This window comes from Mustelus asterias, chromosome 20 (genome assembly GCF_964213995.1).
Source record: "Mustelus asterias chromosome 20, sMusAst1.hap1.1, whole genome shotgun sequence".
In the NCBI taxonomy this organism is placed as follows: domain Eukaryota; kingdom Metazoa; phylum Chordata; class Chondrichthyes; order Carcharhiniformes; family Triakidae; genus Mustelus; species Mustelus asterias.
This window is the reverse complement of record NC_135820.1, coordinates 6,667,915-6,739,635: the sequence shown is the minus strand read 5'-3', so window position 1 is coordinate 6,739,635 and position 71,721 is coordinate 6,667,915. Positions and strand designations below refer to the sequence as shown.

General features: G+C 49.0%; 1 protein-coding gene across 1 annotated transcript; it reads right to left on the bottom strand.

The window, feature by feature from the left end:
* Positions 1–15,697: 15,697 nt before the first annotated feature.
* On the bottom strand, positions 15,698–66,897 carry lipeb (lipase, hormone-sensitive b). Its single transcript, XM_078237058.1, has 10 exons — positions 66,818–66,897; positions 46,361–46,896; positions 40,398–40,488; positions 32,760–32,905; positions 32,367–32,552; positions 31,307–31,456; positions 29,458–29,602; positions 26,223–26,450; positions 25,783–25,953; positions 15,698–16,260 (listed from the first exon to the last, which is right to left on the bottom strand). Exons 1-10 carry the CDS (start codon positions 66,864–66,866, stop codon positions 15,698–15,700), a joined length of 2,265 nt encoding a protein of 754 aa, XP_078093184.1. The 5' UTR covers positions 66,867–66,897.
* Between the last annotated feature and the right edge of the window lie 4,824 nt (positions 66,898–71,721).

The window sequence follows — 71,721 nt, the reverse complement described above, 5'->3', positions numbered from 1 at the left end:
ACAGTGTCTCGGGGAGAGTGTGAATATTTACAGTGTCTCGGGGAGACTGTGAATATTTACAGTGTCTCGGGGAGAGTGTGAATATTTACAGTGTCTCGGGGAGAGTGAATATTTACAGTGTGTCTCGGGAAGAGTGTGAATATTTACAGTGTGTTCCGGAGAGAGTGTGAATATTTACAGTGTGTCCCGGGTAGAGTGTGATTATTTACAGTGTCTCGGGGAGAGTGTGAATATTTACAGTGTGTCCCGGGGAGAGTGTGAATATTTACAGTGTGTCCCGGGGAGAGTGTGAATATTTACAGTGTCTCGGGGAGAGTGTGAATATTTACAGGTGTCCCGGGGAGAGTGTGAATATTTACAGAGTGTCTCGGGGAGAGTGTGAATATTTACAGGGAGTCTCGGGGAGAGTGTGAATATTTGCAGGGTGTCTCGGGGAGAGTGTAAATATTTACAGGGTGTCCTGGGGAGAGTGTGAATATTTACAGGGAGTCTCGGGGAGAGTGTGAATATTTACAGGGTGTCCTGGGGAGAGTGTGAATATTTACAGGGTGTCCTGGGGAGAATGTGAATATTTACAGTGTCCCGGGGAGAGTGTGAATATTTACAGTGTCCCGGGGAGAGTGTGAATATTTACAGAGTGTCTCGGGGAGAGTGTGAATATTTACAGAGTGTCTCGGGGAGAGTGTGAATATTTGCTGGGTGTCTCGGGGAGAGTGTGAATATTTACAGTGTCTCGGGGAGAGTGTGAATATTTACAGTGTCCTGGGGAGAGTGAATATTTACAGTGTGTCTCGGGAAGAGTGTGAATATTTACAGTGTGTCCCGGGGAGAGTGTGAATATTTACAGTGTGTCCCGGGGAGAGTGTGAATATTTACAGTGTGTCCCGGGGAGAGTGTGAATATTTACAGTGTGTCCCGGGGAGAGTGTGAATATTTACAGAGTGTCTCGGGGAGAGTGTGACTACTTACAGTATGTCTCGGGTAGAGTGTGAACATTCACAGAATGTCTCGGGGAGAGTGTGAATATTTACAGGGTGTCTTGGGGAGAGTGTGAATATTTACAGAGTGTCCCGGGGAGAGTGTGAATATTTACAGGTGTCCCGGGGAGAGTGTGAATATTTACAGGTGTCCCGGAGAGAGTGTGAATATTTACAGTGTCTCGGGGAGGGTGTGAATATTTGCAGTGTCTCGGGGAGAGTGTGAATATTTACAGTGTTTCCCGGGGAGTGTGTGAATATTTACAGTGTCTCGGGGAGAGTGTGAATATTTACAGTGTGTCCCGGGGAGAGTGTGAATGTTTACAGTGTGTCCCGGGGAGAGTGTGAATATTTACAGAGTGTCTCGGGGAGAGTGTGACTACTTACAGTATGTCTCGGGTAGAGTGTGAACATTCACAGAATGTCTCGGGGAGAGTGTGAATATTTACAGGGTGTCTTGGGGAGAGTGTGAATATTTACAGAGTGCCCCGGGGAGAGTGTGAATATTTACAGGTGTCCCGGGGAGAGTGTGAATATTTACAGGTGTCCCGGGGAGAGTGTGAATATTTACAGTGTCTCGGGGAGAGTGTGAATATTTGCAGTGTCTCGGGGAGAGTGTGAATATTTACAGTGTGTCCCGGGGAGTGTGTGAATATTTACAGTGTCTCGGGGAGAGTGTGAATATTTACAGGTGTCCCGGGGAGAGTGTGATTATTTACAGTGTCTCGGGGAGAGTGTGAATATTTACAGTCTGTCCCGGGGAGAGTGTGAATATTTACAGTGTCTCGGGGAGAGTGTGAATATTTACAGGTGTCCCGGGGAGAGTGTGAATATTTACAGAGTGTCTCGGGGAGAGTGTGAATATTTACAGGGAGTCTCGGGGAGAGTGTGAATATTTGCAGGGTGTCTCGGGGAGAGTGTAAATATTTACAGGGTGTCCTGGGGAGAGTGTGAATATTTACAGGGAGTCTCGGGGAGAGTGTGAATATTTACAGGGTGTCCTGGGGAGAGTGTGAATATTTACAGGGTGTCCTGGGGAGAATGTGAATATTTACAGTGTCCCGGGGAGAGTGTGAATATTTACAGTGTCCCGGGGAGAGTGTGAATATTTACAGAGTGTCTCGGGGAGAGTGTGAATATTTACAGAGTGTCTTGGGGAGAGTGTGAATATTTGCTGGGTGTCTCGGGGAGAGTGTGAATATTTACAGAGTCTCGGGGAGAGTGTGAATATTTACAGTGTCCCGGGGAGAGTGAATATTTACAGTGTGTCTCGGGAAGAGTGTGAATATTTACAGTGTGTCCCGGGGAGAGTGTGAATATTTACAGTGTGTCCCGGGGAGAGTGTGAATATTTACAGTGTGTCCCGGGGAGAGTGTGAATATTTACAGTGTGTCCCGGGGAGAGTGTGAATATTTACAGAGTGTCTCGGGGAGAGTGTGACTACTTACAGTATGTCTCGGGTAGAGTGTGAACATTCACAGAATGTCTCGGGGAGAGTGTGAATATTTACAGGGTGTCTTGGGGAGAGTGTGAATATTTACAGAGTGTCCCGGGGAGAGTGTGAATATTTACAGGTGTCCCGGGGAGAGTGTGAATATTTACAGGTGTCCCGGAGAGAGTGTGAATATTTACAGTGTCTCGGGGAGGGTGTGAATATTTGCAGTGTCTCGGGGAGAGTGTGAATATTTACAGTGTGTCCCGGGGAGTGTGTGAATATTTACAGTGTCTCGGGGAGAGTGTGAATATTTACAGTGTGTCCCGGGGAGAGTGTGAATATTTACAGTGTGTCCCGGGGAGAGTGTGAATATTTACAGACTGTCTCGGGGAGAGTGTGACTACTTACAGTATGTCTCGGGTAGAGTGTGAACATTCACAGAATGTCTCGGGGAGAGTGTGAATATTTACAGGGTGTCTTGGGGAGAGTGTGAATATTTACAGAGTGTCCCGGGGAGAGTGTGAATATTTACAGGTGTCCCGGGGAGAGTGTGAATATTTACAGGTGTCCCGGGGAGAGTGTGAATATTTACAGTGTCTCGGGGAGAGTGTGAATATTTGCAGTGTCTCGGGGAGAGTGTGAATATTTACAGTGTGTCCCGGGGAGTGTGTGAATATTTACAGTGTCTCGGGGAGAGTGTGAATATTTACAGGTGTCCCGGGGAGAGTGTGAATATTTACAGAGTGTCTCGGGGAGAGTGTGAATATTTACAGGGAGTCTCGGGGAGAGTGTGAATATTTTCAGTGTGTCCCGGGGAGAGTGTGAATATTTGCACGGAGTCTCGGGGAGAGTGTGAATATTTACAGGGTGTCCTGGGGAGAGTGTGAATATTTACAGGGTGTCCTGGGGAGAGTGTGAATATTTACAGTGTCCCGGGGAGAGTGTGAATATTTACAGTGTCCCGGGGAGAGTGTGAATATTTACAGTGTCCCGGGGAGAGTGTGAATATTTACAGTGTCCCGGGGAGAGTGTGAGTATTTACAGTGTCCCGGGGAGAGTGTGAATATTTACAGAGTGTCTCGGGGAGAGTGTGAATATTTGCAGGGTGTCTCGGGGAGAGTGTGAATATTTACAGGGTGTCCCGGGGAGAGTGTGAATATTTACAGTGTGTCCCGGGGAGAGTGTGAATATTTACAGTGTCTCGGGGAGAGTGTGAATATTTACAGGTGTCCCGGGGAGAGTGTGAATATTTACAGAGTGTCTCGGGGAGAGTGTGAATATTTACAGGGAGTCTCGGGGAGAGTGTGAATATTTGCAGGGTGTCTCGGGGAGAGTGTGAATATTTACAGGGTGTCCTGGGGAGAGTGTGAATATTTACAGGGAGTCTCGGGGAGAGTGTGAATATTTACAGGGTGTCCTGGGGAGAGTGTGAATATTTACAGGGTGTCCTGGGGAGAATGTGAATATTTACAGTGTCCCGGGGAGAGTGTGAATATTTTCAGTGTCCCGGGGAGAGTGTGAATATTTACAGTGTCTCGGGGAGAGTGAATATTTACAGTGTGTCTCGGGAAGAGTGTGAATATTTACAGTGTGTTCCGGAGAGAGTGTGAATATTTACAGTGTGTCCCGGGTAGAGTGTGATTATTTACAGTGTCTCGGGGAGAGTGTGAATATTTACAGTGTGTCCCGGGGAGAGTGTGAATATTTACAGTGTCTCGGGGAGAGTGTGAATATTTACAGGTGTCCCGGGGAGAGTGTGAATATTTACAGAGTGTCTCGGGGAGAGTGTGAATATTTACAGGGAGTCTCGGGGAGAGTGTGAATATTTGCAGGGTGTCTCGGGGAGAGTGTAAATATTTACAGGGTGTCCTGGGGAGAGTGTGAATATTTACAGGGAGTCTCGGGGAGAGTGTGAATATTTACAGGGTGTCCTGGGGAGAGTGTGAATATTTACAGGGTGTCCTGGGGAGAATGTGAATATTTACAGTGTCCCGGGGAGAGTGTGAATATTTACAGTGTCCCGGGGAGAGTGTGAATATTTACAGAGTGTCTCGGGGAGAGTGTGAATATTTACAGAGTGTCTCGGGGAGAGTGTGAATATTTGCTGGGTGTCTCGGGGAGAGTGTGAATATTTACAGTGTCTCGGGGAGAGTGTGAATATTTACAGTGTCCTGGGGAGAGTGAATATTTACAGTGTGTCTCGGGAAGAGTGTGAATATTTACAGTGTGTCCCGGGGAGAGTGTGAATATTTACAGTGTGTCCCGGGGAGAGTGTGAATATTTACAGTGTGTCCCGGGGAGAGTGTGAATATTTACAGTGTGTCCCGGGGAGAGTGTGAATATTTACAGAGTGTCTCGGGGAGAGTGTGACTACTTACAGTATGTCTCGGGTAGAGTGTGAACATTCACAGAATGTCTCGGGGAGAGTGTGAATATTTACAGGGTGTCTTGGGGAGAGTGTGAATATTTACAGAGTGTCCCGGGGAGAGTGTGAATATTTACAGGTGTCCCGGGGAGAGTGTGAATATTTACAGGTGTCCCGGAGAGAGTGTGAATATTTACAGTGTCTCGGGGAGGGTGTGAATATTTGCAGTGTCTCGGGGAGAGTGTGAATATTTACAGTGTTTCCCGGGGAGTGTGTGAATATTTACAGTGTCTCGGGGAGAGTGTGAATATTTACAGTGTGTCCCGGGGAGAGTGTGAATGTTTACAGTGTGTCCCGGGGAGAGTGTGAATATTTACAGAGTGTCTCGGGGAGAGTGTGACTACTTACAGTATGTCTCGGGTAGAGTGTGAACATTCACAGAATGTCTCGGGGAGAGTGTGAATATTTACAGGGTGTCTTGGGGAGAGTGTGAATATTTACAGAGTGCCCCGGGGAGAGTGTGAATATTTACAGGTGTCCCGGGGAGAGTGTGAATATTTACAGGTGTCCCGGGGAGAGTGTGAATATTTACAGTGTCTCGGGGAGAGTGTGAATATTTGCAGTGTCTCGGGGAGAGTGTGAATATTTACAGTGTGTCCCGGGGAGTGTGTGAATATTTACAGTGTCTCGGGGAGAGTGTGAATATTTACAGGTGTCCCGGGGAGAGTGTGATTATTTACAGTGTCTCGGGGAGAGTGTGAATATTTACAGTCTGTCCCGGGGAGAGTGTGAATATTTACAGTGTCTCGGGGAGAGTGTGAATATTTACAGGTGTCCCGGGGAGAGTGTGAATATTTACAGAGTGTCTCGGGGAGAGTGTGAATATTTACAGGGAGTCTCGGGGAGAGTGTGAATATTTGCAGGGTGTCTCGGGGAGAGTGTAAATATTTACAGGGTGTCCTGGGGAGAGTGTGAATATTTACAGGGAGTCTCGGGGAGAGTGTGAATATTTACAGGGTGTCCTGGGGAGAGTGTGAATATTTACAGGGTGTCCTGGGGAGAATGTGAATATTTACAGTGTCCCGGGGAGAGTGTGAATATTTACAGTGTCCCGGGGAGAGTGTGAATATTTACAGAGTGTCTCGGGGAGAGTGTGAATATTTACAGAGTGTCTTGGGGAGAGTGTGAATATTTGCTGGGTGTCTCGGGGAGAGTGTGAATATTTACAGAGTCTCGGGGAGAGTGTGAATATTTACAGTGTCCCGGGGAGAGTGAATATTTACAGTGTGTCTCGGGAAGAGTGTGAATATTTACAGTGTGTCCCGGGGAGAGTGTGAATATTTACAGTGTGTCCCGGGGAGAGTGTGAATATTTACAGTGTGTCCCGGGGAGAGTGTGAATATTTACAGAGTGTCTCGGGGAGAGTGTGACTACTTACAGTATGTCTCGGGTAGAGTGTGAACATTCACAGAATGTCTCGGGGAGAGTGTGAATATTTACAGGGTGTCTTGGGGAGAGTGTGAATATTTACAGAGTGTCCCGGGGAGAGTGTGAATATTTACAGGTGTCCCGGGGAGAGTGTGAATATTTACAGGTGTCCCGGAGAGAGTGTGAATATTTACAGTGTCTCGGGGAGGGTGTGAATATTTGCAGTGTCTCGGGGAGAGTGTGAATATTTACAGTGTGTCCCGGGGAGTGTGTGAATATTTACAGTGTCTCGGGGAGAGTGTGAATATTTACAGTGTGTCCCGGGGAGAGTGTGAATATTTACAGTGTGTCCCGGGGAGAGTGTGAATATTTACAGACTGTCTCGGGGAGAGTGTGACTACTTACAGTATGTCTCGGGTAGAGTGTGAACATTCACAGAATGTCTCGGGGAGAGTGTGAATATTTACAGGGTGTCTTGGGGAGAGTGTGAATATTTACAGAGTGTCCCGGGGAGAGTGTGAATATTTACAGGTGTCCCGGGGAGAGTGTGAATATTTACAGGTGTCCCGGGGAGAGTGTGAATATTTACAGTGTCTCGGGGAGAGTGTGAATATTTGCAGTGTCTCGGGGAGAGTGTGAATATTTACAGTGTGTCCCGGGGAGTGTGTGAATATTTACAGTGTCTCGGGGAGAGTGTGAATATTTACAGGTGTCCCGGGGAGAGTGTGAATATTTACAGAGTGTCTCGGGGAGAGTGTGAATATTTACAGGGAGTCTCGGGGAGAGTGTGAATATTTTCAGTGTGTCCCGGGGAGAGTGTGAATATTTGCACGGAGTCTCGGGGAGAGTGTGAATATTTACAGGGTGTCCTGGGGAGAGTGTGAATATTTACAGGGTGTCCTGGGGAGAGTGTGAATATTTACAGTGTCCCGGGGAGAGTGTGAATATTTACAGTGTCCCGGGGAGAGTGTGAATATTTACAGTGTCCCGGGGAGAGTGTGAATATTTACAGTGTCCCGGGGAGAGTGTGAGTATTTACAGTGTCCCGGGGAGAGTGTGAATATTTACAGAGTGTCTCGGGGAGAGTGTGAATATTTGCAGGGTGTCTCGGGGAGAGTGTGAATATTTACAGGGTGTCCCGGGGAGAGTGTGAATATTTACAGTGTGTCCCGGGGAGAGTGTGAATATTTACAGTGTCTCGGGGAGAGTGTGAATATTTACAGGTGTCCCGGGGAGAGTGTGAATATTTACAGAGTGTCTCGGGGAGAGTGTGAATATTTACAGGGAGTCTCGGGGAGAGTGTGAATATTTGCAGGGTGTCTCGGGGAGAGTGTGAATATTTACAGGGTGTCCTGGGGAGAGTGTGAATATTTACAGGGAGTCTCGGGGAGAGTGTGAATATTTACAGGGTGTCCTGGGGAGAGTGTGAATATTTACAGGGTGTCCTGGGGAGAATGTGAATATTTACAGTGTCCCGGGGAGAGTGTGAATATTTTCAGTGTCCCGGGGAGAGTGTGAATATTTACAGAGTGTCTCGGGGAGAGTGTGAATATTTGCTGGGTGTCTCGGGGAGAGTGTGAATATTTACAGTGTCTCGGGGAGAGTGTGAATATTTACAGTGTCCCGGGGAGAGTGAATATTTACAGTGTGTCTCGGGAAGAGTGTGAATATTTACAGTGTGTCCCGGGGAGAGTGTGAATATTTACAGTGTGTCCCGGGGGGAGTGTGAATATTTACAGTGTGTCCCGGGGAGAGTGTGAATATTTACAGAGTGTCTCGGGGAGAGTGTGACTACTTACAGTATGTCTCGGGTAGAGTGTGAACATTCACAGAATGTCTCGGGGAGAGTGTGAATATTTACAGGGTATCTCGGGGAGAGTGTGAATATTTACAGAGTGTCCCGGGGAGAGTGTGAATATTTACAGGTGTCCCGGGGAGAGTGTGAATATTTACAGGTGTCCCGGAGAGAGTGTGAATATTTACAGTGTCTCGGGGAGGGTGTGAATATTTGCAGTGTCTCGGGGAGAGTGTGAATATTTACAGTGTGTCCCGGGGAGTGTGTGAATATTTACAGTGTCTTGGGGAGAGTGTGAATATTTACAGTGTGTCCCGGGGAGAGTGTGAATATTTACAGTGTGTCCCGGGGAGAGTGTGAATATTTACAGAGTGTCTCGGGGAGAGTGTGACTACTTACAGTATGTCTCGGGTAGAGTGTGAACATTCACAGAATGTCTCGGGGAGAGTGTGAATATTTACAGGGTGTCTTGGGGAGAGTGTGAATATTTACAGAGTGTCCCGGGGAGAGTGTGAATATTTACAGGTGTCCCGGGGAGAGTGTGAATATTTACAGGTGTCCCGGGGAGAGTGTGAATATTTACAGTGTCTCGGGGAGAGTGTGAATATTTGCAGTGTCTCGGGGAGAGTGTGAATATTTACAGTGTGTCCCGGGGAGTGTGTGAATATTTACAGTGTCTCGGGGAGAGTGTGAATATTTACAGGTGTCCCGGGGAGAGTGTGAATATTTACAGAGTGTCTCGGGGAGAGTGTGAATATTTACAGGGAGTCTCGGGGAGAGTGTGAATATTTTCAGTGTGTCCCGGGGAGAGTGTGAATATTTGCACGGAGTCTCGGGGAGAGTGTGAATATTTACAGGGTGTCCTGGGGAGAGTGTGAATATTTACAGGGTGTCCTGGGGAGAGTGTGAATATTTACAGTGTCCCGGGGAGAGTGTGAATATTTACAGTGTCCCGGGGAGAGTGTGAATATTTACAGTGTCCCGGGGAGAGTGTGAATATTTACAGTGTCCCGGGGAGAGTGTGAGTATTTACAGTGTCCCGGGGAGAGTGTGAATATTTACAGAGTGTCTCGGGGAGAGTGTGAATATTTGCAGGGTGTCTCGGGGAGAGTGTGAATATTTACAGGGTGTCCCGGGGAGAGTGTGAATATTTACAGTGTGTCCCGGGGAGAGTGTGAATATTTACAGTGTCTCGGGGAGAGTGTGAATATTTACAGGTGTCCCGGGGAGAGTGTGAATATTTACAGAGTGTCTCGGGGAGAGTGTGAATATTTACAGGGAGTCTCGGGGAGAGTGTGAATATTTGCAGGGTGTCTCGGGGAGAGTGTGAATATTTACAGGGTGTCCTGGGGAGAGTGTGAATATTTACAGGGAGTCTCGGGGAGAGTGTGAATATTTACAGGGTGTCCTGGGGAGAGTGTGAATATTTACAGGGTGTCCTGGGGAGAATGTGAATATTTACAGTGTCCCGGGGAGAGTGTGAATATTTTCAGTGTCCCGGGGAGAGTGTGAATATTTACAGAGTGTCTCGGGGAGAGTGTGAATATTTGCTGGGTGTCTCGGGGAGAGTGTGAATATTTACAGTGTCTCGGGGAGAGTGTGAATATTTACAGTGTCCCGGGGAGAGTGAATATTTACAGTGTGTCTCGGGAAGAGTGTGAATATTTACAGTGTGTCCCGGGGAGAGTGTGAATATTTACAGTGTGTCCCGGGGGGAGTGTGAATATTTACAGTGTGTCCCGGGGAGAGTGTGAATATTTACAGAGTGTCTCGGGGAGAGTGTGACTACTTACAGTATGTCTCGGGTAGAGTGTGAACATTCACAGAATGTCTCGGGGAGAGTGTGAATATTTACAGGGTATCTCGGGGAGAGGGTGAATATTTACAGGTGTCCCGGGGAGAGTGTGAATATTTACAGAGTGTCTCGGGGAGAGTGTGAATATTTACAGGGAGTCTCGGGGAGAGTGTGAATATTTGCAGGGTGTCTCGGGGAGAGTGTGAATATTTACAGGGTGTCCTGGGGAGAGTGTGAATATTTACAGGGTGTCCTGGGGAGAGTGTGAATATTTACAGTGTCCCGGGGAGAGTGTGAATATTTACAGTGTCCCGGGGAGAGTGTGAATATTTACAGAGTGTCTCGGGGAGAGTGTGAATATTTGCTGGGTGTCTCGGGGAGAGTGTGAATATTTACAGTGTCTCGGGGAGAGTGTGAATATTTACAGTGTCCCGGGGAGAGTGAATATTTACAGTGTCCCGGGGAGAGTGAATATTTACAGTGTGTCTCTGGAAGAGTGTGAATATTTACAGTGTGTCCCGGGGAGAGTGTGAATATTTACAGTGTGTCCCAGGGAGAGTGTGAATATTTACAGTGTGTCCCGGGGAGAGTGTGAATATTTACAGTGTGTCCCGGGGAGAGTGTGAATATTTACAGAGTGTCTCGGGGAGAGTGTGACTACTTACAGTATGTCTCGGGTAGAGTGTGAACATTCACAGAATGTCTCGGGGAGAGTGTGAATATTTACAGGGTGTCTCGGGGAGAGTGTGAATATTTACAGAGTGTCCCGGGGAGAGTGTGAATATTTACAGTGTGTCCCGGGGAGAGTGTGAATATTTACAGTGTCTCGGGGTGAGTGTGAATATTTACAGTGTCTCGGGGAGAGTGTGAATATTTACAGTGTCTCGGGGAGAGTGAATATTTACAGTGTGTCTCGGGAAGAGTGTGAATATTTACAGTGTGTTCCGGGGAGAGTGTGAATATTTACAGTGTGTCCCGGGGAGAGTGCGAATATTTACAGAGTGTCTCGGGGAGAGTGTGATTATGTACAGAGTGTCTCGGGGAGAGTGTGAATATTTACAGAGTGTCTCGGGGAGAGTGTGATTATGTACAGAGTGTCTCGGGGAGAGTGTGATTATGTACAGAGTGTCTCGGGGAGAGTGTGAATATTTACAGGGTGTCCCGGGGAGAGTGTGAATATTTACAGTGTGTCCCGGGAGAGTGTGAATATTTACAGAGTGTCTCGGGGAGAGTGCGAATATTTACAGGGTGTCCCGGGGAGAGTGTGAATATTTACAGGGTGTCCCGGGGAGAGTGTAAATATTTACAGTGTGTCCCGGGGAGAGTGTGAATATTTACAGAGTGTCTCGGGGAGAGTGTGATTATGTACAGAGTGTCTCGGGGAGAGTGTGAATATTTACAGTGTGAGCCGGGGAGAGTGTAAATATTTACAGGGTGTCCTGGGGAGAGTGTGAATATTTACAGTGTGCCAGGGAGAGTGTGAATATTTGCAGGGTGTCCCGGGGAGAGTGTGAATATTTACAGTGTGTCCCAGGGAGAGTGTGAATATTTACAGTGTGTCTCAGGGAGAGTGTGAATATTTACAGAGTGTCCCGGGGAGAGTGTGAATATTTACTGTGTCTCGGGGAGAGTGTGAATATTTACAGTGTGTATCGGGGTGAGTGTGAATATTTACAGGGTGTCCCGGGGAGAGTGTGAATATTTACAGTGTCTCGGGGAGAGTGAATATTTACAGGGTGTCCCGGGGAGAGTGTGAATATTTACAGTGTCTCGGGAAGAGTGTGAATATTTACAGTGTCTCGGGGAGAGTGTGAATATTTACAGGGTGTCCCGGGGAGAGTGTGAATATTTACAGGTGTCCCGGGGTGAGTGTGAATATTTACAGGTGTCCCGGGGAGAGTGTGAATATTTACAGTGTCTCAGGGAGAGTGTGAATATTTGCAGTGTCTCGGGGAGAGTGTGAATATTTGCAGTGTGTCCCGGGGAGTGTGTGAATATTTACAGTGTCTCGGGGAGAGTGTGAATATTTACAGGTGTCCCGGGGAGAGTGTGAATATTTACAGAGTGTCTCGGGGAGAGTGTGAATATTTACTGGGAGTCTCGGGGAGAGTGTGAATATTTACAGGTGTCCCGGGGAGAGTGTGAATATTTGCACGGAGTCTCGGGGAGAGTGTGAATATTTACAGGGTGTCCTGGGGAGAGTGCGAATATTTACAGGGTGTCCTGGGGAGAGTGTGAATATTTACAGTGTCCCGGGGAGAGTGTGAATATTTACAGTGTCCCGGGGAGAGTGTGAATATTTACAGTGTCCCGGGGAGAGTGTGAATATTTACAGTGTCCCGGGGAGAGTGTGAATATTTACAGTGTCCCGGGGAGAGTGTGAATATTTACAGTGTCCCGGGGAGAGTGTGAATATTTACAGAGTGTCTCGGGGAGAGTGTGAATATTTGCAGGGTGTCTCGGGGAGAGTGTGAATATTTACAGGGTGTCCCGGGGAGAGTGTGAATATTTACAGGGTGTCCCGGGGAGAGTGTGAATATTTACAGTGTCTCCGGGAGAGTGTGGATATTTACAGGGTGTCCCGGGGAGAGTGTGAATATTTACAGAGTGTCTCGGGGAGAGTGTGAATATTTGCAGGGTGTCTCGGGGAAAGTGTGAATATTTACAGGGTGTCCCGGGGAGAGTGTGAATATTTACAGGGTGTCCCGGGGAGAGTGTGAATATTTACAGGGTGTCTCGGGGAGAGTGTGAATATTTACAGGGTGTCCCGGGGAGAGTGTGGATATTTACAATGTCTCGGGGAGAGTGTGGATATTTACAGGGTGTCTCGGGGAGATTATGAATATTTACAGGTGTCTCGGGGAGAGTGTGAATATTTACAGTGTGTCCCGGGAGTGTGAATATTTACAGTGTGTCCTGGGGAGAGTGTGAATATTTACAGGGTGTCCCGGGGAGAGTGTGAATATTTACAGGAGTCTCGGGGAGATTGTGAATATTTACAGGGAGTCTCGGGGAAAGTGTGAATATTTACAGTGTGTCCCGGGGAGAGTGTGAATATTTACAGGGTGTCCCGGGGAGAGTGTGAATATTTACAGTGTCTCGGGGAGAGTGTGAATATTTACAGGAGTCTCGGGGAGAGTGTGAATATTTACAGGGTGTCCCGGGGAGAGTGTGAATATTTACAGGGTGTCTCGGGGAGAGTGTGAATATTTACAGGGTGTCCCGGGGAGAGTGTGAATATTTACAGGGTGTCCCGGGGAGAGTGTGAATATTTACAGGGTGTCCCGGGAGAGTGTGAATATTTACAGGGTGTCCCGGGGAGAGTGTGAATAGTTACAGTGTCTCGGGGAGAGTGTGAATATTTACAGTGTGTCCCGGGGAGAGTGTGAATATTTACAGTGTCTCGGGGAGAGTGTGAATATTTACAGTGTGTCCCGGGAGAGTGTGAATATTTACAGTGTGTCCCGGGAGAGTGTGAATATTTACAGTGTGTCCCGGGGAGAGTGTGAATATTTACAGTGTGTCCCGGGGAGAGTGTGAATATTTACAGTGTGTCCCGGGGAGAGTGTGAATATTTACAGGGTGTCCTGGGGAGAGTGTGAATATTTACAGGGTGTCCCGGGGAGAGTGTGAATATTTACAGTTGTGTCCCAGGGAGAGTGTGAATATTTACTGGGTGTCCCGGGGAGACTGTGAATATTTACAGTGTCTCGGGGAGAGTGTGAATATTTACAGTGTCTCGGGGAGAGTGTGAATATTTACAGGGAGTCTCGGTGAGAGTGTGAATATTTACAGTGTCTCGGGGAGCGTTTGAATATTTACAGGGTGCCTCGCGGATAGTGTGATTATTTACAGGGAGTCTCGGTGAGAGTGTGAATATTTACAGTGTCTCGGGGAGCGTGTGAATATTTACAGGGAGTCTCGGTGAGAGTGTGATTATTTACAGTGTGTCCTGGGGAGAGTGTGAATATTTACAGTGTCTCGGGGAGCGTGTGAATATTTACAGGGTGTCTCGGGGAGAGTGTGATTATTTACAGTGTGTCCTGGGGAGTGTATGAATATTTACAGGGTGTCCTGGGGAGAGTGTGATTATTTACAGGGTGTCTCGGGGAGAGTGTGAATATTTACAGGGTGTCCCGGGGAGAGTGTGAATATTTACAGGGTGTCCCGGGGAGAGTGTGAATATTTACAGGGTGTCCCGGGAGAGTGTGAATATTTACAGGGTGTCCCGGGGAGAGTGTGAATATTTACAGTGTCTCGGGGAGAGTGTGAATATTTACAGTGTGTCCAGGGGAGAGTGTGAATATTTACTGTGTCTCGGGGAGAGTGTGAATATTTACAGTGTGTCCCGGGAGTGTGTGAATATTTACAGTGTGTCCCGGGAGAGTGTGAATATTTACAGTGTGTCCCGGGGAGAGTGTGAATATTTACAGTGTGTCCCGGGGAGAGTGTGAATATTTACAGTGTGTCCCGGGGAGAGTGTGAATATTTACAGTGTGCCCCGGGAGAGTGTGAATATTTACAGGGTGTCCTGGGGAGAGTGTGAATATTTACAGGGTGTCCCGGGGAGAGTGTGAATATTTACAGTGTGTCCCAGGGAGAGTGTGAATATTTACTGGGTGTCCCGGGGAGACTGTGAATATTTACAGTGTCTCGGGGAGAGTGTGAATATTTACAGTGTCTCGGGGAGAGTGTGAATATTTACAGGGAGTCTCGGTGAGAGTGTGAATATTTACAGTGTCTCGGGGAGCGTTTGAATATTTACAGGGTGTCTCGCGGATAGTGTGATTATTTACAGGGAGTCTCGGTGAGAGTGTGAATATTTACAGTGTCTCGGGGAGCGTGTGAATATTTACAGGGAGTCTCGGTGAGAGTGTGATTATTTACAGTGTGTCCTGGGGAGAGTGTGAATATTTACAGTGTCTCGGGGAGTGTGTGAATATTTACAGGGTGTCTCGGGGAGAGTGTGATTATTTACAGTGTGTCCTGGGGAGTGTGTGAATATTTACAGGGTGTCCTGGGGAGAGTGTGATTATGTACAGAGTGTCTCGGGGAGCGTGTGAATATTCACAAGGTGCCCCGGGGAGAATGTGAATATTTACAGGGTGTCTCGGGGTGAGTGTGAATATTTACAGTGTGTTCCCGGGAGAGTGTGATTATGTACAGACTGTCCTGGGGAGAATGAATATTTACAGGATGTCCCGGGGAGAGTGTGAATATTTACAGGATGTCCTGAGGTTGAAATGTACTGGTGATTTTATAGTTTAAATATTGGGACTGTTGACTAAAAAGGGATGTTTGTTCTTGAGTCTCACCATGTAAAACCTTTTGGAGAATTGTTTGTAAGCCGTGTAAATGTAATCCTATGTGTTTAAGTTTTCTTTTCTTAATAAATGTTTGACTTTTAGATTTAAAATCTCCAGAAATGTTATTGGAATTGTTGACTTCTGAGTGCCACACATGTGTCGCCTCATAGCAAAATACAAATTGAAAACTATTCTGATAGCTTGCCAAGGTTCCACACCACCTGCTAGGTCATTACAGAGAGGGTGATTGAGTATTTACACCGGGTCGCAGTGAGAGTATCAGTACCCACAACGAGGTCCCTGGGGTGTGTCTGTGTTCACAAGGGGTGCTGGGGAATGTGTCGGTGTTCAAGGAGGGTCCCAGTGGGTGTGGCTCCATACACAAGGGGGTCCCTGTGGGTGTGGCTCCATACACAAGGGGGTCCCTGTGGGTGTGGCTCCATACACAAGGGGGTCCCTGTTGGTGTGTCAAGACAAAGAGGTCTCTGGGAATGTGTGGTTTGTATTTCCCATGTGTGTCACAGGGAATGCGTTCGTGTTCATAATGGGGTCCCAGTGGATGTGTGGGGATTCACAATGGGGTCACTGTCAAGATTTTAAATTTCTGTTGAGATCTGGTGCCCGCAGTATCTGGTTCCCAGGGTGCTGGTGGTGGGGGGAAAGGGGGGCTGTATGGGTCGGAGATAGAGGTAGGAGTTGACACTTACCACTAGGTGTATAGGCGGCAGCCCCCGGAGCATGTCATCTGGGGCCAGCAGTGGAGACATGAAGGGGTTTTTCACAATGGCCGTTGTCTGCAGTTTAATGCTGGCTGCCGGTGAGCCGCTGCGGAGGGGCTGGAAGCCTCCGGGGAACTCGGCCAGGCGTGGTTGCTGCTCCCCGGGCTGCCTCATCCTCTCCTTGGGCTGGCTCCTCTTCTCGTCTTCTTCATCCACCTCCTCCTCGTCTTCCTCCTGGTAAAAGCCTGTTCTCAGCTTGCTGCCAGCTGGGGCTTGGGCCTTACCTTCCTCCTGTAAAAGGCTGTGCCTGCTGGTGGGCGGCGTGCTCTCACCCAGTAACCGGCAGGTCCGGCTCATCACAAAGTTCTGCTCCTGGTCCGAGGAGGAGTTTGTGGAGCTGCTGGTGAGGGCAGCTTCTGAGCAGCTCTTCCGCACTGCCTCTGTCAGTGGTTGTGGGGAAGGGGTTTTATAGTTGGGGAGGAGGGTGGGGTAGGCAGAGGGAAGAACAAAACATGGCTCATCTTAGTCTCGGTCTCCAACCTAACTTCCAAACCCATTCCTATTCCAACCACCATACCAAAGGCTTAAAGCCTACAGTGCCTGTGAATAATCCTACCACTTGACACAGAACAGATAGATGGGACTGCATTCCTATAGCACCTTTCACCACCTTAGGACGTGCTTCACATTCACTGAATACCTTCTTCATGTTAAAGTGCAGTTGTAATGAAGAAAAAAGGACAGCCAGTTTGCACACAGCGAGGTACCACTAACAACAATGTGATAAAGGCCAGATAATCCATGATACAGAGACACGTTGTGGGAAATTCTCACTCCCTGCTCCTCAGAACAAACACAAGAACGCCAAACTTCAAGTGATCACCCGACTATCTTCAGCTGCCTCATCAATGACCTTACCTCCATCACGTTCACTGATGACTGCACAGTGCGACTCCTCAGATACTGAAACACTCCATCCCATTTGCCTGCTAATCCTGAAGCAGTCCATCCCATTTGCCAGACTTGGGTTGACAACTGGCATGTTACATTCAAGCACCATAAATGCCATCCAATGGCCATCTCCCACAAGAGAGGGTCTAACCATCACCCCTTGACATTCAGTGGCATTACCACTGCTGAAGTTTTCACTATCAACATCCTGGGGGGTTACCACTGATGTGGAGATGCCGGCGTTGGACTGGGGTAAGCACAGTAAGAAGTCTCACAACACCAGGTTTAAGTCCAACAGGTTTATTTGGTAGCACAAGCCACAAGCTTCCGGAGCGCTGCCCCTTCATCAGTGGGAGTTCTGTTCACAAACAGGGCATATATAGACACAAACTCAATTTTCAAGATAATGGTTGGAATGCGAGTCTTTACAGGTAATCAAGTCTTAAGGGTACAGACAATGTGAGTGGAGAGAGGGTTAAGCACAGGTTAAAGAGATGTGTATTGTCTCCAGCCAGTGAGATTTTGCAAGCCCAGGCAAATCGTGGGGATTGCAGAAGTTCCGCACATGAGGACGGCCTCAACCGGGATCTTGGGTTCATGTCAACTATCTGTAACCCCCACAACTTGCCTGGGCTTGCAAAATCTCACTAACTGCCCCGGCTGGAGATAATACACATCTCTTTAACCTTTGCTTAACCCTCTCTCCACTCACATTGTCTGTACCTTTAAGACTTGATTACCTGTAAAGACTCGCATTCCAACTATTATCTTGTAAATTGAGTTTGTGTCTTTATATGCCCTGTTTGTGAACAGAACTCCCACTTACTTGATGAAGGGGCAGCGCTCCGAAAATTTGTGGCTTGTGCTATCAAATAAACCTGTTGGACTTTAACCTGGTATTGTGAGACTTCTTACTGGGGTTACCACTGATCAGAAACTGAACTGGACAAGCCATATAAATATCGTGGCTACCAGAGCAGGTCAGAGGTTAGGAATCCTGCAGCGAGTAACTCACATCCTGACTCCCTAAAGTCTGTCCACCATCTACAATGCACAAGTCAGGAGTGTGACTTGCCTAGGTAAGTGCAGCTCCCAATAACACTCAAGAAGCTCGACACCATCCAAGACAAAGCTCAGTTGGCACCCCATTCATGAACAATTACTCCCTCCAACACAGTGACAGCAGTGTGTACCATCTACAAGATACCACTGCAGGAATTCACCAAGGCTCCTTCACTTTACAAACTCATCTAGAAAGTCAAGGGCAGCAGATACCTGGGAACACCGCCATTTGGAGGTTCCCCTCTGTGTTACTCACCATCCTGACTTGGATACCTATTAGCCATTCCTTCACTGTCACTGGGTCAAAATCCCTGACAGCCCTGTGGGTGTACCTACACTTCACAGACTGCAGCAGTTCAAGGTGCCTGGTGGCTCTCACCACCTTCTTAAGGGGCAATTAGCAACAGGCAATAAATGTCAGCCCAGCCAGCAACATCCACATCCAGGAAAATGAAGAAATATTTTTTAAAAACACTTCATACCCACAGAGGATATGAATGCTGATTGGTTGACAGGTCAACTTTGATTGGCTGAGATGTTACCATGGAGAAAACAACGGGGGACGACGGGCTCCCCAAGCTTCTGGCTAATTCACAAAAGGTGGAAGGCTGGGACATGTTCTTTCTGTTTGCAAGAATGGGTCCCTGTGTATGAATGTATTTCACTTCGAGCATGGATAAATGGACCACATTACGGGCTCCAATGGTTATCTTGGCTGTTTGTGGTATTCTCTTGGTAGTGATGGACGGGGCACACATTGATACCCAGGGATCTCTTATCAAACAATAGGTACATGTTCCAGCCTTGCACCTTTTCGTCAATTACCCTGGAGCCTGGGAGCCTATAGTTTCCTGTTGCTTTCGCCATGGTAACATCTCAGCCAATCAGCATTCTTTTCCCCTGTGGGTATAAAGCGCTTTTTAAAAATATTCATTTTACACTGCCTCAGAAAAGCAGCCAGCATAATCAAGGACCCCGGACATTCTCTCTTCCACCTTCTTCCATTGGGGAAAAGATACAAAAGTCTGAGTTTGCGTACCAACCGACTCAAGAACAGCTTCTTCCCTGCTGCCATCAAGCTTTTGAAGGGACTTACCTTGCATTAAGTTGATTTTTCTCTACACCCTAGCTATGACTGTAACACCGTATTCTGCAGCATCTCCTTACCTTCACCCCTATGTACTCTATGAATGGTATGCTTTATATAGCGTGCAAGAAACAATACTTTTCACTGTATACTAATACATGTGACAATAATCAAATCAAATCCATGTTCCTATTGTATAAATTGTTGTGACCCTTTTAAGTTTGGCATTCTTGTGTTTGTCCAGCTGAGTGCAAGATTCTGCCCTTTCAGCGATGTTCAAGCTCCGGGCTAACAAATGGCTAATAATTGGTTTCAGTGATGTTGGTTAAGGGCTAAGTACTCGGCAAAGGACACTGAGGAGAGCGCCCTGGCACTTCCTGCAATAATACAGTGGTATCTGTGCGAGTGTGCAAAGCGAGGTAGGGTGTGAAACAAGCAATGAGAGGCCAAGATGTTAAAGGACACAAGCAGACAGGCGATAAGGCACAGGATACAGAGCAAGGCAAGCAAGGCTGCCAAAAGAAAGTAACGAGACACACACCAGAAGAGACCAAAAACCAAAAGGCACCAGGCCAATGTGGGTCACTGGTTATGGTAAGGGTTACTTGCAACGGAAGCCAATGGATTGTGAGGCAGTTGTGAGCGATGCTTCCTACCAGAGACAAGATAGTTAGAAAGGACCGGCTTCTCGAGTCGCAGCAGATGAACCAGCAGGGCGAGCGGACGCCTGAGAAAGGCCCAGAGCTGCGATCCTACTGCAGAGACAAACAGAGCTCAGGGTCCAGAGGTGGCAGGGAGGCAACAGGGAAGCAGGCAACATCTCACAGTAAAGGCAGTGCCCCCACCCACAACTCCCCGACCCCCGCTCCCCACAGAGTTGTGATTATCACTGCACAGCAGGTGTGTGGAACAAACATCCAATCACAAACCCGGGACAGTGCAAGTTCAGAAAGTGAAACTAACTCCCATTTCCAAACCCAGGGCAGTGCGAGTTCAGAGAGTGAAACTAACTCCCATTTCCAATCCTGGGACAGTGCGAGTTCAGAGAGTGAAACTAACTCCCATTCCCAATCCAGGGGCAGTGCCAGTTCAGAGAGTGAAACTAACTCCCATTCCCAATCCTGGGACAGTGCGAGTTCAGAGAATGAAACTAACTCCCGTTCCCAATCCTGGGACAGTGTGAGTTCAGAGTGAAACTAACTCCCAGTCCCAAACATGGGGCAGTGCGAGTTCAGAGAGTGAAACAAACTCCCATTCCCAATTTCCGGTACAGTGTGAGTTCAGAGAGTGAAACTCACTCCCGTTCCCAATCCTGGGACAGTGTGAGTTCAGAGTGAAACTAACTCCCGTTCCCAAACCTGGGACAGTGTTTGTTAAGAGAGTGAAACTAACTCCCATTCCCAAACCTGGGACAGTGCGAGTTCAGAGAGTGAAACTCATTCCCGCTCCCAAACCTGGGACAGTGCGACTTCAGAGAGTGAAACTAACTCCCGCTCCTAATCCCGGGACAGTGCGAGTTCAGAGAATGAAACCAACTCCTGTTCCCAAACCTGATACAGTGTGAATTCAGAGAGTGAAACTAACTCACGTTCCCAAATCTGGGACAGTGTGAGTTAGAGTCATAGAGCCAGAGACGTTTACAGCATGGAAACAGGCACTTCGGCCCAACTTGTCCATGCCCCCCTTTTTTAAAAAAAAACCCCAGCTAATCCCAATTGTCCGCATCTGGCCCACATCCCTCTATACCCATCGTACCCATGTAACTATCTAAATGCTTATTAAAAGACAAAATTGTACCCGCCTCTACTACTACCTCTGGCAGCTTGTCCCAAACCTGGTACAGTGTGAGTTCAGAGAGTGAAACTAATTCCCGTTCCCAATCACGGGACAGTGCGAGTTCAGAGTGTAACTAACTCCCATTCCAAAACCGGGACAGTGTCAGTTCAGAGAGTGAAACTAACTCCGGTTCCTAAACCCGGGACAGTGCGAGTTCAGAGAGTGAAACTAATTCCCGTTCCAAACCCGGTACAGTGCGAGTTCAGAGAGTGAAACTAACTCCCATTCCCAATTTCCTTTACAGTGCGAGTTCAGAAAGTGAAACTAACTCCCGTTCCTAAACCTGGGACAGTGTGAGTTCAGAGAGTGAAACTAACTTCCATTCCCAATTTCCGGTACAGTGCGAGTTCAGAAAGTGAAACTAACTCCCATTCCCAATTTCCTGTACAGTGCAAGTTCAGAAAGTGAAACTAACACCCGTTCCTAAACCTGGGACAGTGCGAGTTCAGAGAGTGAAACTAACTCCCGTTCCTAAACCTGGGACAGTGTGAGTTCAGAGAGTAAAACTAACTTCCATTCCCAATTTCCGGTACAGTGCGAGTTCAGAAAGTGAAACTAACTCCCATTCCCAATTTCCTGTACAGTGCAAGTTCAGAAAGTGAAACTAACTTCCATTCCCAAACCTGGGACAGTGCGAGTTCAGAGAGTGAAACTAACTCCTGTTACCAAACTTGGGACAGTGCGAGTTCAGAAAGTGAAACTAACTCCTGTTCCCAAACCTGGGACTGTGTGAGTTCAGAGTGAAACTAATTCCCATTCCCAAATCTGGTACAATGTGAGTTCAGAGAGTGAAACTAACTCCCGTTCCCAAACCCAGTACAGTGCGAGTTCAGAGAGTGAGACTAAATCCCGTTTCCAAACCTGGTAAAGTGCGAGTTCAGGAAGTGAAACTAATTTCCGTTCCCAATCACGGGACAATGTGAGTGCAGAGTGAAACTAACTCCCATTCCAAACCCGGGACAGTGTCAGTTCAGAGAGTGAAACTAACTCCCGTTCCCAAATCCAGGATAGTGTGAGTTCAGAGAGTGAAATTAACTCCTGTTCCCAATCCCGGAACAATGTGAGTTCAGAAAGTGAAATAACTCCTGTTCCCAAACCCGGGGCAGTGCGTGTTCAGAGAGTGAAACTAACTCCTGTTCCAAACCCGGGACAGTGCGAGTTCAGAGAGTGAAACTAACTCCCGTTCCTAAACACGGGACAGTGCGAGTTCAGAGAGTGGAACTAACTCCCATTCCCAAACCTAGGACATTGCGCGTTCTGAGAGTGAAACTAACTCCCGTTCCCAAACTTGGGACAATGCGAGTTCAGAAAGTGAAACTAACTCCTGTTCCCAAACCTGGGACTGTGTGAGTTCAGAGTGAAGCTAATTCCCGTTCCCAAACCCAGGACAGTGTGAGTTCGGAGAGTGAAACTAACACCCGTTCCCAAACCCGGGACAGTGCGAGTACAGGGAGTGAAAATAACTCCCATTCCCAAATCCAGATAGTGTGAGTTCTGAGAGTGAAACTAACTCCCTTTCCCAAACTTGGGACAGTGCAGGTTCAGAAAGTGGAACTAACTCCCATTCCCAAACCTGGTATGTGTGAGTTCAGAGTGGAACTAATTTCCATTCCCAAACCCAGGACGGTGTGAGTTCAGAGAGTGATACTAACTCCCCTTCCCAAACCCAGGAAAGTGTGAGTTCAGAGAGTGAAACTGACTCCCATTTCCAAACCCGGGACAGTGCAAGTACAGAGAATGAAAATAACTCCCATTCCCAAACCCAGGACAGTGTGAGTTCAGAGAGTGAAGCTAACTCCCGTTCCCAAATGCAGGACAAAGAACAAAGAACAATACAGCACTGGAACAGGCACTTCGGCCCTCCAAGCCCGTGCCGCTCCCTGGTCCAAACTAGACCATTCTTTTGTATCCCTCCATTCCCACTCCGTTCATGTGGCTATCTAGATAAGTCTTAAACGTTCCCAGTGTGTCCGCCTCCACAACCTTGCCTGGCAGCGCATTCCAGGCCCCCACCTCCCTCTGTGTAAAATATGTCCTTCTGATACCTGTGTTAAACCTCCCCCCCTTCACCTTGAACCTACGACCCCTCGTGAACGTCACCACCGACCTGGGGAAATGCTTCCCACCGTTCACCCTATCTATTCCTTTCATAATTTTATACACCTCTATTAAGTCTCCCCTCATCCTCCGTCTTTCCAGGGAGAACAACCCCAGTTTACCCAATCTCTCCTCATAACTAAGCCCCTCCATACCAGGCAACATCCTGGTAAACCTCCTCTGTACTCTCTCCAAAGCCTCCACGTCCTTCTGGTAGTGTGGCGACCAGAACTGGACGCAGTATTCCAAATGCGGCCGAACCAACGTTCTATACATCTGCAACATCAGACCCCAACTTTTATACTCTATGCCCCGTCCTATAAAGGCAAGCATGCCATATGCCTTCTTCACCACCTTCTCCACCTGTGACGTCACCTTCAAGGATCTGTGGACTTGCACACCCAGGTCCCTCTGCGTATCTACACCCTTTATGGTTCTGCCATTTATCGTATAGCTCCTCCCTACATTATTTCTACCAAAATGCATCACTTCGCATTGATCAGGATTGAACTCCATCTGCCATTTCTTTGCCCAAATTTCCAGCCTATCTATATCCTTCTGTAGCCTCTGACAATGCTCTTCACTATCTGCAAGTCCTGCCAATTTTGTGTCGTCCGCAAACTTACTGATCACCCCTGTTACACCTTCTTCCAGATCGTTTATATAAATCACAAACAGCAGAGGTCCCAATACAAAGCCCTGTGGAACACCACTAGTCACAGGCCTCCAGCCGGAAAAAGACCCTTCCACTACCACCCTCTGTCTTTTGTGACCAAGCCAGTTCTCCACCCATCTAGCCACCTCCCCCTTTATCCCATGAGATCCAACCTTTTTCACCAGCCTACCATGAAGGACTTTGTCAAACGCTTTACTAAAGTCCATATAGACGACATCCACGGCCCTTCCCTCGTCAACCATTCTAGGACAATGCGAGTTCAGAGAGTGAAACTAACTCCTGTTCTCAAACCCGGGACAGTGTGAGTTCAGAGAGTGAAACTAACTCCTGTTCCCAAACCCGGGACAGTGTGAGTTCAGAGAGTGAAACTAACCCCCATTCCCATACGCAGGACAATGCGAGTACAGAGAGTGAAACTAACTCCCTTGCCCAATTCAGGGGCCATCGAATTTTAGTGAGGCACTACTGAGCCAGTCTCCTTCCCTACCACTGCCCTCACTCCTCACCATTCTTCACCCCTCCCCAGCCATTTCTCTCCTCCTCTTCCCTCATCCCTCTATTCCCCTTTTACTTTCCTCAATCCCCCTACCTCTCTCTGTCTGTCTTCCTCCTCTTCCTCACCCTGTTCCTCTCCTTTCTTTTCCCTCTTCTCCCTCACTTCCACCTAAGTCCCCCTCGAGTGGCAGTCATCCTCCATTCTCTCCAGCATTTCTCATGGTTTCACTCTGAATTTCGCAGCAGGGATCCTGGTGCTTGTCCACCTTTGAGCTGAACCCAGTTTTAATCAGTCAGTGCCCATTCTGAATCCTCACCACCCATGACATTCCGAGGGGATATCATTTCGCTGTGCGATGTAAACACAGTTCCCGTGAGTCAGGGATCATGCCACATTTTCGCAGGCAGACTCTGCTCTTTTTAACCCTTTAACCTCCTTGCCTGGGTCCTGCAGAAATCTCCACTCTGTCAGTGCCCATCTCCTCCCCTCTGCCTCTCATTCGGTAACCAGAGTTCCTGGTGTCCTGTAACATCTCTCAATACCCTCATCGGCCATGGGCAGCCAAAATGAGGGATCATTTTCTTGGCACGACAATGGCACCTTGCATTTACAGAATGCCATTAAGATAGTAAATGTCCCGGGGTGCGTTGCGTGAAGTAAATTCAATGGAAGTTGGCACTGATCCAGATGAGGTGCCATTAAGACAGGTCACTTTGTGCTCCCTGCTTTGTGCCACGCCCATTGACACAAACACCGGCTCTTACCACCTCCTTTGTGAATACGCCTGGACCCTCTGCCAACCCTCTCATGGCCAACCGGCCCTTCTGCGCACCCTCTTCCGCGCATGTGGCCCCTGCACCATCCCTCTTGCACACAAGGCCTCACCACCACTTCTCTCACGGGTGCGCCCATCCTGTCTGCCACATCTCTCGTGTGTGGGCCCCCCGACCACTCGTCTCACTCTTCTCGGGCGCTGTTCCTCTGATTCCTCTTACAAGTAGACAACTACCCAATCCTCCGCCACTTCTCACATTTGCGTGCAGCCCCTGTCTCCATCGCTGCTCTCGTGCACAGCCCTCCCATCACTCCACAGAACCGTAAAATCCTTATAATGCAGAAACAGGCCATTCCGACCATCGAGTCTGCACTGACTCTGCAAAAGGCCATCCCACCCAGACCCACTCCCCGAGCCCTGTCACCGTAACCCTGATCATTTGGCATGGCCAATCCACCTAACCTGCACATCCCGGAGGAACCTCATGCAGACATGGGGAGAACGTGCAAACTCCACACAGACAGTAACCTAAGCTGGGAATTGAACCCGGGTCCCTGGCACTGTGAGGCAGCAGTGCCAACCACTGTGCCATAGAGTCACCCTCCTCTCATGCATCCACAGCACCCCCCCACAAACGTTCGAATGCTGCTCTCGTGCAGCCATGCGGCCCCCCCTCTCTGCCACTTCTCTCACGCATGCGCACCCTCCTCCTGTGTGCAGCTCCTCCTCTTCAAACTCCTTGTTAAAGAGCAGCAAGTTCCCAGGTTCCATCCAGGGTCTGTCCTGTGTTGGATCCTCTCAGCCAGCAGCGCAGAAGACACCAGAGATGGAGAACCGGACAGAGAGGGAAGAACTGCGAGTCTGTAGGAGGTTCCGAGGTGGAATGTGGGGTAGGAGTGGGATTGATGGGAGGGGGAGGAGGAGTGTTTGGTTTCAGGGACAAGGTGATTAAATCTGACACAGGGAGGTGCAGGTCACTCACCGGGCCTGTTGCTGTTCTTGCTGCCGGTCTTGCCATTGTCCAGCAGTGAATTGAGCCAGGCTGAGGCCCCCATGCGGATGTCCCGAAGCAGCATGGCTGTGTCGTTCCGCACAATGCTCAGTGTGTCCACCTTGGCCATGTTCGAAGAGGCAGTCGACATAGGCTCTGTACCTGAAACACACAAATAACCAGAGTTAGGGTGGAAGGGAGGCGGGTTCGCAGCACAGGCTCCCAGTTCAGTATCGGGGGTGAGGGCACAGTAACACCCTCGCAGTCCACTATTTAAACTGGCAAGACATGCTGAGGTTGTTGAAGGTGCTGTATGTTTGCTATCCATTTCGAAGTGGACGCTCTGCCACTGTCAGCAACCCACCTCTCACACCATGCCAGCCATTCAGTCGGTCAGCCTCAGGTTGGTGTTGAGCCACTGTTATTCTTACCTGCATATGCACTCAAGCACTTGGACAGGACACTGAGAGGCAGCAGCGGGTCGATGAAGGTGAGTAAACGGGAGGGTGAGGCACTGGCTTGGAGCAGGGTGGCAGGATAGGCTGCCATGATCCCATCGGGCAGCCGAATGCCGTAGGAGGCCGCCCGCATGGTCACGGTGATGCAGAGGTTCCCTCCGGCACTGTCCCCGGCCAGACAGATTCGTTCTCCAGTCGAACCTGGACGGGGAGTAGAGAAAAAAGGCAGTGAGAACACACACGGAACAGTCGATGGCATCGTCCCGTACATTTAACAAACTCCTCAGTACAGCAGAGACGCAGCTGCTCTGCCCAGCTCCCAACGTACCCACACACTCACTACACCCACTAGAAAACAGAGCGGAGGGGCCGCGAGAAAACAGCATGAGGGGAGGGGGCGGCGGAGGGAGAGGAGGGGGCGGCGGAGGGAGAGGAGGGGGCGGCGGAGGGAGAGGAGGGGGCGGCGGAGGGAGAGGAGGGGGCAGCGGAGGGAGAGGAGGGGGCGGCGGAGGGAGAGGAGGGGGCGGCGGAGGGAGAGGAGGGGGCGGCGGAGGGAGAGGAGGGGGCGGCGGAGGGAGAGGAGGGGGCGGCGGAGGGAGAGGAGGGGGCGGCGGAGGGAGAGGACAGCGGAGGGAGAGGAGGGGGCGGCGGAGGGAGAGGAGGGGGCAGCGGAGGGAGAGGAGGGGGCAGCGGAGGGAGAGGAGGGGGCGGCGGAGGAAGAGGACAGCGGAGGGAGAGGTGAAGGGATGGGGAAGCGGGGTCAGGGGAAAGTGGAGGGAGAGAGAGAGAAAGAGGGAGAAAGAGAGAGAGAAACAAAAGAGAACAAGAAAAGAGGGCAAATGAGAGGAAGGGAGAGAGGGAGAGAGAGGGAAAAGAGAGAGAGAGGAAAGAGAGGGAGTTAAGAAGAGAGAGAGCAAAGAGAAAAAGGGAACGAAAGAGAGGGAAAGAGAGAGAGAAATGGAGAAAGAGAGAGAGAGAAAGAAAGAGAGAGAAAGAGAAAGAGCAAGAAAGAAAGCAAGAAAGAAAGTGAGGGGGAGAGTGAAAAAGAGAGAGAAAAAATATGAAAATAAAAAAAAGAAACCACACAGAAAGACAGGCAAAGGGAGCATTGACTGATCCAGCAACTCAGCTCATTCATCCTCTGGTAGAGTTGTTCCATTCATCCCATTCTCCTCACTCTTTCCCCACAATCCTCTGGTTTTCCTTTGCAGCAGGGTGTCACAGTGGTTAGCACTGCTGCCTCACAACGCCAGGGACCCAGGTTTGATTCCCAGCTTGGGTGACTGTCCGCATGTTCTCCCCGTATCTGTGTGGGTTTCCTCTGGATACTCTGGTTTCCTCCCGCAGTCCAAAAGACATGCTGGTTAGGTGTATTGCTCATGCTAAATTCTCCCTCAGTGTACCCAAACAGGCGCCGGAGTGTGGCGACGAGGGGATTTTCACAGTAACTTCATTGTAGTATTAATGTAAGCCTACTTCTGACACTAATAAGTAAACTTTAAACGTTTCTAAGTATTTATCCTACCCTTTCAGGCAGCGCTTTCCAGATCACAACAACTCACTGTGTGTTAAAAAAAATCTCCTCCTCCGGTTCTTTTCCCGATTCTCTCCAATCTGTGCCCCCTCTGATTACCCACCGTCCTGACACTGGAAACACTTCCTCCTCATTCACTCTATCTAAAACTCTGGTGAATTTGAACACCTCAATTAAATCTCCCCCTGAGCCTTCTCTGATCCAACAAGAACATTTCCAGCTTCTCCACAATAATTGAAGTCCTCTATTCTGGTAAGTCTCTCCAGCATTCTCCGCAACACCTTCAAATTCCTTCCTAAAATGCCGAGGCCAGAATAGACCACACACTCCAGTTAAGGGCTAAAAATGGATTTTGCCTTTCTTTTCTTATGTCCCCAATAATAAAACCAAGAATCACGCATGCTATTCTTTTTAAAGAAAGACTTCTCACCTTGTCCTGCTGCCTTCACACATTTATGGAAACACATTGTTAAGCCTCTCTCTTTCTGCATCCTCTTTAACATTCTACCATTTACTTTATACTGCTTGTCCTAATTCCACAAACTTCACCAAATTTTATCTGCCAATCAATTGGCCCAGTCCACCATTGTCCTCCTCAAGTCTGTTCCTTTCTAGAAATCCCAAGCAACAAAGAAAACATGACAGTGTAGAGGGAGCTTTACTCTATATCTAACCCCGTGCTGTACCTGTCTTGGGAGTTTTTGATGGAGACAGTGTAGAGGGAGCTTTACTCTGTATCAAACCCCATGTTGTACCTGTCCTGGGAGTGTTTGATGCGGACAGTGTAGAGGGAGCTTTTCTCTGTATCTAACCCCGTGCTGTACCTGCCCCGGGAGTGTTTGATGGGGACTGTGTAGAGGGAATTTTACTCTGTATCTAACCCCGTACTGTACCTGTCCTGGGAGTGTTTGATGGGGACAGTGTAGAGGGAGCTTCACTCTGTATCTAACCCCGTACTGTACCTGTCCTGGGAGTGTTTGATGGGGACAGTGTAGAGGGAGCTTTACTCTGTATCTAACCCTGTGCTGTACCGGCCCCGGGAGTGTTTGATGGGGACAGTGTAGAGGGAACTTTGCTCTGTATCTAACCCCATGCTGTACCTGTCCTGGGAGTGTTTGATGGGGACTGTGTAGAGGGAACTTTGCTCTGTATCTAACCCCATGCTGATGACAGGGATTGTGTAGGGAGAGTATGAAAGCCTCCCCTCCATCACTGCACTTTGTCCAACCAATCATAGCCTGTTAACCGTGAAACTGATCATAGAATTATGGAACCCCCACAGTGCAGAAGGGGGCCATTCGGCCCATCAAGTCTGCACTGACCCACCTTTTTATCTTACCCAAGCCCTATCCCTGTAACCCCATGTAGTTACTCCGTTAATCCCCGACCCGACACATCTTGGGACACTAAGGGGCAATTTAGCATGGACAATCCACCTCACCTACACATCTTTGGACTGTGGGATGAAATCGGAGCACCCGGAGGAAACCCATGCAGACACGAGGAGAACGTGCAGACTCCACACAGACTGTCACCCGAGGCTGGAGTTGAAATCGGGTCTCTGGTGCTGTGAGGGAGCAGTGCTAACTAATGTGCCACCGTGCTGCCCTGACTGACCCCACTCTGCGGCCTTTCTCCGAAGCTTCTGCATCTCCGAGCGGCAGGCATGCATACCCAAGAGGTGGCAGTTCTTCACTGCCCAGCAGTAGGCAAAGAAGCACTCCTCGAGAGCCCGTGGGAAGGGAGCCTCAGGGGCCAACGAGTAGTCGATGGAAAGGATCGGTGAGTCCAGCTCGTGGGCCCAGCTCTTCAGGTAAGCCTAAACAACACAAACAGAGAATCAGAGTTGGGCAGGCAATAGGAAACGCAGCACTGACAGGGAGATTTCACCATCACTCAGGGTCCCAACACAGAGGAGGTGGGGAAAGGGGAGATTAAGAGTCGATAAGGAAAACCTCAATCTCTGAATAGTGAACAGCAGACATGAGACAAGTACAAAAACTTAAAATATAAAAGTATCAGATCTTTTATGTGTTAATGACAATTATCAACATATTGTCAGCGAAGCAAGGAGAGTTGAAACAGGTCACAGACTGGTCATTCTGCAGCCCGTCCACCATCTTTTGGGAAGTCAGGAGGTGAGTTACTCGCTGCAGAATTACCAGTCTGTGACCTGTTCCATCTACAAGACACAGGTCAGGAGTGCGATGGAATACTCTCCACTTGCCTGGGTGGGTGCAACTCCAACAACACTCAAGAAGCTCAACACCATCCAGGACAAAGCAGCCCCGCTTGACTGCTACCCCTTCCACAAACATTCGCTCACTCCACTACTGACACACAGTGGCAGCCGTGTGTACCGTCAACTGGAGCAACTCACCAAGGTTCCTTAGGCAGCACCTTCCAAACCCGCAACCACTGCCATCTAGAAGGACAAGGGCAGCACCTGGAGGTTCCCCTCCAAACCACTCACCATCCTGATTGCAGATATATCGCTGTTCCTTCACTGTAGTTGGGTCAAAATCCTCAAATTCACTCGCAAACAGCACTGTGGGTGTGCCTACACCACAGGCACTGCAGAGTTCAAGATGGCAGCTCACCACCACCTTCTCAAGGGGTAATTAGGGATGGGCAATAAATGCTGGGCCCAGCCAGCGACACCCACATCCCTTAAATGAATATATATGAAAAAAACTTTACTCTGCATCAAATTGATGCTGTACCTGTCCTGGGAGTGTTTGATGGGGACAGTGTAGAGGGAGCTTTACTCTGTATCTAACCCCGTGCTGTACCTGTCCTGGGAGTCTTTGATGGGAACAGTGTAGAGGGAGCTTCACTCTGTATCTAACCCAGTGCTGTACCTGTCCTGGGAGTGTTTCATTGGGACAGTGTAGAGGGAGCTTCACTCTGTATCTAACCCCGTGCTGTATCTGTCCTGGGAGTGTTTCATTGGGACACTGTAGAGGGAGCTTCACTCTATATCTAACCCTGTGCTGTACCTGTCCTGGGAGTGTTTGATGGGAACAGTGTCGAGAGAGCTTTACTTGGTATCTAACCCCGTGCCGTATCTGTCCTGGGAGTGTTTCATTGGGACAGTGTAGAGGGAGCTTTACTCTGTATCTGTATCCGTGCTGTACCTGTCCTGGCAGTGTTTGATGGGGACAGTGTAGAGGGAGCTTTACTCTGTATCTAACCCCGTGCTGTACCTGTCCTGGGAGTCTTTGATGGGAACAGTGTAGAGGGAGCTTCACTCTGTATCTAACCCAGTGCTGTACCTGTCCTGGGAGTGTTTCATTGGGACAGTGTAGAGGGAGCTTTACTCTGTATCTAACCCCATGCTGTACCTGTCCTGGGAGTGTTTGATGGGGGACAGTGTCGAGGGAGCTTTACTCTGTATCTAACCCCGTGCTGTACCTGTCCTGGGAGTAGTTGCTCTTTCCTTTCTCGAGCTGGGCTGCCTTTGTTAAAATTAAACCTCGCTCCTTTCCTGAAAGAAGTGCTATCGATTTGGACTGTGCCTTACCTCGTGGGACTTTGAGGTTTGAGCTACGAAGCCTCCACCGTGGAAATGAACAATGAGGAACTTTGACCGTGGAGCCTTCTTGGTTTTCAGGCGAATATCTAGACCCAGTTGTGCTTCAGGTTTGCAGAGTTCATTGAGCTCATCACTATCCTAATATCACCAGCAAATGCAGGAATATAAGAAATGACACTTAGGAAGGATAGATAAAAGAGCAATCAATCTTATAGCATTGCATCTGTGATGGCAGGAGGTCAAATGTAGCAACTTCTTGTCCATATTGAACCAGTGGGAAGTTAATGAAGACTACCACTCTCTAATAAACTCTACCATTAGGGGTCCCTGTGAGACTGCAGTACCAGAGTTTAACCTGTAAAAGACAGAACACACTCCACACTGTTTGCTCAAACGCACGGTGGCACAGTGGTTAGCACTGCTGCCCTCTTTTTAGGTCAAACCAAACCAAGTAAACAAACTCAGATTAAATCAGGACAAAGTAAAAGGGGCAGCTCCCCAAAAAGGAGGGGGAACAGCCCGAACAGAAACCAAAGTACAAAGGAAACTTAAAAACATCAAATTAAAATGTGATTATTGGGGTCAATGATGCACCCCTTCACAGCACCAGGGACTTGGGTTCAATTCCTGGCTTAGGTCACTGTCTGTGTCGAGTCTGCACGTTCTCCCTGTGTCTGCATGGCTTTCTCCCGGGAGGTGCTCCGGTTTCTTCCCACAATCTGGTTAGATGCATTGGGTCATGCTAAATTCTCCCTCAGTGTACCCAAACAGGCACTGGAGTGTAGTGACTAGGGGATTTGCACAGTAACTTCATTGCAGAGTTAATATAAACCTACTTGTGGGATTAATAAATAAACTTTAAATTTAAACAACACTGGGTGCACAGTGCTGGGGAACATGTGTCTGTGTTTCACATTCTGCCTGACGTACAACCCCAAGGAATTTTACATATCTAACAATGGGGGCATTTCTCTGATTAAAAATGACTGCGAGTGGTTGCCTACGACATAACGCAAATCGCAGCCAGCTCAGGGAAGCTTGCATTTACCTGTCCGTCTCGCAGCTCGTAGGAGATGAGTCTCATTTGCACGGGTCCGGGGCCAGAATGAGCTACTGGAGGAGTGATGACGACCATCAAGTTGGGGTCAGCAAGCAGCGGCATCTCAAAGGGGCTGGGCGGGATGGCGAGTGTCTTGTTCACACGGACAGTGGTGGACGTTAGAGTCACCAGAGACTGGCAGGGGAGGAAAGTTGAAGAGCACAGTCAGAAAGCTGAGTATCAGTGAGTACGGAGGGAAGCTCGGAATGGTGTTACATAGCATCCAGAGCACAGAGACAAATGCTTAAGACAGCTCCTCTAATTACCTCGCCCCACCCTCTATCCTACATTCGCACCTCCGGATGGGTCTTTACCCTCTGTCCTCTCAGTCTCTGGACTTACCGCCAGCACCTCGGTTTCGGTGATGTTCCAGAAGGTCTTCCAAAAATGCACGTCCAGGTTTTGGGTGAGCCGCTCGAATTCGGCGCCGCGGAGTTCGGGATCGATGGCGTACTTGCCGCTGGTGAAGAAGGAGGTGGCAGCAACGCCTGTGAGGAAATCAATCCAACAGTTTAGGGAGCAGGGTGGATAATGTCCAGGGATGGCAGGAAGAGAGCCGCCCGGTATCCCAGCCATCAGGAAGCATTCCTAGTTTTATATACCCACCTTAGGGTGAACAGAAGTACTTTATAACCTTTTTGTTTTGAAGTGTGGTCACTGCTGTAATGTAGTAAACACAGCAGTCAGGTGTGCACAGCAAGAGCACACAAACAGCAGCTTTTGAGATGTTTTGTTTTGCAAAAATTAGCCAGAACACCAGGTATAATTCCCCTGTGCTTCCTCCAACAGTCAGAAGTCTCACAATACTAGGTTCAAGCCCAACAGGTTTATTTGGTATCACGAGCTTTCGGAGCACTGCCCCTTCATCAGGTGAGTGGATAGGTAGGTTTCACAAACACGGCATATATAGACAAAGACACAATTGCAAGATAATGGTTGGAATGCGAGTCTTTACAGGTAATCAAGTCTTTACAGGTACTGACAGTGTGAGTAGAGAGAAGGATAATCACAGGTTAATGAGGTGTGAATTGTCTCAAGCCTGGACAGTTGTTAGGATTTTGCAAGCCCAGGCCAAATGGTGGAGGTTACATATAGTGTGACATGAACCCAATCTCCACATCATGTCCTCCAACAGTGGCCTGGACATCTTTCATCCTTACCCGAGGGGGCTGATAGGGCTGTGGATGAACCTCTCACCCACAAGACAGTATTTATGACAGTACAGCACTCCCTCGGTACTGTGGGTGCTGGCTTGGATTATGGGCTCCACCAACGAACCACACTGCTGTGGGTCTGGAGTCAGGTGATAGGCCAAACCGTTTAAGATGGCAGATTTCCTTCCATGAAGGTCATTAGTGAACCAGATGCATTCTTTTTATTAAAACAATAATCCATGGTAGCTGTCATGGTCACCTTTACTGAGACTAGCTTCATCATTTCAGATTTTATTAACTGAGTTTAATTCCACTAGCTGCCATGGTGCGATTTGAACCCGTGTCCCCTGGAGCAACAGCCAGGGCCCTCTCGATTACTAGTCCAGTGATATTACCAGCGCTTCCTGCAATGTTAAGCTCTTGAGCACACATAAGGGAACAGGGCGTGCCGGATTTAGTGATGAATAACAGAATTTCTTAGATTGCAAATAGTAACTACAATTCAACTCGACTGATATTATGCTCAAGGGGGGAGTGAGGAAGACAGAGTCAGAAACCAAGGTTTTGTATGCAAGGCAAAGCTCGCGAGGAATGGGAAACAAAATGGACAGCAGTAAACTGGCCTGGACCATTAACGGGTAAACCCACTGGTGAAGAGTGGGAGGCATTTTAAGTTTCTGACACAATAACAAGTCAGGAGAATGATAAAGGGCTCACTTGTAAAGTTAAGCAAGCGAGGTTTTAGGTTTTTAACTTTAAAACTTTAAACTTTAAGGTTAAGCAAGGTGAATACGGAAGATATGAGTCAGCACCAAGCTACAAGAAAGGCTTCACACAAATACCAGAAAATATGCACATCCAGTGGATTGCAAGAGCAATAAGAAACAACATGAAAGCTGCAAAGAGGAAGTACACAAAATAAAAACTTACAAGGGTCATCAAAGCCAACAGTAAAGGTCTTTATCCATATCGTAGGCTTGTTAAATGAGAGTTCCATATCTTTTTATCATGTAGAGGAAGAGGGCATAATCCGTTGTTTCCCAAAAGTTTTAAAGTTTATTTATTATTGTCACAAGTAGGCTTACATTGACACTGCAATGAAGTTATGGTGAAAATCCCCGAGTCGCCACACTCCGGCGCCTGTTCGGGTACACTTAGGGAGAATTTAGCACGGCCAATGCACCTAACTGACCAGCACATCTTTTGGACTATGGGAGGAAACCAGAGCACCCGGAGGAAACTGACACAGACATGGGGAGAATGTGCAGACTCCACACAGACAGTGACCCAAGCCGGGAATCGAACCCGGTCCCTGGTGCTGTGAGGCAGCAGTGCTAACCACTGTGCCCCCCCGAAAAGGGTAATGGAAATCTGGAAGTGTCCCTTCCACAAGGATTTGAATGCTGGGTGGGGAGATGAAGTTGACAGAACATTGTTTGGTAAAGATATCAAGAGATATGGAGTGGAGGTGGTTACATGAAGTTGAGATACACACGGATCTAAGGGAAAGACAGAACAAGCTCAAGCAGTTGAATGCCAACTCACGGCACTTTGTTCAGATTAACAGCGTACACACATTCGCACAATGGATTTAAACACCAAGGTTCAAAGGCAATTTGTCATGTTAGTGTACCTTTGAGAATTATTTTTTAAATCATGTTCTCTGCAGCTATAAGTAGCTTTGGTTTTTATCATTGTTACCGGGCTGGCTGCTCGAAGTCCTTTTATTGCTATTTCAATGGTTTAAATGATTTTTAAAAATTTTTACTCTGGTCCTCCGATACGTTTTGGGATTTGTTTTATGACCCTGCATTGTTAGGAGGAAGACTGGTTGACAGGTCAGGTGACAGGAGCTCTTTTGTTTTCAGTTTTGAGCTACTGTTTTAGCTTAGAAGGGGGTGGACATCAGACTGAAAGCAGTGTTTCTGTCTCGTCCCGGCATTGGAAATTCTGCTGGCTAGCTGAAAGCAAGGCCTTTTGCCTTCCTGGAGTGGAAAATAAAAATCTGCTGTTGGTGGTTGGTTTGCCTAGAGTCTGTCTCTCTCTGGTCTTTTGGGAAGCTGTTCTGACTTCAAACTGATCTGTGTGTATATCAAGCGAGCTGCTAGAAGTTAGAAGGCTGGAAGTCAGAGTTTCAATTCTCCACTCAAAGGACTAAGTTCCAGCATCACGTGAGCATTCATATTTTCTGTGCTAAACCTGTGGCAAGGGTTTAGTATCGGGTAGTTTGTTTGATTGGAACAGTTTGTATACTGGTTATGGGTTATAGAACATAGAAAAAATACAGCACAAACAGGCCCTTCGGCCCACAAGTTGCGCCGGTCATGTCCCTACCTACCTAGGCTTATATATAGGCTTACCTATAACCCTCAATCCTATTAAGTCCCATGTACTCATCCAGAAGTCTCTTTAAAAGACCCTATCGAGTTTGCCTCCACCACCACTGACGGCAGCCGATTCCACTCACCCACCACCCTCTGAGTGAAAAACTTACCCCTGACATCTCCTCTGTACCTACTCCCCAGCACCTTAAACCTGTGTCCTCTCGTAGCAGCCATTTCAGCCTTGGGAAAAAGCTTCTGAGAATCCACCCGATCTATACCTCTCAACATCTTGTACACCTCTATCAGGTCACCTCTCATCCTTCGTCTCTCCAAGGAGAAAAGACCGAGCTCCCTCAGCCTATCCTCATAAAGCATGCCAACCAATCCAGGCAACATCCTTGTAAATCTTCTCTGCACCCTTTCACTAATTTCTACATCCCTCCTGTAATGAGGTGACCAGAACTGAGCACAGTACTCCAAGTGGGGTCTGATGAGGGTTTTATAAAGCTGCATCATTATCTCCCGACTCCTAAACTCAATCCCTCGATTGATGAAGGCCAGCACACCATACACCTTCTTAACCACCTCCTCTACCTGCGAGGCCGATTTAAGAGTCCTGTGGACCCGGACCCCAAGGTCCTTCTGATCCTCTACTCTGCTAAGAATCTTACCCTTGATATTATACTCCTTCATCCCACTTGACCTGCCAAAATGGACCACTACATATTTATCCAGGTTGAAGTCCATCTGCCACTTCTCCGCCCAGTCTTGCATCCTATCTATGTCACGCTGCAGCTTCTGACATCCCTCCAAACTATCCACAACACCACCAACCTTCGTGTCGTCGGTAAACTTACCAACCCATCCCTCCACTTCCTCATCCAGGTCATTTATGAAAATGACAAACAGCAAGGGTCCCAGAACAGATCCCTGGGGCACTCCACTGGTGACCGACCTCCATTCAGAAAAAGACCCATCTACCACTACTCTCTGCCTTCTGCAGGCAAGCCAGTTCTGAATCCACAAGGCAACAGCCCCTTGGATCCCATGCCCTCTCACTTTCTCGAGAAGTCTTGCATGGGGGACCTTATCAAACGCCTTGCTGAAGTCCATGTGAACCACATCTACCGCTTTTCCTTCGTCAATGTGTTTCGTCACATTTTCAAAGAACTCCACCAGGCTCGTAAGTCATGATTTGCCTTTGACAAAGCCGTGCTGACTACTTTTGAGCATACTAAACTTCTCTAAATGTTCATAAATCCTGTCCCTCAGGATCTTCTCCATCAACTTACTCACCGGTCGGTAATTTCCTGGGCTATCCCTATTCCCTTTCTTGAATATAGGAACCACATCCACAATCCTCCAATCCTCCGGAACTCTCCCGTCTCCATCGACGACGCAAAGATCATCGCCAGAAGCTCTGCAATCTCTTCCCTCGCCTCCCACACCTGTAACCTGGGGTACATCCCATCCGGTCCCGGCGACTTATCTATCTTGATGCTATCAAAATTTCTAACACATCCTCTTTCTTAATGTCCATATACTCAATCTTTTCAGTCCGCCTCAATCCTGTAGTACAACCACCCAGGTCTTTTTCCACCGTGAATCCGAGGTAAAATATTCATTAAGCACATACAATAAACAACTTATTGTATATAAGTTATACAATAGAATTTTTGTAATTGGTAAAAATTATTGCTTATTTTCTTTCTATACATGGTAACTGTATTCTTAAATAAACTTTATTTGATAAAAGCTCCCTATTGGGTCATTTGAATCATACCTGAAGTGAAGCATCTCATGCTTACTCTAGCCAAGCTCAAATTGCAAAACTATGATCCAGGCAGACTTCATAAAACACTCTGGAGTTTCTGACCTGAATTATAACAAATTTCAGTGACAGTCAATGAAGATGGACAGTGGCTAAAAGAGGGAATAGATGCTGTGTGTCAGTGAATGATGAAGGGATAGAGCCTGAGGAGGTTATTGAAGAGAAGGGTAGATGGAGGTACAGAGCACGGGAGGGTCAGAGGAGGTTGCAGAAAGGCAGCAAGACCACAAGGAAATTGATTGGCGAACCAAAAGATTCTAAATTCTTCCCATATTAAGGTATCGGCTCCCAGTGGCTGGAATCTTCCCGGTCTCAGAAGATGGGGCAAGGAGGAATGTGAGAGATGGAAGCGGTGGTCCACCAATCAGCATAATTAGTAACCCGTTCACGGTCTGATTGGGGCTAGGAGCCCACTGAGGGTTAAGCCCGATATGTTCCTGGAGATGGGAATGGAGTACAATGATTGGGAAGTCTTGCTAAAACTCTACAAGGCACTAGTTAGACCACAACTGGAATACTGTGAACAGTTTTGGTCCCCTTATCTAAGGAAATATATATTGGCATTGGAGTCAGTCCAGAGGGCTTTCACTAGGTTGATCCTGAACATGAAGGAATTTTCTCATGAGGAGAGGTTGAGTAGGTTGTACTCATTGGAGTTTAGAAGAATGAGAGGTGACCTTATTGAGACATACAGGATTCTCAGTGAGCTTGAGAGGGTAGATGCTGGGAGGTTGTTTTCCCCTGTGGGAGAATCTAGGACCAGAGGCATAATCTCAGAGTAAAGGGGTCAGACATTTAAGACTCAATGAGGAGGAATTTCTTCTTCTGGAGGGTACTGAATCTGTGGAATTCTTTACTGCAGAGGGCTGGAGAGGCTGGGTCATTTAAGTATTTTCAAGGCTGAGATAGAAATTTTTTTTAATCAGTAAAGGAATCAAGGGTTATGGGGATAAGGCAGGAAATTAGGATTATCACATCAGATCAGTCATGATCTCATTGAATGGTGGAGCAGAATCAATGGGCTGAATGGCTCACTTCTGCTCCTATATCTCATGGCCTGAGTGAGGAGTGGGGGGAAGTGGGGGTGGGGGGGAGGCGGGGGGGCCTCCCACATTCAACCTGCTATCAGCGCAGCTTTGGTCAGCGAGTTGAAGTCGCCACCCTTCGGCAGGAGCCAGTATCCCTACAGTAGATACTTCAGTACAGGGCACCTCAACATGCAGTCACCCTTGTAGTCTGCTCAGGCAAGGCGAGAGGCTCCAACTTGCAAGGCTGCGGGCTCTCAGACTGGCTTTGCAGTCTCGGAGACTCACGCACTACCCTCGATTGGACAGGAGGCCGGGAGTTGGCCTCTTATTTGGTTCCACCCAGGAAGATCTCCCTGACAGTGAGAGCAGGATCAGAACATAGAAAAGGTCCTGGCACACAAGGAATAGCAAGAGCGTTAACATCCTGCCCACTGCAAAAGGTTTTAATTTCTTTAGAGAGAAACAGAAAAGTACTCACCATACTGTGGTAAGCTACCAACTTCCACTAATGAAGGCATTAGGTTAAAATAGAGACAAAACATTTCAATGTTACTGAGCACTCACTGTCAAAGCTCCCTTTCCATTCTATTCATATACATTCTGTGAATTTTTGGCTGTGAGTGAGAAATGCTTTCCAGGACAGGTATAGCACTGGGTTAAATACAGAGTAAAGCTCCCTCTACACTGTCCCCATCAAACACTCCCAGGACAGGTACAGCACGGGGTTCGATACAGAGTAAAGCTCCCTCTACACTGTCCCCATCAAACACTCCCAGGACAGGTACAGCACGGGGTTAGATACAGAGTAAAGCTCCCTCTACACTGTCCCCCATCAAACACTGCCAGGACAGGTACAGCACGGATACAGATACAGAGTAAAGCTCCCTCTACACTGTCCCAATGAAACACTCCCAGGACAGATACAGCACGGGGTTAGATACCAAGTAAAGCTCTCTCGACACTGTTCCCATCAAACACTCCCAGGACAGGTACAGCACAGGGTTAGATATAGAGTGAAGCTCCCTCTACACTGTCCCAATGAAACACTCCCAGGACAGATACAGCACGGGGTTAGATACAGAGTGAAGCTCCCTCTACACTGTCCCAATGAAACACTCCCAGGACAGGTACAGCACGGGGTTAGGTACAGAGTAAAGCTCCCTCTACACTGTCCCCATCAAACACTCTCAGGACAGGTACAGCACGGGGTTAGGTACAGAGTAAAGCTCCCTCTACACTGTCCCCATCAAACACTCTCAGGACAGGTACAGCACGGGGTTAGGTACAGAGTAACGCTCCCTCTACACTATCCCCATCAAACACTCCCAGAACAGGTACAGCATGGGATAAGACACAAAGAGTTCTGGATAGTTCTGATGCCTGCTCTGAATTTCAGACCTGTGGGCTGGTAAACACAGCATGCAATTGAGTCCATGGACGTTCCTCTGCACAGTGGGGTTTGGGACATGCAGTGAGTTATCAAATGCAGGGATTTCATTGATTAATTTTGACAGGCTTTGGGCCAAATTGACAATTGGTTGAAGGAGTTGGTTAGTAAAGTAACAAGAACCCAAAAGAGCACTGGCAGGGACATGGTGATAGATACAAAACACTGTGCACGCGCAGCCACACCCACTTCTTACCGAAGCTGCTTTCGTGTCGTCTGTAGTTTTCCCCAAATGAGACCAGGCCGATTGAGATGGTTTGCAAGAAGGGGCGGATCGCAGGGGTAAACTGCAGGCAACAAATAAAAGGTCAGAGGTCACAATGAAACAGGAGGGAGGCAATCAAATTACCCCTTAACCTTCTAAACTCCAGGCATTGCAAGCTCTCTTTGTGTGTAACTTAACCCTTGGGACTCCAGGAAACGTACTGGTAAACTGTCAATCGTACTCTCACCTCTCAGCCAAACCTATGGAGAAGATGGCGAGTGGTAATGTCACTGGACTATTAACCCAGAGGCCCAGTCTATTGCTGCGAGGAACACGGGTTCAAATCCCATCACGGCAGCTGGTGGAATTTAAATTCAATTCATAAAATCTCGAATTATAAAACCAGTCTCAGTGATGGTGACCATGATAACTATCATCGATTGTCGTAAAAACCCACCTAGTTCGCTAATGTTCTCTTGGGAAGGAAATCTGCTGTCCTAACCCGGTCTGGCCTAAATGTGACTCCAGATGCACAGCAATGTGATTGACTCTTAGCTGCCCCTCTGAAATGGCCCCATGTATCCTCTAGTACTGTATTCCAGTGTTACACAGTGTCAGACCTGTCCCATCAGTACTGTATCCCAGTGTAATACAGTGGCAGACCTGTCCCCATCCATGCTGTAGCCCAGTGTTCGTGACAGACCTGTCCCCAGCCGTACTGTATCCCAGTGTTATACAGTGTCAGACCTGTCCCCAGCCATACTGTATTTTAGTGTAATACAGTGGCAGACCTGTCCCCATCCATGCTGTAGCCCAGTGTTAGTGATAGACCTGTCCCCACCAGTATTGTATCCCAGTGTTACACAGTGTCAGACCTGTCCCCAGCCATACTGTATCCCAGTGTAATACAGTGGCAGACCTGTCCCCATCCATGCTGTAGCCCAGTGTTAGTGACAGACCTGTCCCCAGCCGTACTGTATCCCAGCGTTTTACAGTGACAGACTAGTTCCACCTGTACTGTATGCCAGTGTTAGTGACTAGACCCACCCCCACCAGTACTGTACCCCAGTGACAGACCTGTTCCCACCAGTACTGTACCCCAGTGTTACAGTGACAGACCTGTCCCCACCAGTACTGTACCCCAGTGTCATACAGTGACAGACCTGTTCCCACCAGTACTGTACCCCAGTGTTATATAGGGACAGACCTGTTCCCACCAGTACTGTACCCCAGTGTTATACAGGGACAGAGCTCTCCCCACCAGTACTGTACCCCAGTGTTATACAGGGACAGAGCTCTCCCCACCAGTACTGTACCCCAGTGTTATACAGGGACAGAGCTCTCCCCACCAGTACTGTACCCCAGTGTTATACACTGACAGAGCAAACCCAAAGCAAGTTTGAAAAGACAGTCTAGAATTGGAGAGCTGGGTGATTGTTATGGCTCAGTACGGCACGGGGTGTGGATTTGGTCTGGCTTATGGTCTGGGTGGATGCTGTGAGCTCTGATCCTTGTACTCAATGGCACAGCAGACAGCCAGCATCAGGAGCTGCTGGATGCCTGCCCATAGCACAATAACAATGGCTTATTTCACAGGGGTTTACACTGATAGTAAGTCTATTATGAGAACAGCGGGGAGGCTGCAGCATCCATCTGTCCTCTGGGAGGGTGGTGAGCATGGGAGGAGAGATGAGGGGGGAGGGAAACCACAACAGAGCTGTTACTTAATCTGCGACTGACACTAAGTGTGGGTCTGCTATTGAGAGAAAAGCAGCAAACTCAGGGACAGGGACAGTGCATGTGCGTGTGTGTGTGTGGTGACAGTGTGTGTACTGTGAGGGCAGTGTGCCTGTATGTGAGTGAGTGAGTGCGTGCGTGCTGCCCTGGAGACAGCGCAGCTCCTGAGCAGAGATGGGGTAACCCTGGGAGCAGTAGGTGTATTGGTGGACGGGTTGTGTGGCTGTTTGTTAGCATTGCACAGAATTAAGTCTGGCAATCCTGCCGTCTGTGGTCAAACTATCTGCCCTCATCTTACAAATGAAGATCTCTCCCCCTCGCTCAACCTCTCTCTCCCCCCCAGCAATGGTCAGAGGGGAGGGGCGAAAACTGGAGCAGTGAAGAAGGAGGCTGCATCAGGAGCTGTGAGTGCACAAGCAGTCAGCTCATAGCAACATGCGGCACACACACTCTGCACACCCCTTAATGGACATTACCCTACACATGCTTAATGACTACCTTCTTGCTTCAAAAGCCTACCTGAGTGCTCACCTCAAGGAGAATGTGGATCAGGACAGCAAACCATAGCAGAATAATATAAACACTCCGCAAACACACACTGCACACACTGCACACACATGCACACACTCTACACACACACTCTCTGAGCTCTTAAGCCCCCTTATGTTTTTCAATCCTTTAATACGGTTTTGACCAGCGAGTCCCCTCTTTCTCCTGTTTCGTGACACAGTGCAGGGAGAACCAGAACACCATCTAAACGTATAGGGGTGGTGTCATTGAGCTGCCCCGTGCTTGTGGAAGCACTGGTGAGGAGTGGGAAGAGGGGGGAAATCCCCATGTCTCAGTCCCAGTCTTAGAGAAGAATCTGTGGAGAAATCCTTTGTGGACGGACGAGGGCAGCAGGTTCTCTCTGAGGTCTCAGGCGATATATTTCGGTATGAAAAATGAGGAGATGTTACAAATTTAAATGGGGTGGAAGGAGAGAGAGAGCTGGGAGTGCCCGTGCATTATCTGAAGGTGGCAGGACAGGTTAACGAAGCAATTAACAACACACACGGACATACTGGGCTTTCTAAATAGAAACATGGACCGGAATTTTACCGGCACGCCCACCCCAATTCCGGGGGCAGGCGTGGCTCGGAGAATGGCATTCTCCGTTGGCCTTAGGCAGGATCGTATGAAACTTTGGCGGACATACCGGTAAAATTCCGCCCATCGAGTACAGAAAGCCAAGAAGCTGTGTTGTATCTTTAATGAAACACTTGTACCACTCCAGCTGGTGTCCCATTGTGGGCCCCTCACTTTGAGAAGGGTGTGAGTGCTTTGGGGTCAGTGTGGAAGAGATTAACTGGGCAGGTTTCAGCGATGGAGTTCTTGACAGCCTTAGGGATGGGCTGGAGAAGCTGGGGTTGCTCTCCTTGGAGCAGAGTAGGCCAAGAGGGGACCAGACAGAGGTGCTTAACAGACTAAATGAAAAGACACTGCTCCTGAAGGCCGATGACCCAGAAATCACAGATTTAATGCGATCGGCACAAGGGCCAGAGGCGACGTGAGGAAAAGCCTTTGAACTCAGTGAGTGTTTCGGAGTCGGAATGCACTGTCTGATAGTGTGGGGGAGCATCAACAGCAGCCTTCAAAAAGAAAATTCAATAAATACTTAAAGCACAAAATAAAACCACAGCGATGAAGGGAAAGAGAGGGTGGGGAGTGGGACTAACTGGATTGGAGCAGAGAAGATTGACGGGGGGGGGAACTGATCGAGGTGTACAAGATTATGAGAGACATGGACAGAGTGGATAGGGAACGGCTGTTCCCTGAGTTGAAAGGTCAGTCATGAGGGGACATAGGTTCAAGGTGAGGGGCAGGAGGTTTAGGGGGGGATGTGAGGAAAACCTTTTTTACCCAGAGGGTGGTGACGGTCTGGAATGCGCTGCCTGGGAGGGTGGTGGAGGCGGGTTGCCTCACATCCTTTAAAAAGTACCTGGATGAACACTTAGCACTTCATAACATTCAAGGCTGTGGGCCAAGTGCTGGCAAATGGGATTAGGTGGAAGGTCGGGTGTTTCTAATGTGTGAGTGCAGAAGCCTGGGCCGAATGGCCTCCTTCTGTGGCTTGGACTGTTCTGCGATTCCATGATTCAGATGCCAAGTACTGAGATATAGCAGAGAACCCAGTCTGCTCCACCTCCCGCACCGGGGTGAGAGCAAAGCTCCACGAGATTTACAAAGTGTAAGAGGGAGGGAGGCCATTCGATCCATGCTGGCCTGTTTGAAAGAGCTGCTGTGTTGAGCGTCACACCCCTCAGTTTCAGTCCAGGACCCTGCGAGACTCCCTTTGATATCGATGGAATCAGCTACCACCACCTTTTCAGGGTTGGTGTTCCAGATCCCAGCAACCCTTCGAGTGAAAAACTATCTGGATTGTATTTGAAACCAATGATTTTAAGTCTCTTTCCGAACCCACTACCCAGAGGGGATTAGGGTTTCTCCCTCGATGCTATCAGAACCTCTTTTCTGCCACTTCTTAATGTTCTTTGTCCCAAGGGGAACAAGTCTGAACTTTTTCAGCCACTCTTCAGAACTGAAGTCCCTCACCCCTGGTAATGTCCTGGCAAAACCCCTCAGGAACCCTTTACCAAGGTCTTTACATCTTTCCTCAAGTGCAGAGGCCACAGTTCTGCAGCTGAAGCCCCACCAGTGATTTGTGAAGTTTGAGCAGGGCACCCTCTTCAGACCTGACTTTGGGAAAGGGCTTTGCTGGGAGGACCAACTCACAGTAGTAGCTGTCGTCCACCTCAGTCAGTGGTCCAAGCCAAAGGATTCCCCCCCCCCCCCCCCCCCCGCTGCCCACAGAGGCACCACCAACCCTGTTCACGTACACTGGCAAATCCCACGGACAATACTCCCCATGACCTCGCCCACTCCCCATCTCTGTGACCTCCTGCAGCCTCACGAGGAACCAACTCGAAATGTCGCCAAGCGCATCGCAGTAATGAGTGTTCACGAAAAACAAAATGGACACTGGACCACGTGAGCACTTCTGACCAACGTTTGGTCAAAGGAGAAGGTGTTAAGGAGATGGCAGAGAGGGTTCAGGATGGCAGTTCCAGAACTTGGGGCCCAGGCAGCCCAAGGCACTGCTGCCTTTGCTGGGCAGCATCTCATCAACACTCCTGAGAACTGCTTTAAGGTGCAGGAATCTAAGAGAGCTGGAGGGGGTTACAGAGATAGGGAGGGTTGTAGGGGCTACAGAGATAGGGAGGGCTGTAGGGGCTGGAGGAGATTGCAGAGATAGGAAGGGTTGTAGGAGGTTGCATAGATAGGGACGGTTGTAGGGGTTCTAGGAGGTTACAGAGATAGGAAGGGTTGTAGGGGCTGGAGGATGTTATAGAGATAGGGAGGGTTGTAGGGGCTGGAGGAGGTTACAGATACGGAGGGTTGTAAGGGCTGGAGGAGGTTACAGATAGGAAGGGTTGTATGGGCTGGAGGGGGTTATATGGATAAGTGGTGGTGGTAGGGGCTGGAGGAGGTTACAGAGATAGGGAAGGTTGCAGGGGCTGTAGGGGGTTACGGAGATAGGGAAGGTTTTATGGGGCTGGAGGTTACAGAGATAGGGAGGGTCGTAGGAGGTTACAGAGATAGGGAGGGTCGTAGGAGGTTGCAGAGATAGGGAGATTTGTAGGGGCTGTATGAGTTTACAGAGATAGGGAGGGCTGTAGGAGGTTGCAGAGATAGGGAGCTTTTTAGGGGCTGGAGGAGGTTACAGAGATAGGGAGGATTGTAGGGGCTGGAGCAGGTTACAGAGATAGAGATGGTTGTCGGGCTGGAAGAGGTTACAGAGATAGGGAGGGTTGTCGGGGCTGGAGGGAGTTACAGAGATAGGGAGGGTTGTCGGGGCTGAGGGAGGTTGCAGAGATAGGAAGGGTTGTAGGAGGTTGCATAGATAGGGACGGTTGTAGGAGTTCTAGGAGGTTACAGAGATAGGAAGGGTTGTAGGGGCTGGAGATGGTTACAGGGATAGGGAGGGCAATACAGGCTGGAGGAGGCTACAGAGTAAAGGAGGGTAGGGGCTGGAGAAGGTAACAGAGATAGGGAGGGTTGTAAGGGCTGGAGGAGGTTACAGATAGGGAGGGTTGTAGGGGCTGGAGTGGGTTACAGAGATGGGATGGGGAAGAGGCCATGGATGTGTGTTTCAGATGAGGGTAGACTATACTGACCTGGAAGCCCAGGCAGCGCCCATAGAAGCAGCCCTTGTGCATGGAATTGGACTCATGCAGGAAGTCCTCGGAGAGACCCTTCTCCTCACCGAAGAACAGGTCGCCGTGCTTGTTGGCAGTCAGGAGCTTCTGGGCGAAGTAAACGAGGGCACGGAGCTGGCAGAGTGCCGAGCAGTAAGCCTCCACCTCCATGCAGTTGTGATTGGTCCTGAAGAAGATGCTGCGGCGGTTGGTGCTGATGTATCGGGACTTGTGGATGATGTGCAGGATGCAGGAGCGCACCACCTTAATCAGGCTGCGGTAGCCATTGGCTGGGGTCCTCTCATCAAAATCGAAGATGGGGAAGATCGTGGTGAAGCTCTGCACGACCGGCTGCAGCCCACGGCCGTGCTCCTGGATCTGGGCAAAGGCCGTGACAAACCGCCGTCCCATCTCCGACGGGTTCTGCTGGAAGAAACGGATGTTGTCTTCGGCTACGGAATGCAGGAGGAGGAACATGGTTCGCACATCCATAGACGAGGAGGACACAGCGGAGGCTGAAGAGGAAAAGAAAGAGCAGGATCATTTTCACTGTCCCAGTGTCCAAACATCCCTCCCTCCAGCATCAAACGTATCTCCCTTAATAACCAGGAGGTCATTCAGTCTCCTTAAGTCTATTCCACAGGAACAGGAGACCATTCAGCCCCATTGAGCCTGTCCCACAGGAACAGAAGGCCATTCAGCCCTTCAAGCCTGTGCCACAGGAACAGGAGGCCTTTAGCCACTCGAGGCACTCTGCCAGCCAATCTGGAAATAGCTGATCTGCATCTTAACTCCATTTACCCATGTTGGATAAATCTCCCTCAATACCAACCCAACATTCTGAAAATTTTCAATGGAACCTTCCAGCCTCTAGAGCATCTGTGGGTGGGCTGGTGGGGAGAGGGGGAGGTGGATTTTCAGATCCATAGGAACAATATCACCCACAACCTCTGCTCCAAGTCCCAAGCCTCATGATTTGGACATACAAAGAAAGCTATGCATTTATACAGTGCCAACCATGACTGCAGGACATCCCAGAGGGATGTACAGCCATTCATTGATAGTTACTGTTGCCACATAGCAAATATATCAATCCCTTTCTCCTGGTTGCTGGGTCAAAATATTGAAACAAAACTGTGGCAGCAGTTCTTCAAGAAGGTGGCTCACCATCACCTTCTTAAGGGCAATTGGGAGAAGCAACAACTTACCCACAATCGGAGAGGAACTATAAAACTCCATGGATGAAAGAAGAGACAGACATGGGTGAAGGTGGCACGGTGGCACAGTGGTTAGCACTGATGCCTCACAGAGCCAGGACCCGGGTTCGATTCCGGCCTTGGGTCACTGTCTGTGCGGAGTAATCACATTCTCCCCCCGTGTCTGCGTGGGCTTCCTCCGGGTGCACTGGTTTCCTCCCACAGTCCAAAGATGTGCGGGTTAGGCGGATTGGCCATGCTAAATTGCCCCTCACTGTCCCAAGATGTGTAAGTTTGGTGGGTTGGCCATGCTAAATTGCCCCTTACTGTCCCAAGATGTGTAGGTTAGGTGGATTGGCCATGGTAAATGCGCAGGGTTACAGGGATAGGGCAGAGGTGGGGACTGGGTAAAATGCTCTTTCGAAGAGTGGGTGCAGGACTGATGGACCAAATGGCCTCCTTCTGCACTGGAGGGATTCCATGAGGACAAGTGAAAGGATACTGAGGGAGTGCTGCACTGCAGTCTTTAAGATGAGATATTCACAAGGGCCTCTTGGCCCTATTTTAAGAAGAGTAGGGAAGGTTTCCCCTTGTGTCCTAGGGGCCAAGATCTATCCCTCGACAAACATCACCAAAACAGATTATCAGATCATAATCACCTTGCTGTTTGTGGGAGCTGGCTGTGCGTTCCCTACATTACAATGGCGACTACACTTTACACAGTAAGAAGTCTAACACCATCAGGTTAAAGTCCAACAGGTTTATTTGGTAGCAAATGCCACTAGCTTTCGGAGCGTGCTGCTCCTTCGTCAGGTGGAGTAGGAGAAGCACATCTCCCACTCCACCTGATGAAGGAGCAGCACGCTCTGAAAGCTAGTGGCATTTGCTACCAAATAAACCTGTTGGACTTTAACCTGGTGTTGTTAGACTTCTTACTGTGTTCACCCCAGTCCAACGCCGGCATCTCCACATCATGGCTACACTTTAAGCAGTATTTCACTGGAACACTTTGGAAAAGTGGGACTCATTCTTCCATGAGAGTCTCAAAGAACAAAGAAAAGTACAGCACAGGAACAGGCCCTTCGGCCCTCCAAGCGCATGCCGATCATGATGCCCTAACTAAACTAAAAAAAAACCTTCTGCCCTTACTCGGTCCATATCCCTCTAATCCTTTCCTGTTGATGTACCCATTCAGATGCCTCTTAAATGTTGCTAATGTGCCTGCTTCCACCACCTCCTCTGGCAGCGCGTTCCAGGCACCCACCACTCTCTGCGTGAAAAACTTCCCCCGCACATCTCTCTTAAACTTCCATCCCTTTCACCTTGAACCTGTGCCTCCTTGAAATTGACACTTCCAGATGGAAAAAGCCTCTGACTATCCATAGGCGTCCTTAGTACTCGGAGCTGCAGATAATCCGAGGCTTGGTTCCCAGTGTGGCAATGTCTCAATTTTGAAATTCTCATTGTTGTGCCCGAATCATGATCTCTCCAACGGCCCCCACACCCCCACACTCCAAATGAACTTTCTGACCTTTCCCAACTCAAATCCTCCTGAGGTCACTGTGCTTCTGTTTTTCCGGTCCCTCACGCATCCTCGATTTTCATCGCTCCAACATCGGCAACCGTGCCTTCAGCTGCCTGGCCCCAAGTTCCGGAACTCCCTCCGTTAGACCTCTCCACCTCTTTCCATCTCTCTCCCTCTCGCTCCTCTTTTAAAAAGCTCCTTAAAATCTACCTCTCGGACCAAGCTCTCTGCCAAGTCCCTGAATAGCTCCCTCAGTGCGACTCGGTGCTAAGTTCTGTCTGATACCCTGGTAAAGGAGCTTTGGGTAAGATTACAGGAGTAATCTGAATAGCTAAGCAAGAGTCACATGGTCAAATCTTGCCTTGGCTCCCCCGAGGCAATTGGAATTCAGTTAATTAACTGAATCAAGGATGAAAGAGCTAGTCTCGCCAATGGCGGCTAAGAAATTATCAGATGGGTTGTAAAACACCCATCGAGTTCACTAATGCCCTTTAGTGAAGGGGAATCTTCCGCCCTTACTGGTCTGGCCTACACTTGACTCCAGACCCTCAGCAATGTGGCTGGCTCTTCTGTGCACCCCCCACCCGAAAGGGCTCAGAAAGCCACTCAATGTTGTACTTGCAACCAGGTCAAGGCAGTGGCTCACTACCACTTTCTCAAGGACAATCAGCGATAGGCAAGGAGTGTTGGCCTTGCCGATAACATCTGCAGCAGGATTGAATTAGTGCTGTGCCCGTTGTTGATGTTACATATCCAGAAGCAGAAACCACAGCTCTCATGGCTCACCCAGCACATTTCATATTAGGTCACACAACAGACGTCATAAATAAGACCAGACTGACACGACGGTGATAGCTCAGAGTTGACTTATTTCAACACTTCTAAACCAGAGCTAACTTAGAACAACGGGCAGCAGCGTACACAACACACGAGGCTGTGAAGAGAGAAACAGATCCGGACGTGCACGACTGTTCCCTCCTCTTCACTGTTGACATTGGAAACAGTCCAATCCAGGTAAAGGCTGGATGGGGGTTGGAAGAGTTGCAGATTGTTTGACAGGTAGCAGAGCGAGGCCTGCAACAGAGCAGCATTCTTCGTGCACAGCTCCTGCCAGCGGTACACCCAGCGGCAAGTGCCAATGGAGGGTGGGGCCGCTGAGTCTGCTGTCTGTGTGGGCACACTCACCATTACCCGACAGAGGGTCTGCCGTCACCCTGTCACCCGACAGCGAACCTGTACTCATCCTGTTACCCGACTAGAGGGCCTGTCCTCACCCTGTTACCCGACAGAAGGCCTGTCCTCACCCTGTTACCCGACAGAGGGCCTGTACTCATCCTGTTACCCGACAGAGGGCCTGTACTCATCCTGTTACCTGACAGCGGCCTGTCCTCACCCAGTTACCCGACAGCGAGCCTCTCCTCACCCTGTTACTCGACAGAGAGCCTGTCCTCACCCTGCTACCCGATAGAGGGCCTATACTCATCCTGTTATCCGACAGAGGGCCTGTCCTCACCCTGTTACCCGACAGAGGGCCTGTACTCATCCTGTTACCCGACAGACAGCCTGTCCTCACCCTGTTACCTGACAGCCTGTACACATCCTGTTACCTGACAGCGAGCCTGTCCTCACCCTGTTACCCGACAGAGAGCCTGTCCTCACCCTGTCACCCGATAGAGGGCCTATACTCACCCTGTTACCCGACAGAGGGCCTGTCCTCACCCTGTTACCTGACAGCCTGTACACATCCTGTTACCTGACAGCGAGCCTGTCCTCACCCTGTTACCCGACAGAGAGCCTGTCCTCACCCTGTCACCCGATAGAGGGCCTATACTCACCCTGTTACCCGACAGAGGGCCTGTCCTCACCCTGTTACCTGACAGCAAGCCTGTCCTCACCCTGTTACCTGACAGAGGGCCTGTCCTCACCCTGTTACCTGACAGCCTGTACACATCCTGTTACCTGACAGCGAGCCTGTCCTCACCCTATTACCCGACAGAGAGCCTGTCCTCACCCTATTACCCGACAGAGAGCCTGTCCTCACCCTGTCACCCGATAGAGGGCCTATACTCACCCTGTTACCCGACAGCGAGCCTGTCCTCACCCTGCTACCTGACAGCAAGCCTGTACTCACCATTACCCGACAGAGGGCTGTCTTCACCCTGTTACCTGACAGCAAGCCTGTACTCACCCTGTTACCTGACAGCAAGCCTGTACTCACCATTACCCGACAGAGGGCTGTCCTCACCCTGTTACCTGACAGCGAGCCTGTCCTCACCCTGTTACCCGACAGAGGGCTGTCCTCACCCTGTTACCCGACAGCGAGCCTGTCCTCACCCTGTTACCTGACAGCAAGCCTGTGCTCACCATTACCCGACAGAGGGCTGTCCTCACCCTGCAGGGCTGAATTTCACATCTTTTCTGTGCTGCTGTTCTCAATCTCACGACTTCCTCGCATGATTCACTGCTAAAATATTACTCATTAAGAGTCATTACCATTAAACAGGCATTGATGGCAACCAACTACAAGGGAAATGATTTAAGACAGTACCAGCCAATGCACAGAGAAGCAGAGAGAAAGATAATTACCTAATGCCCATAGAGAATAGAGGGAGCATTATATAAACAGAGTGTCAGTACAGAGAAAGAGAGCGAGTATGTGTCGGGGAGGGGGGGTAGAGAAAGAGGGGGGGGAGAGAAAGAGAGGGGGGAGAGAAAGAGAGGGGGGAGCGAAAGAGAGCGTGAACATCATACAAAGTACACATAGAGCATGTGAGCGGGAGAGGGGGAGTGAAAGAGAAAGCAAGCATTATATAAAATACACAGACAGTGTGTGAGGGAGAGAGAGAAAGAGAGTGTGAGTGTAATATAAAGTACACAGAGAGTGTGTGGGGGGGGAAGAGAAAGAGAGAGCAAGCATCATATAAAATACACAGAGATAGTGTGTTTGGGAGAGGGAGAGAGCGAGAGAGAGGGAGCGAGCATTATATAAAGTACACAGAGTGTATGTGACGGAACGAGAGAGTAAGCATTATTTAAAGTACACACAGAGTGACGGGGAGAGAGAGAAAGAGAGAGTGAGAGAGAGAGCGAGCTTATATAAAGTACACAGAGAATGTGAGAGGGGGAGGAGAGAGGGAGGAGAATTATATAAAATATTCAGGAGGGTGAATATCACCGAATGTGTTCACAGATGGTGAGTGCATTGCTGAATGTTTGCAGGTGAAGCGTTCACAGCACAAAGTGCTAACCTACCGATTTCCTATGCAGCAGCGAGCCCTTCTTGTTAACTGCAGTTGGATATATCCTGGTTCTGTTTTACCACTAACAGCAATCTACCCATCTCTTAAGGGGATCCAGATCTTAAAAGTATTCTTTAAATAATTACATGGATAACTTATCTCGTGTAGTTTCAACTTGTGGAATGTAAGAATTCGATAAGAGTGGAGAATACAGAACCAGGCCATTTGGCCCAACTGGTCTATTCTGGTCTTTCATCTCCCGCCCCATCACCTTATCCTTCCATTCCTTTCTCCCTCATGTTTATCCAGCTCCCCGTAAATGTGTACTATTCACCTCAGCCAGTCGCTGTCATAGTGAGTTCTACATTCTCTCCACTCTCTGGGTGTGGAGAATGTAGAACTCTCTTGAACACCCTACTGGATGTCTTAGTGACTATCTTATATTGATGGCCCTAGTTCTGGCCTCCCCCACAAGCAGAATTTTTTTTACTGCAAGCAGCCCATCGAAGGGGGTGGCACTGCCGCCTCACAGCGCCAGAAACCTGGGTTCGATTTCCAGCTTGGGTCACTGTCTGTGCGGAGTTTGCACATTCTCCTTGTGTCTGCACAGGTTTCCTCCGGGTGCTCCTGTTTCCTCCCACATTCCAAAAATGTGCTGGTTAGGTTGATTGGCCATGATAAATTGTTCCTTAGTGTCAGGGGGATTAGTAGGGTAAATATGTGGGGTTATGGGAATAGGGCCTGGGTGGGATTTTTGTTGGTGCAGGCTCGATGGGCCGAATGGCCTCTTTCTGCTCTGTAAGGATTCCACGAACCCCCATCGCAATTGAAAATAAGACCTCCACATGATCACCCCTCATCCTTCTCTTGTCCCAGCCTGTGCAGTTTTCGGACTATGTCTAACCTCTCAATTCTGGTTTTATCCTTGTGAATCCTGTCTCCATTTCTCCAAAATGCCCCTTTTTGCAAGGAGAGCTGAACTGAGCAAAGTACTCTGTAGCCCTGACTAAGGTTTGATACAAGCTGAACACAAACTCTCTACTTAAAAATTCTGTTGTTTTCAGAATGAAGTCCAGTGCTTTACATGGCCTTGAACAGGCCATGGCCTGAGGGAGATGCTTCAGGAGTTGATAGGATGAATGGTGACAAACTATTTCCTCAGATAGGAGCTCCAGGTCAAGGTAACAGACCGTGAAAATGAGAGCCAGGCCGTATAGAGGATAGATTTTTGTTGGTTAAGGGTATTTTATGTGGGCTTTGCTGGCGAGGCTAGCAATCATTGCCCATCCCTAATTGCCCCTTCAGAATGATGTAGTGAGCTGCCTTCTTGAGCTGCTGGAGTCCCTGCAGTGTAGGTACACCCACAGTGCTGTTAGGGAGGGAGTTCCAGGATTTTGACCCAGCAACAGAGAAGGAACGGCTGATATATTTCCAAACAGGATGGTGAGTGACTTGAAGGGGAACTTGTAGGTGTTCCCAGGTATCTGTGGCTGTTATCTTTTTAGATGGTAATGGTCATGGGTTTGGAAGGTGCTGCCTAAGGAACCTTGGCAAATTTCTGCAGTGCATCTTGTAGATGGTACACACGGCTGGTACTGTGCATTGTTTATTTATTTATTAGTGTCACAAGTAGGCTTACATTAACACTGCAATGAAGTTACTGTGAAAATCCTCTAGTCACCACACTCCAGTGCCTGTTCGGGTACACTGAGGGAGAATTTAGCACAGCCAATACACCTAACCAGCACATCTCCATCAGTGGTGGAGTGAGTGAATGTTTGTGGAAGGAGTAGCTATCAAGCAAAGTTGTCTTGTCCTGGATGGTATCAAGCTTCTTGAGTGTTATTGGAGCTGCACTCATCCAGGTAAGGGGAGAGTATTCCATCATACTCCTGACTTGTGCCTTGTAGATGGTGGATAGGCTTTTGGGAAGTCAGGAATTGAGTCATTAAGGGTTATGGAACCATGATTTGTTGATGGAACTAAGATACAAATCAGCCATGCTCCAACTGGTGCGACAGGCTGGAGGGGCTGAATGGCCTCCTCCCATTCCTTTGTTTATTATTTTCATGTCCAGATGCAGCAAGACTTGGACAATATTCAGGCTTGGACTAAGTGCCAAATAACATTTATACCACAAAAGAGTCAGGCAATGACCATCTCCAATAAGAGAGGATCTAACCATCGGTCTTTGACATTCAATGGAATTATCATCGCTGAATCCCCCACTATCAACATCCTGAGGGTTACTGTTGATCAGAAACCAAACTGGAATGGCCATATAAATACTGTGACTACCAGAGCAGGTCAGAGGCTGTGAATTCTGTGGCGAGTAACTCACCTCCTGACTCCCCAAAGCTTGTCCACCATCTACAAGCACATGTCAGATGTTCGATGGAATATTCTTCACTTGCCTGGATAAGTGCAGCTCTAACAACACTCAAGAAACTCCACACCATCCAGGACAGTGCAGCCCACTTGATCAGCATTCCTCCCACATACACTCCCTCCATCACTGACGCACAGTGGCAGCCGTGTGCACCATATACTAGATACACTGCAGAAACTCACCAAGGTTCCTTCGACAGCACCTTCCAAACCCACGACCACTACCATCTAGAAGGACAAGAGCAGCGGATATTTGGGAACAAGTCACCTGGAGGTTCCTCCCCAAGTCACTCACCATCCTGATTGGAAATATATCAGCTGTTCCTTCACTATTGCTGGGTCAAAATCCTGGGACTCCCTCTCTAACAGCGCTGTGGGTGTACCTACACTGCAAGGACTTCAGCAGCTCAAGAAGGCAGCTCACTACAACATTCTGAAGGGGCTGTGGGTGTACCTACACCATACGGACTGCAGCGATTCAAAAAGGTGTCTTACCACCACCTTCTCAAGGGGCAGTTGGAGATGGGCAATGATTTCTGGCCGAGCCAGCGAATCCCACATCCCAAAAATTAATTTATGAGTCTGTCATTTGGCAGCTTGGAGTTTCAGTTAACAAGGTTATGGGGGATATCTTTATCTCAGGTCAAACCAATATAGTTCAAGAATAGATCATTAGGAACTTCCGGAGGAACTAAATCTCCTTCCTGTGAATAAAATAGTGTCTCTAAACACCAGCTGGGTTTGCCAAGCTGCAAAGAATGGAAAGTATCTTAACGTTAAAAGTTGAGAGAGTTTTTATAAATAATGGCGACAACAACAAAGAGATTCATTAAAATTGCACTTTCCACATCCAGAAACGCCCCAAGGAGATCCACAGAAACAATGATCAAATTACATTTGACACTGAGCGACATAAAGTTACACAAGGACAGGGCAGAGTGTCTGAGAGGAGAGAGAGAGGTGGAGAGGTTTTGGGAGGGATTTCCAGAGCTCAAGGCCTAGGCAGCTGAAGGCATGGCTGCCAATGGTAGAGCAATGGAAATCAGGGGACGCGCAAGAGGCCAGAACTGGGGGAGCACAGAGGTCTAGGACGGATTGAGGAGGTTACAGGGATGGGGGAGGGGCTGTAGTGGCTGGAGGAAGTTACAGAGATAGGGCGGGTTGTAGGGGCTGGAGGAGGTTACAGAGATAGGGAGGGTTGTAGAGACTGGTGTACATTCCAGAGATAGGGAGGGTGACAGGAGCTGGAGGAGGTTAGAGAGTTGTAGGGATTGGAGAAGGTTAGAGAGATAGGGAGGTTTGTACGGGCTGGAGGAGGTTACAGAGATAGGGAGGGTTGTAGGGGCTGGAGGAGGTTACAGAGATAGGGAGGGTTGTAAGGGCTGGAAGAGGTTACAGAGATAGGGAGGGTTGTAGGGGCTGGAGGAGGCAACAGAGATAGGGAGGGTTGTAGGGAATGGAGGTTACAGAGATAGGGAGGGTGTAGGGATGGTTACAGAGATGGGGGGGGGTTTCTAGTGGCTGGAGGAGGTTACAGAAATGGAGGTGGGGTGGAGGGGGGGCATGAGACTGAGTAAAAACAAGGATGAGAAATTTAAAATCGATAACTTTGTTGGACAGGGAGCCAATGTTGGCCAGCGAGCTCAAAGGGTGATGCTGAGTGAACAGGATGCGAGACAAGTTATGGGTAGCAGAGTGTTGGATGAGCTCCAGTTTTGACAAGATGCTCAGTGGGAGCTGAGTCCAGAGAGGAATGGAGTAGTTGTGCTTGGCGATAGCAAACGGCAATGGTGAGGGTTCAAGCGAGAGGCATGTTTATCCATTAGCCTTGCAATCATACAATCGCTCTTATACCTGGGTAAGGGTTGTTTTGAGAAGCAGAAGGTGCCACGCTGTGCGGGACAGGCTGGAGGGAGCAAAGAGCATTTCATTTCATTCCCCTGTCGGTGCTGGTTTGCTGCAGATACACTGTGGACTGTGAACCTGGGCAGCAAGCTCACATCACGAACAAGCCAGTAAACAAGGAACAAAAGAAGCTATTACGCTCGTGACAATTTCAGGATACCTCTGACTAATTCATGCCCTGACTCAGCGGGCTGAGAGGCAGTAACAGCAGTAGGCAAAGTAATTTGATCACTGATATCAGTCTCGTCCCTCGGATTTCCTGCTCTGGAACTGTTGACGTGGAGCAAATTCCAATAGATTACCTCACACATTTGTCTGACTACACATTTGCTTAAGCACCTTTGGACCTGCCTTGCACCTTCAGAAGATATTCGATAAATGCGAGTTGTTATTTTCAATGGCGGTCACAGACCTGCAAACTGGACATAAGTAACAGGCGAAGGGCCTCTCAGCTCTCCCTTGAACCTGCTCTGCCATTCGATAAGGTCATGTCTGATCTATCACCCAATTCTACCTTCCTGTTTTCTGTCCACGATCCTCTTAGAAAGAGTCCAAAAAGAGTTAACCATCTTTGGTTACTCAGTGACTAGGCAGCCACAGTGCTCTGGGGCGGCGGGGAGGGGGGGGAACCAAATGCTGAGCATCTAGCCGGTCAAGTCCTCTTGGGGTTTTACATGTTTCAATGAGATCAACTCTCATCCTTCAAAACTCAAGAGTGTAGAGCCCATTCTAGTTGATCCCACCTCATTGGGCAACCCAGAATCAATCTGGTGAGCCTTTGGGAAGCTCTCTAGGCCAACTATATCCTTCGGGGTAGCAGGGTGGCACAGTGGTTAGCACTGCTGCTTTACAGCACCAGCGACCTGGGTTCGATTCCCAGCTTGGGTCACTGTCTGTGTGGAGTTCTCCCCGTGTCTGCGTGGGTTTCCTCCAGGTGCTCCGGTTTCCTCCCAGTCTGAAAGACGTGCTGATTAGGCCCGGACAGGTACCGGACTGTGGCGACTAGGGGAATTTCACAGTAACTTCATTGCAGTGTTAATGTAAGCTTTACTTGTGACTAATAAATAAACTTTAAAGATATGGAGGCAAAGAATTTTACCTCGTACTGCAGGTGTGGTCTCACCAATGGCCTGCCCAATGACATCAGGACTTCCTTATTCTCATAAGCCTTTGCAACAAGAGGCCATCGTACAATTCGCCTTCCTAGCTGCTTGCTGTAGCTGCGTGCATTTTGGAGAAACTCCCTCTGAACACGAACATTTAAGAGTCACCATTTACACATTTCTCTCATTGGGTGTATTGGCTTCTCTACTCTTGCTGCTGAAGCGAGCAACTTAACATTCCCCCCTCCATCTGTCATCCTCCTGCCCACTCTCTTAACTTGTCCACTACCCCCTGCATGCTCTTCGTGTCCTCCTCACAGCTTATTCCACCAACTCCCGCCCTGGCCATCAAACTTTGTAGCATCTGCAAACTCGGTGCCTTTACCTGAGTCTGAGTGGTGATTTAATAAAGTGAAGAGGCAGGTGGACAGAGTGAGTCGGAAGGTCTTCCTCCCTTTACAGAAGTCAAGAGGCAGCAAAGCTGGGGTTGGGGGTGGGGCCTTAATTTGAAAACAACCTGTCGGAGGGTTGGAGGGGGAGTTATGGGGGCAGGTTTCATGCCCTGAGGTCCACAAAGCTGTCTGGAACTCGTGGCCTGAAGCAGTGGTAGCGGTTGCAACCCTCATGGCATTTATGAAGTATTTGAGCATGCATTCAGAGTGATTTAAACCACAGGGACAGGAGCCAAGAGCTGTAAAGTGGGATTTGGCTTAATCACTCAGCCAAGGCCTCCTTCTATGCCTTTGATTTTCTACATTTGGTCACCAGACAACTACTGCCCTGTAATTAATGAATATTAAATCGAACTCATTTATCTCAATTTGCGCACTTAAATTGCCCATTTTGTTAGCAAAGCATTCAGATAAAGCACCTTTAACTATTGACCATTTCCTCCTGTTTGGCCTTGTTCACTGATTCCCCATCACACTCTCTGTCCCTCACAGTCACTTCCTGCTTCTCTGTACCCAGGTTGCTGCATTGCTCAATGGCCTTGACGTTGGTCTTTGTGTTCATAAATCTTCTTTCACCCGAATCCTCCCCCTGACAGTTTAATACCTAGTTTATTAATTTGTTTGTGTAGAGAGGCACTGATCCCAGCCTAGTTTAAATGGACCGCATCGCAATGGGAATGGCTCCCTCCTTTCCCAGTACTGATGCCAGTGGGCATGGTTCAAAGCCCCTCTTTGAGCAACGCATTCAACACGCCAGTCTGTCTGATCCTTTTGGACACAATGCTGCATACTTCGGGGATGGGCAAGAAGCATCCACACGCATGCATGCAGTTCCAATTACAGAGTCATCCACCCAGGAGGCAACAGAGTGACAAACAGGAGTGATCCAATCAAGCAGGACCAAAATCATAGAATCCCTACAGTGCAGAAGGAGGCCATTTGGCCCATCAAGCCTGCACTGACAACAATACCACTCAGGCCCTATCCCCATAATCCCACATGTTTACCCTGCTAATCTCCCTGACACTAAGGGGCAATTTAGCATGGCCAATCCACCTAACCCACACATCTTTGGACTGTGGGAGGAAACCGGAGCACCCGGAGGAAACCCATGCAGACACGGGGAGAAAGTGCAAGCTCCACACAGACAGTGACCCGAAGCCGGGATTGAACCCAGGTCCCTGGTGCTATGAGCAGCAGTGCTAACCACTGTGCCACCGTCCGCCCCACAGATTCAACGGGATAAATGTCCAAAATGAAAGGATAGTCAGCTGTGGGGTAACAGGAAAGTGATAGTAGAGTCAGAAAGACTGGGGGGTGAATGGGAGAAGAATGGAGAGAGACTGGGATAGAGGGAATTAGCAAAATTCAGGGGTGAGGGAAAAGAGGGCATGAGAAGACAAAATACTCACAGAGGAAAACTACAAGAGACAGAGGGAAAAGAAAAGGACTAGCACTAAAGCCAAGGGAGATTAAGAGAGGAGAGATAAGCAGAGAGGAGAGAGGAACGACAGTGGGACCTCCAAGTCACGGGCGGCATGGTGGCACAGTGGTTAGCGCTGCTGCCTCACAGCGCCAGGGACCCGGGTTCAATTCCGGCCTCTGGTCACTGTCTGCACATTCTCCCGTGTCTGCGTGGGTTTCCTCCGGGTGGTCCGGTTTCCTCCCACACTCCAAAGATGTGCGGGTTAGGTGGATTGGCCATGCCAAATTGCCCCTTCGTGTCAGGGGGATTAGCGGGGTAAATATGTGGAGTTACGGGAATAGGGCCTGGATGGGATTGTGGACGGTGCAGACTCAATGGGCCGAATGGCCTTCTTCTGCAGCATAGGATTCTATGATTCTAAGTCGCACAGCAGCCTATCATGGATATGAATCAGCTGGCTGTCCCTTTACTGTCACTGGGTCTAAACCCTGGAAACCACCCCCCCCCCGACCCCTGAACAGCAGTATTGTGGGCGGACCCACATGGACTGCAGCAGTTCAAGAAGTATGCCCGCCACCTTCTCAAGGGGCGGCTGGGGATGGGCAGCAAAGCAAACGCCAGCCTTGGCAGCAATGTCCAGATCCCAGGAATGAGTGCAGAACAGAAGATTCATTTTACCTGCTGCATTCGAACCGGTGGAAGAATCCCCGGTGAGACAACGACTGGAGTGCACTTTTCAAGCAAGCTGTGCGAGAGACCTGAACTCAGTCAACGCCGGCAATGTTCCAGCACAGCTCTGACTCACTGCCTGCCTTTCAAACCTTTTATCACCTTGTTTGAACAAACTCCAAGGCTGTGGACATTCCTTATGTCAGGTCCAAGGACAGCCCAGTGACTGACGTACACGCTTCCAGCTTTATTTGCAAGACAGAGGTGTCCAATCGCTCCAGCATGCAGACATTGCACTGGGTTAGAATCGCAAGTTTCAATAAAACTCACTCATCTCCTTACTGCAACCAGGCATGGAAGGAAAAGGATAGAATCATAGAGTGGCTGCAGCTCAGAAGACTGGACCCCACCCATCCTAGAATCTCCAGACACTGTGCCCCACCCAATCAGCCTACAGTCTCCAGACACTGTACCCCACCACCCAGCCTAGTCACCAGCGACGGTACCCTGCCCATCCTACAGTCTCCAGAGACTGTACCCCACCCACCCAGTCACCGAGCCTACAGTCTCCGGGCACAATACCCCACCCACCCAGCGTACAGTCTCCAGAGACTGTGCCCCACACACCCAGTCACTGAGGCTGCGATCTCCCACTACTGACAGTTGGGTCTCTGGACGAGGGTTGAGGCTCCTAATATTGTGATTCTAAGATAAGACTATTGTCACTGATTGTGATTGATGCCCCTCTCCGGGACGACACTCCCAATGCCAGGGCTGAGGTAGTGCTGACTGCTTGTGGTGTCATCTCTCAGGTGAGATGTTAGAGCAAGGCTTTTTAAAATTTATTTTGTGGGATGGGAGTCTGGGGACTGTAGGCTAGGTGGGTGAGGAGGCCAGTATTTGTTACCCATCCCTTTGGCCTTGAGAAGGTGGTGATAAGCCGCTTTTTTTGGCTACTTCAGTCCACATGGTGTAGGTACACCCAGGATGCTGTTAGGAAGAGAGTTCCAGGACTTTGACAGTGAAGGAATGATGATATAGTTCCAAGGCAGTTTTCTTTGTGCGACTTGGAGGGGGACTTGCAGGTGGTGGTGCCCGTGCATCTGCTGCCCTTGTCCTTCTAGGTGGTAGAGGTTATCGGTTTGGAAGTTATTGAAGGAGCCTTGATGCATTTTTTCTATTCCATCACAGAATGCGGGCATCATTGGTTTGGCCAGTGCATCAGTTGCTGCAGTATATAAAGGGAAAGTCGCCATAGTCTCAGAAGACCATAAGCTGACTGGTGGTGAGTTAACCTGAGGATCACCACACTTCAGGCGAGGGGTAAGAAGGCTGGCCTTCATGAATAACCTCAGCCGTTACGGGAATTAAACCCATGCTACTGTTGTCACTCTGCATCACTAGCCAGCTGAGCTAAACTGACCACCAGTTCTATATAGTACACAACGGTGAATATATAAGGTGATAGATGGGATACCACAGAAGTGGGGCTGTTTTGTCCTGGATGGTGTCGAGCTTCTTAAGTGTTGTTGGAGCTGCACCCACCCAGGCAAGTGGAGAGTATTCCATCGCACTCCTGACTCTGTCTACACTTCCCGCTGCCTCGGTAAAGCAGCCAGCATAATTAAGGACCACACACACCCCGGACATTCTCTCTTCCACCATCTTCCGTCAGGAAAAAGATACAAAAGTATCTTGAGATCACGTACCAACCGACTCAAGAACAGCTTCTTCCCTGCTGCCATCAGACTTTTGAATGGACTTACCTTGCATTAAGTTGACCTTTCTCTACACCCTAGCTATAACTGCAACACCACATTCTGCACTCTTTCGTTTCCTTCTCTATGAACGGTATGTTTTGTTTGTATAGCGCGCAAGAAACAATACTTTTCACTGTATACTAATACATGTGACAATAATACATCAAATCAAATCAAACTTGTTCCTTGTAGATGGCTTTGACAGCTTTGGGGAGTCAGGAGGTGAATTACGCATCGCAGAATTCCAAACCTTTGACCTGCTCTTGTAGCCACAGTATTTATATAGCTAGTTCAGTTCAGTTTCTGGTCAATGGTAACCCCCAGGATGTTGATTCAGTGGTGGTAATGCTATTGAATTCAAGGGCAGATGGTTGGATTCTCTCTTGTTGGAAATGCCTGGCACTTGTATGGCACAAATGTTACTTGCCACTTGTCAGCCAAACATGAATGTTGTCCAGGTCTTGCTGCATTTGAACAGGGACTGCTTCAGTATCTGCAGAGCCACGAATGGTGCTGAACATCATCTGTGAACATCCCCACTTCTGACCTTTCGATGGAAGGAAGATTAACTTGGACCGAGGACACTACCCTGAGGGACTCCTGCACGTGACATCCCTGGACTGAGATGATTGACCTCCAACCATCACAACCATCTTCCTTTGTGCCACATGACTCCAAACAGCAGAGGGTTTTCTCCCTGATTTCCACTGACTCCAGTTTTACGAGGGTTCCTTGATGCCACACTCAGTCAAATGCTACCTTGATGTCAAGGACAGTCACTCTCACCTCACCTCAGCTCTTTAGTCCATGTTTGAACCAAGGCTGTAATGAGGTCAGGAACTGAGTGAACCTGGTAGATCCCAAACTGAGCGTCTGTGAGCAGGTTATTGCGAAGTAAATGCTGCTTGATATCTCTGCCATCCTGTTTGGATTTGAGCTAAAAAAAAATCAAGCAGCTCTGCTGAAAGGTGAGTAAGGGAGAGCTCCTAATGCCCTGACTAATGTTCCTCCCAACTCCCTGAGACCAAACCAAAGCAGCCTTTAAAATAAACTAAACGCTTGACCTAGAAAACTAAAACGCACTGTTCAAATCATAGAATCCCTAGAGTGCAGAAGGAGGCCATTCAGCCAATTTGGTCAGCACTGACCACAATCCTACCCAGGCCCTATCCCCGTTTATTCTGCGAAATCACCCTAACACTAAGGGGCAATTCAGTATGGCTAATCCACCTAACCCATGCACTTTGGACTGTGGGAGGAAACCGGAGCACCCGAAGGAAACCCATGTAGACACGGGAAAAATGTGCAAACTCCACACAGACAGTGATCCAAGCCGGGAGGGCACGCCTTAAAGGAGTTAGAACATAGAACATAGAAAAAATACAGCACAAACAGGCCCTTTGGCCCACAAGTTGCGCCGGTCATGTCCCTACCTACCTAGGCTTATATATAGGCTTACCTATAACCCTCAATCCTATCAAGTCCCATGTACTCATCCAGAAGTCTCTTAAAAGACCCTATCGAGTTTGCCTCCACCACCACTGACAGCAGCCGATTCCACTCACCCACCACCCTCTGAGTGAAAAACTTACCCCTGACATCTCCTCTGTACCTACTCCCCAGCACCTTAAACCTGTGTCCTCTCGTAGCAGCCATTTCAGCCCTGGGAAAAAGCCTCTGAGAATCCACCCGATCTATACCTCTCAACATCTTGTACACCTCTATCAGGTCACCTCTCATCCTTCGTCTCTCCAAGGAGAAAAGACCGAGCTCCCTCAGCCTATCCTCATAAGGCATGCCAACCAATCCAGGCAACATCCTTGTAATTCTTCTCTGCACCGTTTCAATCATTTCCACATCCCTCCTGTAATGAGGCGACCAAAACTGAGCACAGTACTCCAGTTGTTTAGTTGTTTAGTTTGTTACACCCTGTACCACAGCTAACAAGCAGGTCTCCCACTGCTAAGGGCCAGGGACTGGCAAGCCTTGAACAAATAGGACGCTTCAGGAGTCAATACATTGAAGAGCGATTGAATATTTGAGGAAATGTGATGCAATACTCCTTTGAGAGCTTCATTGCAGACAGGCACATACCTTCACCAGAAAAGCAGTGATCTTGTCCCTTTCAACATCACTGTGCCTCACATTTAATCAGATTTGACAAAATGTGTATGTTTACAAGAAGGCCATGTGGCCTCTCGTGTCTGGGCTGGCTCTGTACAAGAGCTAATTCCATCTCCCTGCTCTCCCCCCATAGCCCTGTATCAATTCACAAATTAATCCCACTTCCCCACCCTCTCCCCATAGCCTTGTATCAATCCCAAACTAATCCCATTGCCCCACTCTTTCCCCATAGCCCTGTATCAATTCACAAACGAATCCCACTTCCCCACTCTCTCCCATAGCCCTGTAGCAATCCCAAACTAATCCCACTTCCCCACTCTCTCTCCATAGTCCTGTATCAATCCCAAACTAATCCCATTGCCCCACCCTCTCCCCATAGCCTTGTATCAATCCCAAACTAATCCCATTGCCCCACTCTCTCCCCATAGCCCTGTATCAATCCCAAACTAATCCCATTGCCCCACTCTGTCTCCATAGCCCTGTATCAATCCCAAACTAATCCCACTGCCCCCACTCTCTCCCCATAGCCCTGTATCAATTCACAAACTAATCCCACTTCCTCACTCTCTCCCCATAGCCCTGTAGCAATCCCAAACTAATCCCACTTCCCCATTCTCTCCCCATAGCCCTGTATCAATCCCAAACTAATCCCACTGCCCCACTCTCTCCCCATTGCCCTGTATCAATCCCCAAACTAATCCCACTGCCCCACTCTCTCCCCATTGCCCTGTAGCAATCCCAAACTAATCCCACTGCCCCACTCTCTCCCCATTGCCTTGTATCAATCCTCAAACTAATCCCACTTCCTCACTCTCCCCATAGCCCTGTAGCAATCCCAAACTAATCCCACTTCCCCATTCTCTCCCCATAGCCCTGTATCAATCCCAAACTAATCCCACTGCCCCACTCTCTCCCCATTGCCCTGTATCAATCCCAAACTAATCCCACTGCCCCACTCTCTCCCCATTGCCCTGTATCAATCCCCAAACTAATCCCACTGCCCCACTCTCTCCCCATTGCCCTGTAGCAATCCCAAACTAATCCCACTGCCCCACTCTCTCCCCATTGCCTTGTATCAATCCTCAAACTAATCCCACTGCCCCACTCTCTCCCCATTGCCCTGTATCAATCCCAAACTAATCTCATTGCCCCACTCTGTCCCCATAGCCCTGTATCAATCCCAAACTAATCCCACTGTCTCACTTTCTCCCCATAGCCCTGTATCAATCCCAACCTAATCCCACTGTCCCATTCTCACCTCAGAGCCCTGTAACAATCCCAAACTAATCTTTCGCTTGAATGTCAGAGGCTGAGGAAGTGACATGATGGAATGTTACAAAACTATGTGAGGTGTGGATAGAATGGATAGTCGGAGTCTTTTCCCAGGGTAAAAATATCAATTACTAAGGACATAGGTTTAAGTTAAAAGGGGAACAATTTAAAGGAGATGTGAGGGGCAGATTTTTTTTTTTACACAGAGTAGGTGCCTAGAACGCGCTGCCAGAGGAGGTGGTATAAAGAGATACAATAGCAATGTTTCAGAGACATCTCAGCAGATACATGAATAGGTAGGGAATAGAGGGATACAGTCCGCATAGAGGCAAAAGATCTTTAGTTTAGAAAGGCTTCATGTGTCGGCGCAGGCTTGGTGGGTTGTAGGGCCTGTTCCTGTGCTATATTGATTTTTGATCTAATTTCACTGCCCCACTCAAAGCCCACAACAGGTATCGGGAATAAAGCCTGGTGTTGGCTGTCAGAGGAGTAGCGGATTACGATATTTCTACCAGAGCAAATACCAGAGCAGCTCTCTGATACTCGACTCCTGCAATGCGGTGTTAGTTCAAGGCCTGTGTGTGTGGCTGGCCCCGGGCAGTTGGGGGGCGGGGGGGGGGGGGGGGGCGCTGCCCCGAGTTACAGCCGGGTGTGGATGGAGAGGAGGTTTCTCACAAGGCGATGACAGATTGAGAGGGGGATTTAGAAATTCCCTTTACAGAGCCATCCACAGGCCTGGGCCAGCACTACACTGTGACAGCTGACATAGCAGAACCACACAGGGAATGTTGACATAGCAATTTAAAATGGGAGATATTGACAGGATGATGTTTGTTCACCCTGGTACAATAGCTGGACCATGGAATCATAGAAACCCTACAGTGCAGAAAGAGGCCATTTGGCCCATCAAGTCTGCACCGACCACAATCCCACCCAGGCCCTACCCCCATATCCCTACACATTTACCCACTAATCCCTCTAACCTACGCATCTCAGGACACTGAGGGGTAATTTTAGTAGACCAGTAACACACACACACCAGGGGAATGACGCCTGTAACCAGGATCCATCACCTCTGGTATCCCTGGTAACAGGTTCCCCTGGTATCATGTTCTCCTGATTCCCCTGGCAACAGGTTCCCCACGTTTTCCTGGTAACCAGCCCCCTTTCCCAGGTTTCCCTGGTAACAGGCTGCCGAGGTAACAGGCTCCCCTGGTAAACAGCTCCCCCTTCCCCCAGGTTTCCAAAGTAATCGGTTTCCCTGGTTACCAGCCCCTTCTCTCCCGTTTCCCTGGTTACCAGCCCCCCTCCCCCGTTTCCCTGGTTACCAGCCCCCTCCCCCGTTTCCCTGGCAACCGGCCTCCCCACGGGACTGACCTGCCGGGGCCGCGGGGCCGCCGTCGCTCCCCACTCCGCCTGATGCCATTTTCAGGGCTTGGGGATTAACAATACATTCAGCCAATGACCAGCTCCGCTCCGCAGCTTTGCAGGACACGCCCACAGGACACGGCCCACAGGACACCCGCCAATGGGCGCTCAGCACCACCGCTGTCAATCAGTGAGTGAACACGCCCACTCCAGAGGCAGCCAATCAACAGCTCCGCCGGGACAGCGCCACCGCTGTCAATCAGAGAGCGGACACGCCCACACCAATCAGCGGCTCCGCTCGGGCCGCGCCACTGCTGTCAATGGGAGAGTGGACACGCCCACACGCCCATACAGCGCTCAGCCAATCAGCGGCTCCGTCCGGGCAGCGCCATGACTGTCAATGGGAGAGTGGACACGCCCACATCAACCTCAGCCAATCAGCGGCTCCGTCCGGGCCGCGCCATCGCTGTCAATCAAGTTGGACCCGCCCACACGGGCGCCAGCCAATCAGAGGCCGCTCGCGCTGCTCCTTCCTCCAGTGCAGGGAGTGGAAGTTCAGTCTGGAGTTGGAGCTCAGGCGGTGCGGAGGGTGAGGCAGGATCCGGGGGCTGGGGACAGCAGCACTGAGGATCCGGGGGCTGGGGACAGCAGCACTGAGGATCCGGGGGCTGGGGACAGCAGCACTGAGGGAGGATCCATCCAGGTGCACTACCTGAGAACCACTGCTCTATCCCTCTCTCTCACTGTGGCAAGACCTCACCAAGCCCCAGACAGACCCTCTCCCTCTTTTAGGGCAAAACAAATAAACTGACTCAAATGAACTCCGGGACAAAGGAAAAGGGGCAGCTTCCCAAAAGGAGGGGGAACAGCCCGAACAGAACCAAGTACAAAGGAAACTTAAAACATTAAATCATAATGTGATTATCGGGGTCTATAATGCACCCCAGCCCCTGCGGTGCCCAACGGGCGTGGAAGGCGTCAACTGTACCCATGGACTAGAGGGCACAGCCTCAAAATAGAGGGGGGTCAGTTTAGGACAGAGTTGAGGAGGAACTTCTTCTCTCAGAGGGTGGTGAATCTCTGGAACTCTCTGCCCACTGAAGTGGTGGAGGCTACCTCGTTGAATATGTTTAAATCACGGATAGATGGATTCCTGATCGGTAAGGGAATTAGGGGTTATAGGGATCAGGTGGGTAAGTGGAACTGATCCTATTCAGATCAGCCATGACCTTATTGAATGGCGGGGCAGGCTCGAGGGGTTAGGTGACCTACTCCTGCTCCCATTTCTTATGTTCTTATGCTCCCTCTCCAGGGACACCTGGCCGCGAACATAGCCGCGGTAGAGGGGCAGACAGTCAGGATGGACGACCCCATCGATCGCCCGTTGCCGAGACCTGTTAATGGTGCGTCTCGCCAGGCCCAGGAGCAGGTTCACGAGGAGGTCACCATCCCGACCCGCCCCTCTCTGCACCAGGTGTCCATAGATCAGGAGCAGCCAGACCCTCTCCCCTACAATCCCTGTCCATCCAATCCCTTTGGGAATGGGCCAGAGGGGGAGTCATTGAATCCCGACAGTGCAGAATGAGGCTATTCAGCCCATTGAATCTGCACCTATTCTCCCAACAGAGCATCTTATCCAGTCACAAGACCTGCCCTATCTCTGTAACCCCACACATTTACCATGGTCAACCCACCTAACCTACACATCTTTGGAGTGAGAGAGGAAACCGGAGAATCCCAAGGAAACCCACATAGAACGGGGAGAATGTGCAAACTCCACATAGACAGTCACCCAAACCGGGAATCAAACTCAGATCCCTGGCGCTGTGAGGCAGCAGTGCTAACCACTGTGCCACCATTACCAACACTGCCAGCTGGAGTGACAAACTCCACCAAAATAACAATAAGGGACACTTTGATAATGGGACCATGGCTGTAGTGTTGTTGGTGACTATGTGGGTGGGGGGCTTCACACTAGAGTGGGATGGTGGGGCACTGCCATAATTGGGGGGGGGGGAGGTGTTGGAGTCAACTATGTTTGATTTGATTTATTATTGTCACATGTATTAGTGTACAGTGAAAAGTATTGTACAGTCAAAGCATCCCGTTCATTGAGAAGGGAAAGAGAGAGTGCAGAATGTAATGTTGCAGTCATAGCTAGGGTGTAGAGAAAGATCAACTTAATGCGAGGTAGGTCCATTCAAAAGCCTGAGGGCAGCAGGGAGGAAGGTGTTCTTGAGTCAGTTGGCACGTGACCTCAGACTTTTGTCTCTTTTTCCCAATGGAAGAAGGTGGAAGAGAGTATGAGTGGGGTGTTTGGGATCCTTGATTATGCTGGCTGCTTTGCCGAGGCTGTGGGAAGTGTAGACAGAGTTAATGGGAGGCTGGTTTGCATGATGGATTAGGCTATATTCACGACCTTTTGTGGTTTCTCGCGGTCTTGGACAGAGCAAGAGCAATACCAACCTGTGATACAACCAGAAAGAATACTTTCTATGGTGCATCTGTAAAAGTTGGTGAGAGTCGTAGCTGACATGCCAAATTTCCTTTACCTCCTGAGAAAGTAGAGGCGTTGGTGGGCTTTCTTAACTATAGTGTCAGCATGGGGGGACCAGGACAGGTTGTTGGTGATCTGGACACCTAAAAACATGAAGCTTTTGACCATTTCTACGTCCCAGTTGATGTAGACAGGGGTATATTCTCCACTACGCTTCCTGAACTCACCCGTCGAGTCACTTGGTTACCATCTCTCTGCTGGCCAACTCACTCGCAGGCCATGCCACTCAAACCACAACTCACCCCTCACCCCCAAACCTCCCAGTCTCAGTCTTCCATAAACTGCCCTTTCAAGTCTGGGGCAAAAGCTGTCCCTTACGTGGTGATGACAAACAGACAAAACAAAGAACTATCCCTTGAAACAGCAGGTCACCTGGATTCATAGAGTTTCACATCACAGAGAGAGGCCCTTCAGCCCACTGTATGCCGGCCTTCAAACACCTGCCAATTCTAATCCCATTTTCAGGCACTTGATCCGGAGGCATATAAGAACAAAGAACAAAGAAAATTACAGCACAGGAACAGGCCCTTCGGCCCTCCAAGCCTGCACTGACCATGCTGCCTGACTGAACTAAAACCCCCTCCCCTCCCGGGGACCATATCCCTCCATGCCCATCCTATTCATGTATTTGTCAAGATGCCCCTTGAAGGTCACTACCGTATCCGCTTCCACTACCTCCCCCGGCAACGGGTTCCAGGCACCCACTACTCTCTGTATAAAAAATCTGCCTCGTACATCTCCTTTAAACCTTGCCCCTCTCACTTTAAACCTGTGCCCCCTAGTAATTGACTCTTCCACCCTGGGAAAAACCTTCTGACTATCCACTCTGTCCATGCCTCTCATAATCTTGTAGACTTCTATCAGGTCACCCCTCAACCTCCGTCGTTCCAGTGAGAACAAACCAGGTTTCTCCAACCTCTCCTTCTAGCTAATGCCCTCCATACCAGGCAACATCCTGGTAAATCTTTTCTATACCCTCTCCAAAGCCTCCACATCCTTCTGGTAGTTTGGCGACCAGAATTGAACACTATATTCCAAGTGCAGCCGAACTAAGGTTCTATAAAGCTGCAACATGAGTTGCCAATTTTTAAACTCAATGTCCCAGCCAATGAAGGCAAGCATGCCGCATGCCTTCTTGACTACCTTCTCCACCTGCATTGCCACTTTCAGTGACCTGTGTACCTGTACACCCAGATCCCTTTGCTTATCAATACACTTAAGTGTTCTGCCATTTACTGTATGTTTCCTATCTGTATTAGACCTTCCAAGATGCATTACCTAACATTTGTTTGGATTAAACTCCATCTGCCATCTCTCCGCCCAAGTCTCCAACTGATCAATATCCTGTTGTATCCTCTGATGGTCCTCATCGCTATCCGCAAATCCACCAACCTTTGTGTCGTCCGCAAACTTACTAATCAAACCAGTTACATTTTCCTCCAAATCATTTATATATATTACAAGCAGCAAAGGTCCCAGCACTGATCCCTGAGGAACGCTACTTGTCACAGCCCTCCATTCAGAAACACATCCTTCCACTGCTACCCACCGTCTTCTTTGACCGAGCCAGCTCACCTCTGATCCCATGCGATTTCACCTTCTGCATCAGTCTGCCATGAGGGACCTTGTCAAAGGTCTTACTGAAATCCATGTAGACAACATCCATTGCCCTACCCTCATCAATCATCTTCGTCATTTCCTCAAAAAACTCGATCAAGTTTGTAAGACACGACCTCCCCTTCACAAAACCATGTTGCCTCTCGCAAATACGTCCACTTATTTCCAAGTGGGAATAAATACTGTCTCAAAAAATCCTCTCCAATAATTTCCCTACCACTGATGTAAGGCTCACAGGCCTGTAATTACCTGGATTATTCTTGCTACCCTTCTTAAACAAAGGAACAACATTGGCTATTCTCCAATCCTCTGGGACCTCCCCTGTAGCCAGTGAAGATACAAAGATTTCTCTCAAGGCCCCAGCAACTTCCTCCCTTTCCTCTCTCAGTATTCTGGGGCATATCCCATCAGGCCCTGGAGACTTGTCTAGCTTAATGTTTCTCAAGAGCCCCAATACCTCCTCCTTTTTGATCTCAACATGACTCAAACTATCTACACATCCTTTCCCAGACTCGTCATCCACCAAGTCTTTCTCTTTGGTGAATACTGATGCAAAGTACTCATTTAATACCTCGCCCATTTCCTCTGGCTCCACGCATAGATTCCCTCCCTTGTCCCTGAGTGGGCCAACCCTCTCCCTGGCTACCCTCTTGCACTTTACAAATGTATAAAAAGCCTTGGGATTTTCCTTAATCCTGCTGGCCAATGCTTTTTCGTGACCCCTTTTAGCCCTCCTTAC

What these genes read in the sequence shown, in the direction of transcription:
- lipeb (XM_078237058.1), bottom strand. Translation starts at nt 66,866, where the DNA reads ATGGCATCAGGCGGAGTGGGGAGCGACGGCGGCCCCGCGGCCCCGGCA. An exon ending in ACGACACGAAAGCAGCTTCG is followed by an intron (nt 32,906 to 40,397) that starts GTAAGAAGTGGG and finishes ATTTCCTCACAG; the next exon opens with GCGTTGCTGCCACCTCCTTC. An exon ending in AAACCTCAAAGTCCCACGAG is followed by an intron (nt 29,603 to 31,306) that starts GTAAGGCACAGT and finishes TGTGTTGTTTAG; the next exon opens with GCTTACCTGAAGAGCTGGGC.